This window comes from Lepeophtheirus salmonis, chromosome 6 (genome assembly GCF_016086655.4).
Source record: "Lepeophtheirus salmonis chromosome 6, UVic_Lsal_1.4, whole genome shotgun sequence".
Taxonomy (NCBI): domain Eukaryota; kingdom Metazoa; phylum Arthropoda; class Copepoda; order Siphonostomatoida; family Caligidae; genus Lepeophtheirus; species Lepeophtheirus salmonis.
The window spans coordinates 23,154,745-23,222,830 of record NC_052136.2 but is presented as its reverse complement, the minus strand read 5'-3'; the positions used below and the strand labels follow the sequence as shown (position 1 = coordinate 23,222,830).

The following is a 68,086-nucleotide window of genomic DNA, read 5'->3' as shown; positions in this document are numbered from 1 at the left end:
AGCTAAACTTTATAGACAAACAAAAATTAAAAGGACTATTATAAAATATAGCACAATCAAGAATATTAAAAAAAAACTTATAGATATAAGTATCAATAATTATCATTCATTCATATTTTCATAAAAACATTTGCGTAAAGATGAACATTCTGTCAAATTCTATCGAGGGTTTTTTCTTTATAGGTAGTACGCAATTTTATAGACTATATATATAGGATTTTATAACAATTTGATTTACCATTTCAAAGTCTTCTTTGCAAATTTGTTGATTGAATAAGATACTAACCATTTGAATAATTAGTTGAAATCATAAGTTTTAGATAAGCATTGCCATTCCCACAAAATGTGATACGTTGTTTCCTTTATACATTGACAGAAGAAACAAATTGCACGTTCGTCAATAAAATAATTAGTAACAACCTTCAGAGTACTGGGTAGTATTTTGTATTTAATCTATATTTCGCCCGACGAAATAAATTTATTTTGTAATTGTCAAAAGGCTTTCTTGGTACATTTTACAAACATGATGAGATTTCTACAAGCCCTTTTCCTGTTGTTTGTTCCAGCTTATACAGTAGAAGGTGTGACAAAGCATATTCCAATTCAATTCACAAGAAGAATCTACTTCTGTGGCGGCTCTGTCATATGGCATCACCTTTGAATGTTGTAAGGTTTAGGTTTGTAAGCGTTCCGTTTATTTTTTTTCATTCAGCCATTATTTTCGTTCTGTTCAGCGTTCTGTTCATAAGGTAGTAACGAGCTTGTACAGCATACATTCATACACTAACGCATTCGTTAAATGAAGCTGTACAGTTTTTGAGGTTTACAAAAGTCGGATACTCCAAATGAGATTACTAAATTTGAGTGAGAGTGTAAAAAAAAGCGAATGCTTTCATCTATGTCTGGGCCCCAAAGCTTTTTTGCTCTGAATTGTCTATGGGAATCATAATAACAATTGATCAAAAAAAAGTTCAAAACATGAATAACCGATAAAAAAATATACCATATTTTATTTTCACTGAAGTAGAAGAGCTATGCCCATTGTGATTATATCAATCTCCTCTTAATCCCGTATGTAAAGATGGATGAATTAACTCGTAATTCATTATTAAAATCTATTATTATATATAAATTATGATCAACTCTCAATAGTACTGAGTCATTGTAATAAAATTGTATATTTGTAGTCTGTCAACCCAAAAAGAAGCTAGAATAATTTTTCTCAAAATTGAACATGGAGCCAAAATTCACAACCACATTCATAGAGTTAGGAAATTAATAAATTATATTTTAAGACAATATTAGGGGCAAATTAATTCAAATATATATAACGGAGTTAACGCTCCGCGTAGCTCAATTCATTCCAGAAATTTGAACTCAAAGCCTATAATTGACGTAATATCTCTTTAAAATATTGCCTGTCATTTTATAAGTATAAATGATTGAACCTCTGTATATGTGATTTGAGTATTTTTCATAAAATAAATATTTTTTTAAAACTTAAGCCCAACATGTAGGCGACATTAAAAAAATAGATTGCACCCAAGATTAATAGAAATACTATTAACTTTGATTGCAGCCAGTAACGTTAAACATAATATCGAACTCAAATATCCAAATAATACATTAAATCCATATGAAAAATGTTGTGTGCGTTTTTGTATTTTATTTTCGGCTGTAAAGTACTCTTTAAACAATTACGAGCGTGAAAATGTGTTTCATTTAGTACAAGCGAAACTAAAAGGGACATAAATAATAATTATGCACTTTTTGGAGTGGTTAATTCACACACATGAATATTAAGATTAAGTGTGTCTGCAGTGGAGAAGGTTTTAGGTCCCTGGAACTACCGAAAATTTTGAACGCCTTTAATTTTATTTGATCTCTCCTTAAAAATCTAAAGCGCTCCTACAAAAACAAAAACTATGAAGTTTGCCTTATCAAGCTGTAAAAGCATGATTGCAGAGAAATGAGTATTAGTGGAGACTATCAGAGTCGAAGAAATCAGAGATTTTCTGATCGCATATGCAGTCCGATAATCTGCCTTTTCCGTTAGGATTCCAATAGCGTATCAGTCCTAATGAAACTATCCTAGTCACATATTAGACTCATTTTTTTGTGATTTTGTGTACACTCATTGTCAGATAAAAAAATAAAATTATTGCGCCGTTTAATTCACAATTATAAGAAATTTAAAAGCTAGTCCGGATCATCAGAATAACTGTTGTTCTATCCTTTTATTTAAATAAAGTGTAACTACTGCTCATTCTTCTTTATCTTCATTAATATCAAATTTATAAAGATACATATAATACATTGGTCAATAAGTCCCAGGCCTAAATAGGAAAACATCATTTTTTCCAAAGTTCATTTTTATTCATCAATATAATCTCCTTTTAGAACGAATCAAGAATTCCAACGTTTTTCTAGCTTTTCAATACCACGGGTGTAAAACAATTTATTGAGACTTTCAATACATGCTTCAGTTTCGACAATCACTTCCTCATCTCCTTCCATGGAACATTTTTTTTGAGTTATGCAAAGAGCCAGTAGTCACTGGGGGCCAGACCTAGAGAATGCGGTGGGGGCAGTAGCAATTCGAAACTCAATTCCACCAATTTTGTAGCTGTTTTTATTGACTTATGACACGGCGTGTCTTGGTGAAAGACCACCATTTTCTTCTCAAACTGATATCTTTTCTCGGTAATTTTGGTCTTCAAACGATCCAACGAACCAATATAATAGTTGCTGTTTATTTTTTTTCCATGTTACAAGTAGTCAACGAATAAAATTCCATCCGAATCCCAAAATACTGAGGTCATGACCTTCCCGGCTGATGTTTGAGACTTTGGACGGCTTTCTCCTTCTGCACACCACTCAGCCGACTTCCGTTTTGATTCTGGAGTGAAGTGGTGAATCCATATTTCATCCATCGTGATGTACTGACGCAAAAAATCCTTTGTATTTTGCGACTACCTATGATGATTTTCAGGGTTTTTTCAATATTTTCCAGAATAGCAACCATAGAGTTTAGCATCATCGGCGTCCGTACGACCACGTTTGAAATTGGAAAACTATCGTTCGATGGTTGTTTTCGATGGGGCAGAGTCCGGATATTCTTTTTCAAGCCAACTTGAACGTTGTTTTTTCCCTTTCAAAAAGTAATGATAAATCAACACACGAAATTGCTTTGAATCCACGTTTTTAAGGATCACAAAATTTGCGTCACTTAAACCCCTATTACTCCATAAACAATAAACCAAATATCATTAAATTTTGACTGTAACCTTTTGAATGCTTGTACTTCAGAAAATTATTTCTTTATTTTGTTAGTGGCGCCATCCGGTAGTTAGGCCCAGGGCTTATTTGCCAATTTTTTATACAGAAACATAAAATTTTATAATATAAAATTGCTTGGAGGAATTGCATTATATTAATATAAATATGCATTTTAGCTTCAAATTAGTACTCCTAGCCAAAACCCTAAAAATAGTTAAACACTCAGACAATCCAAAGGTTACATACACAATCACATATTAAATAACATAAAAATCAATAAATTGGTCTCCCTCGATAAAAGTGTTCATACCTTCGGACAATTTTTTGAAAGTAGCTCTATATGTTGTTGAATTGGACAATTAATATATACTTAGGTGTTCTCTAAGAATTGGTTCTCCACACACCAATTTATCACCAATAAGGGCTTTGGCACTCAAGAAAGCAAAATGTATTGTCGATTTTGTGAACTCTTTCGTCTTTGCCTTGTAGGCCTTGAACTTATTCATTTACTTTTGATACAATCTATAGCGAATATTTATACTATTGCGTCTGGACATGCTGATATAATAAAACAATTCAGAACTGCACCTCTTGTTTTTAATAATGCAGATGCCATTGCTGTAGTTTGATTGTCAAATGGTGACACACAATCTGCAGTACTTGAAATAACTTTACTGGTCATAATTGAACGTGGAAACTGTTGCATATGTTATATTGTTGATTAGTATTTTTATGTTATTTCAGTATATTCTGAGATCTCACTAGTATGAGAACCTTCACATTTACTTGTATTTTCATTACTTAATATATCCCCAAGTTCTGCTCCTGCAGCAGTCATTGATAATTGCATTCCATGTTCTCTTTGATGGCGAAAACTTTTCCCAATAAACTTCTTTCCCAAAACCTAATCATGGCCTGACCTGTGCGCCAGGAGGATCTTCTGTTGGTCCAAGTAAACACAAAGGTTCACCTTTGGCCTGCCTTGTAAGTAATCGATTACTTCTAATTTTTTGAAACATTATCAAATAATTTGTCAAAATCTCTTGAAAAATCATTTCATTTCCCTATATCGTGTTCACTGTCTCTTCCCTTGTTTTTTTACCATTTTTGTGTATATTATATGGGTTTTTTTTTGGAAACAGATTACTGCATTTGCTATAGTTAATATTTTTACACTTGACACATTCCAGAATGGTATAACCACATCTAATGTTGAATGACTTAGATATCTACTATCACAGTTAGGATTCACATTCCTCAAATGCAGGAAATACTGAAACACTTGAAGATTAGTATGATGAAGATGAGAGCTCTAAATTCTGGAGCTGAGGTGGCCAATTAAGTATGCATCACTTTATGCTCTCATGGGACAACTTTACACTTACTTTTTACTTCCCTGGCCTTATCCTGTTACTTGTACGGTTTACCACTTTCCCGCCTTGATGTTTTCGTCTAGTCGACATTTTCTCAGTAATTCAAAAATGCAAACTAATCAAAAAATACAAATTTCGACATTTTGTATTGCTTTTTGTTTACTTTTTATAAGCCAACATTATATTTATTACTCATGATAATACTGCGTAGCAAATGCAAGCCCCATTTTACATGTATTATCCTTATCTCTAGCTAATTCGCTTTGCCCATTGTAATTTATGAATATATATTTATGTATTACATTCAAATTATTGTAAATTTTATTATCTTTCGTTTGGTACCACTTTCAACACTATATCATCAATTTTTGCGAACTTACAGTGAAAAGAAGATTTGATATACTTTATTTTTATGACAATAAATATTCATGGCTAATGAATATTATGATATACATTTTAAAGGGAATTGATCCATTCATAGATATTCCTTGTTATGAATCGTGTATCGATTGATAAATTCCCACCCACAGAAGGAGTCGGAATCTATTCTCGTATAAGGCTGAGTTTGGTTTGATTTTATTCTTTGGAGAAATTTTCATAAGTCATTCTCCCGTGGATATTGGAATTCAAGTATATCCTATTGAGTAACTCAGATCTTAATTCTTGCTAATCAGGTTAATTATGGTGACATAATGTATCTTCTAAAAGTCTGGATCATTTCTTTCTTCCATGTTGCATTAATTTTCTAGATGATGTTTATATCTTCGTACCAGAACTTCATCAAAATGGGGAAGGGTCTCCTTGCTGAACATATATTTGGATACAAGATATGACTTTTATTTTTGATCGTAAATCTAGATACAACTTAATTTACAACTACACAAATCGAGGCTGGTGTTTCTCATGGGCCTAAAATAGGAAAAATCAACAGAAATGACGATTTGGTCGATACAATGACAAATCTGGTAAGAAATGCTTAAGTTTTTTTCAAATATGTAATGAATAACTTCTTGGGGAACCGCAAAACAACTGACTACAAATAGTTAGTACATACATATATATTGATGAAGGACTACAAAGCAATGAGATATTAACTGAGTATCAAAGTTCATATTCTTTATAGACATCTCGGAAGTTTTTCTGATGATCTTAGTGATGTAAGTGATGAACAGGGGGAAAATTTTCCTCAAGATTTATTTGAAATTAAAAAAAATGTTGAAGAGGAAGACTATGATGATAAACTATCCATGGAGCATAAAAAAAAGAAGATTGTATTGATGTTTAACATACAAAAAAAATTTATTATTTTCTTAAAGATTATTACAAAATATAGTTGCTAAAAATGATTAACAAATAATAAAGTTAAATCTATTTATTCATGATAAAACCGATTTTCCAGGCACTACAATTCTAATTGAAGAAGATAAGAAATTAAATGTGGCATATGCAAATATAAAAAGTAAAATATGTTTACGTAGGATTCTTAGAACAGGAATATGATTCATAGTTATTATCTTAAAATTTAAACATATTAAATACAACTCATGAAAATATTTCATTAAATAGAGGGATATATTATATCCTAATTAGACGTGCTCTTCAATCATAAAAGACTTTCATGTACTTTATAGGACAAAAGAAGAGATCTGATATACTTTATCTTCAACAAGAAATGCTCGCATTCCGATGTCAACAAGGATTATGACAGGATGAAAATTTATCCAAAATATTTATAGAAGAGTAGAGCCATCTCCTGAATATATTCAAGGATTGAAACTATGCCATGATACATTGCATTTCAGATATAGATATACGACTCTGAATTTAAAAAATAAACTAAAGATATTTTAATTAGGTACTACAACAATAGGAAGTTATGAGTTCCTATGACCATATAACTAAAATATATTATAGATAACAAAAGTCCATTTTTTTAGTATTTTTAAAATCATAAGTTCAGCATTTAATTATTTAGTACTTCTCAGGTTGATTACGATTTTTTTTTTTTTTTTTTTAATGTATTAAATCTGGTTTTTCACATTTTAAATATATTTTAATTTTGAATAGGTTTGATCTAACTTTTAAATTATAAAAAAATAAATGATTAACGTATAAATAGTCTTATTTTCTTCAAGTAGTTTGGAATGTGATGTATTAATTTTTCTCTTCTTAATTCGAAAGTAATTTGGTAAAATAAGGAATAATTTATGATATATATAATCTTTGATAGAATATAAATAATTACTTATATACATATATCTATAATGATATTTCTTTAATGCTAATTCAAAAATAATTTGTTAAAATAATGAATATGACAAGGAATAATTCAGTATAAACGATTCGACGATGTGTAGGTACATTCTTAATAAATTCATTGGTTCTCAGCGATACAGTCAATGAATTTGGAGACTTTGCCGTAGACACTTGAATATTGCGAAGAAGCACAGCTACCCAATAAACAGTACCAACAAGGATTTTGTCTTGAACCAATGGACCACCAAAGTCGCCTTGGTCAAATTACCTTTCGATAGCAGCAGCATAGATCATGGTCTCATCGGTAGATCCACCGTAAGCATAACTACAATCTAATATAAAATAGTTTATGAAAATATATTTTGAAGATAAAAATACCTTGTTCCTGATAAGTGTGAAAAGTAGACGGTATCATATCTAAGGACTGCATGAGATAAGAGGAATTTTTGGTCCTTGTCAGTTAGAGCAACGGGCTTAATACCGCTATAAATACTTGATAATTGACTAAGAAATGAAATGTGAAATAATTTTAAATTGCTGTCCAAAGAAAACTTCAATTTCAGAAGAAAAATGTTATGGTTATATATGTATATATATCGTATCTAAACTTCTTTAGAAGATTATTTTAGATAGAGCTCTCTTTTGCTCATCTCCACTCTTAGAGGAGATATCGTCTTCGCCAAACGATTTGAACCTCATTAGTTCAAGAGGTATAAAAGCAGTAAGTAGCAGTGATAATGGTTTCCCTGTCCATAACATAACTACCTCAGAAGTGTTTTCCTCTCTAGTATTGGAATTAAATTTGGTAAGAGAACGGTATTTCACTCAACTTCATTTTTTCTGATAATTTTGCAGAATATAGGATTCCATTGGTAACAGCCATGAGCAAAAAGGTACCAATAATTCCCAAAAATATTTAATTAGAGATAATGTTTTGAACCAATAACCTCAAATTACTTTCTGATTGCTCAAAATTTAAATCAAGATTGATTGATTTTTGATTGACAATCTTGTAAAACTATGTTATATGCTATAAAGATTGAATAACTTTTCGTGGATTTTGTTTTTCTAGGTCAATGTCTGTCCATATTATAGCTACATGTGTTGAAATTCAGCCTGAGCAATACGTTTTTTTTTTATTGTTATAATATTGGAGATATAAATTAGGCTTCAAAAAAATGTGTATAGTTAACAAAAACAATATATTAAATATGTGTTATCACATCTATCATACATGTACACTATGCTTTTCCGTTTTACGGCGAATATTTCTCTCTCCCTAAACCCAAATACTTTTTCTGTTGGAGATAATCAAAAAACGGGCTTTAGAAAAGTTTGAAGCCTCTAAAGCTATTTTTGGGGTGGTAGAATCTATTTGAGAATTTGGATTTGTACATTAATTTTTCCAATTTTTATTATGCATTTATATATTTTTTTTAATATTCCTTTATTTGGTCAGATGGAGTTGCAGAGATTTAGTATATGCAAACAATATACTTTAATTATTACAATTTCTCCATTTGACCTAGGAATTGCCTTTAAAATCTTAATGTATATTTTCTTATCTAAGAGCAAATATGAATCGAACCTATACATATTTAGTTCAAAAAAATAATTTATCCTTCAATAATTGAATAGGACAGTAAACACGTTTTGTGAAGATTCTTGTGTCTTCTGGGTATATAGTTTAATCATAATGGAGGTACTTGAAGATATTTTACCATGTGGTACACACTTTAATTTGAGACCTAGCTCATATCCTAGAATGTGTATGAAACTTTTGAAGTCGTTTAAAGTTTTTTCAAATCGATATTACCAAATCTTGACACACTTAATTTGAGAACAAAAATCATTTAAATCTCTCTTCCCCCTATTGAATCCTTGATATTATTATCTAAAAGAGTCATTTGTATTGAATGCCTCTCTGCTATAGTATGGGAGTTTAGCCCTTGTATGTTTGTATGTATTTACATACCTATTTCTTAATATCCTTGAACTTTTTATCACCTCACGATAAACACTGAATGATTACATTTCATGATAAACTTAATATACATATTTCTAATTTGTGATAAATATATAATAAATATACCTATAAATAGAAAATACATTTGCTTAACGTTAACAATTTGTTACAAACAGTTGGTTCAACACCTTTTTTTGACATTTTTGAAAGATGGAGCTGAAGATTATGATACTACATATTACATGTATGCTGTTGGCTTTGAGTTTAAAAACTGAGGGACAACGAAGGAAAAAAAAGGACATTATGTTTCAGGGCGATGGAAAAATTGTTGGTGGGAATGCAGTAAAACCAAACTCTATCCCATATCAAATTTCCTTTCAATTAAAATCTGGATTTCATTTCTGTGGAGGCTCAATCATTGATAAGGTACATATGTCGATTTTAGAGTTTTCTATGAGTTCATTGGAGTCTTTAAAGGATACAGTGCTTACAGCTGCACATTGTTGTCAAAATTTTGAGCCAGAAGAAGTTCAAATCGTTGCTGGGGAGCATAACTTATCAAAAGTGAGTGGGATTGAGCAGATTGCAAATGTGTCTTTCATCAAATACCATGAAGACTATGCCACTAAAGGAACAAATAATGATATTTGTTTGCTCAAATTGGAAAGTTCCTTGGAGTTTAACGAGTAAGAAATAACATTTTTCTGTTTTTTAATTATATACTTTTATTCAACTATTATTTTAACACCAAAAAAAAAAAAAAAAAAAAAAAAAAAAATGGAAATTGAAGATTTATTTATATTTCTGGAATACAAATTGATCTCAACGTCACACAGTGTTGTTTGTGGCTTAGATCAATTTTATTTTGAGACGATATAAATTATCTTCCCTTTTTTAATTTTCAGACCAACTACAAGGTGTTTTTTTTCATTCTTCTACTCGTATTATCATAATAAAAATAATTGTGTAATGAATGTCTTATTGAGTAAAAATAGATTATGCAATTAATAATTATTCGTATCACATAAAGTATAAATCAACCCAATAAAATATTTAAAGTCTTTAATACATTCATTACGCGATTCTTTTTTATTCTCTTACATTTAATATTAAATTCACCCATTCAACCCTGTCAGGCTATTTTGATTACATTAGGTAATTTGTCTAATGTTTCCTTTGACATGTAGCATTAAAGGGCGGCTCTTGAGTAAACTATCTGTAAACACATTCTCAGATAAAAAATGTCAAGACTAATTGGAAAATTTTGACAATACCTAAAAAAATGTTTTTCTTTTGATGAATTTAATTTAAAATACAAGAAAACTTATGAAATATGTACAATACTCTTTATTATACCAATATTAGTTATAATTAAATATGTGGCAAATTTTTCATGAGAAAAAACATAAGTAGTTTAGATCAAAGTTTACAAGTTTTTTGATTTATAAAATATACACTTTTTTATTAATTGAAATTTTTTTCCTTGTATATATAATCCTTTGTTCATAATGTCAAGAAAAATAAGTTTAAACTAGTTGCAAAAATATTATGATACTATAAAGTGATATGACTCAATGTCCTATGGTCCCAAAACAGTGTTTTCTAGTCTCTGTGTTTAGTAATACAAGTTGTCCTATTAATTACTTCGTATTTCTTACATAAGTAAAGTGGATGCAGTGAATCTGCCAAGGAAAAACAAGAAATTCAAGGGAAATGTAAGAGTTTCAGGATGGGGAAGTGTTACTCCTGGAGGAGAATCATCCGATTTCTTACGATCAGTTGATGTTAAGATCATGTCATTTGCTAGTGAGTTATAAAGACAATTATATATGTATTAAATAAACTAACATTGTACATTCTTAAATAATTTTTAGAGTGTAATCTGCTATATTTAAATGCCTTAGACAAAAGTATGCTCTGTGCCGGAGCTAGAAGAAAAGACTCATGTCAAGGAGACTCTGGAGGCCCTTTGACAAAGAAAAATACATTGGTTGGAGTGGTGTCATGGGGAATCGGGTGTGCAAGTCCTTGGTTCCCGGGTGTATATACCAAAGTATCTAAATTTATTGACTGGATTCAGGCCAATAAATAAACCCTTTGAAGATATCCCCTGCATTCAATACATCGTATTTTCATTCAAATATTAATTATAATTTGCCTAATTATTTTGTATTTTATATTTTTTCATGATCTTTATCTGTAAGGTGAAACTGCTTATTTAATAAACCTACAAATGAATTACACAAGTCAACAGCCAAAAATAGTACTTTTCTTAGATCTTTATCAAATTTTAATTGTATTTGACGGATTAATTATGAATCTGAAATTAGTTTTTTTTTTGTATCAAATCTCGTTGTCAAACATTTTAAATATTTTTATCCTCTTTCTAAGTTTGAGTCAAATTTTGAGTGAGGAAAAAAATATATAATCTACATTCAATAGATCTCATTTCTTCAAAATTTAAAGAGAACTTCAAATATGGACTTATAGTTCATTACTGATCATTTATTTCTCAAAAATGCAATTTAAAATGAAAGAAAAACAACAACTTTTGAGACTTTTCATTTGCTTTCAAGGCAAATCTATAAAAAAATGAAAAACACTCAAAACAATCAAATTGAAAAATTTACGCGAGGAGAAGGTTGGACTGAGATATATGATACCAAGAATTTAAGACTCTTTGTGACATCAGCTGCTTTTTATAGGATTTTGGAGGACGAAATAGTATAATTGTTCGAGGGAAGACAGTTTTCAAAATTTAACTCAGTATTAGAACAAGGATAATCTTTAAATTATATTTCCGGACATGAATTTATCTTATTACGTATTATGTCCCTTAAGTGTTGAATTGAAATAAAGAATGATGTATAAAAAGACAGAGGCAGAAGAGAAGATGGGAGAGACAGAGATACAGAGAGATATATAGAAACAAAGACGGGATTGATACTTTTTTTCTATAATTATGGGTCAAAAACAGACTCTTAATGACCATGGAGACCAAAAAACAACAACAGCAAACAATCTGAGAAATGTGCTTAGTTATTTTATACGTCTGTTTTCTAAACTTCAGACTGATCTGTTCGACTGTTTTGGATTCCATGAAGGAAACGTAAAGAAACTGACCTACTATATACATCAGATTTTTATCTAAACTGACAACAAAAGTAGTTGGGAATATTTCTGTGAGTACATCAAGGGTTTGTATTGTCAGTCAAGAGTTGAGGGTGCAAAATAAATAAAAGTATCATTACTCTAATTTTTGAAATGAACTTATAATTACAGTAAACATTTATAAAATAAATAATTGATTTGACAAAATAAAGTATCACATATTAGGAATAAATAGTTGTTAGTCATGGTTTTTGAATCAACATGAATTCAAAAAAATAACTGTAGTGACAACCATTCTTTCCGTTACTATAAAATGTTAAAAGTCACATTAATCAATTACGAATCCTTGAATCAAATTAACTATTCAAAATAGTTGAACGAAAAACAAGTCCCTGGTTTTTAGATACAATCTAAATTTTATTATAAGTAGTTAGATTTTCAAAAAATTTCCATTAAACTTAATTTTAAACCTTGCAGACGTCATTGCTATTATTAATTTATATACACATTAAAGCCATTAAGAATATGTGCTAGTTCTTCTGTTAACTTTATTTTTAGTTTGATAGTTTTTTTACCGTAATTTTTTTAACCTTAAAATTTTATGTTTTATGCGATGTGCTAAGCTCTTTGTTTCGTCAAAAAAGTATGAATACTATACATACATATATTATTTCCAATTCAAACACATTGTTGTTGTGTTCATAAACATAATTTTTTTTAAATAAACTGTTTATGTAATTATAAGATCCTCATTGCCAGTCACTCCAATTCAATGGCTGGGTGTTTCACTCAAAGAATTTAATAACAATATTCGGCACAATTATGATAAATAAAGAAATGACAATACCATTAATTAGAAAATTGGGTGGATATATTTTCAAAAACTTTCAAATAATTGACAAATTGAAATCAAAATTTATCTATTGGTGTTCAGCAATCCAGTCAATGAACTTGGAGACCTTGCCGTAGACACCTGGGTATCCAGGAGCAGCACAACCATATCCCCAGGAAACAATACCAACGAGGGTTCCGTCTTGAGCCAATGGACCACCAGAGTCGCCTTGGCAGGAGTCTTTTCCAGGGGCAGCAGCACAGATCATGGTCTCATCAATAGATCCATAGTAGGCATCGCTACAGTCTAATATAAAATATCTTATGTAAATTCATAAACATCGTATATGAATATGATTATGAGTCTCACCTTCATCAGAAACAACTTGGACTGTAACAGCTTTAAGAACTGGAGAAGCTGGACCACTGGAGGAGATAGTTCCCCATCCGGAAACAACAACATCACCGATGAATTCTTGGTCCTTTTCTGGGAGAGCAATAGGCTTGACTTTCCTATTAAGAAAATAAAAATTAACGATTATCACAGGATTGGTATGATAATAGAGTTCTTACTCGTTGAAGTGCAAGGAGGACTTCAATTTCAAAAGACAAACGTCATAGTTGGTTCCATGGGATGCGAACATCTCGTGGTATGTGATATCAGATACAGCAATCTTTTGTTCATCTCCACTAGTAGAGAAGAGATCGTGTTCACCAGCAACAACTTGGACTTCCCATGGGAAGAAGCTGTCGCAGCAATGAGCAGCAGTGATGATAGTGTCCTTGTCCATGACAGAAGCACCACAGAAGTGGAATCCTCCTGTAGTTTGGAATGAAATTTGGAAGGGAATAGAGTTGGGTTCAACTTCTTCTCCTCCGACGATTCTTCCACCGAATCTGTGTCTCATGGACTTGACTTTCATGAAACTCTCAGAGTATTTGATCTGAGGGGGAACAGCATTGGCTGCAACAACTAGGAACAAAAGGGTACAGACGAATTTCATCATGTCTGTAAAATAAAATTGGATTTGATGGATAAAGTTTGATCTATTATCAGATCAATGTACTTACTGATTGTGTGACTTCTTGAAAAAACTATTTGCCTTATATATGATCAATAATTAATCGTACTAGAATATCTTATTTGCACAGCTTGATAAAGTTTTTGATTATCAGAAATGCGTTGTAAATTTTTATTTGTCAAATGAAAGAAAACATTTAAGGTAGACCAGGAACACAGTTGCAACACTTTAAATTACTAAGAGCTATTTTGACTTGGAAACGCCAAAATTGAACCTAACTTTTTCTATCAATTGCATTTGAGTGCAACCATCAAATTTTTGGAATAGTTCCCATAATATTTACCTATATCATATACTCGTATTACTGATAAGTATTATATACTAGATAAATTAATGAACATCAGGATCCTTCCCTACGTAACAAACATGTTTGCTTGGGCAACGTAAATATATAAAATAATATGGATAAATAAATAATTCCAAAAAAGTTGTAGTACTCTTTGGATCTGAGCATTACAATATCTCAAACTTCTTCTGAAGGATTGAGTTTTAATTACTGATATTATTTGCTCAAAGATTGTAAGGATTTATTTATGCAATTATGGTATGCCTAAAAGAATTGATTAAGTAAATATAATATAAGTCTGATATAAGTTATTTTTGGAGAAAAATTTATTTTAAGATTTCTTATAACATAATAAAAAAAAATAAGATAATTTTTTCATTGTCTCTATAAAATAAATTAATTTGATTTAGACGTCACGCAATCATGAAGTAATTTTAAATCATTAGTTGAAATATTATTTCGACTTTAAAATTTTATAGTCATGATGAGATTTCTTTATATCCTTTTATTCTTGGCTGTTGCTGCCAATGTTGGTCCTATAATGAAGCATAGTGGAAGAATTGTCGGAGGAGAAGAAGTTGAACCCAACTCCAATCCCTTCCATATTTCATTCCAAACCACTGGAGGATTCTACTTCTGGGGTGCTTCTGTCATGGACAAGGACACTATTGTCACTGCTGCTCATTGCTTTGACAGCGGCAGACCCAAAGACGTTCAAATCATTGCGTCTTGAATACGATCTCTTTTATATCTAATCTACTTTAGCTATGTTGAAATTCGTTTGTGCCCTTTTTTTCTTGGCTGTTGCCGCCAGTTCTGTCCCTAGAATCAAGTATTCATACAGTTTAATGAAAGTTAAGTCCATAAGACACAGATTTGGTGGATAAATTGGAGGGCAAGAAGTTGAGCCTAACTCCATTCCCTTCCTAGTTTCATTCCATACAACTAGAGGATTCCATCTTATCCAGTCCTTAGATCACTTACCGTCCACGTTGTACCTGACGAGGGTGAGACTATAAATCATATTTTTACGTTTAAAAATAATTTTCATATGTAAAAATATATTATAATCGACTGTAGGGATGCTGACTTTGGATCTACCATTGAGACCATGATCTGTGCTGTGGAAAATACTCCTGACAAGATGACTCTGGTGGCCCATTGGCTCAAGACGGAACCCTCGTTGGTATTGTTTTCTTGGGATATGGTTTAGCTGCTCCTGGATACCCAGGTGTCTATGGAAAAGTTTCCAAGTTCATTGACTGGATCGCTGAACACAAATAGATAAATAATTCATTGATTTTGAAATTATTGAAATATATTATTTTCAACAAATTGATTTTTGGCAGTTCTTACTCAAGATGAAATTGACAGTAGGTAGGACAAAGTGGATGATTTTGTACTCCTCCTCATCTTATTCCTCATTGGGTAACGACTCAATTCGACTACCCGTCAAAAACTTATCTTATGGTTACGTGTTTCTTCACTAGAAGAGTGCCCCTGCAAGCATTTGCAATAAGTATCAAACCGTTCTCAGGACAATATTGTCTTTTGGAAAAAGGATGGTTAACCTTTGTATAATTATGTTATAACCGATAAGACTTTTCAATCTACTCACGTAGCCAAAATAAGATCAGTCTTTTATACAAACCTTAAAAATCCTCCAAAAAGGAAACAATAGAATACAATACATTTTCAAGTTTTACCGAACGATACTTGATTAAAAGCAGGGATTCGTTACTTTTAAAATGACTTAATTTTTGAAAAAGTATAATATTTTGATAGCAATATATATACATATCTTATTTTTTTACAAATTAGCTCCTTGGCAAAAGTGGATGAGCAAACTGAAACAGTATATTCTCTGCAAAGTGGAGTTGTTACAGGCAAAATGTATAATTAGGCATTATATAGAATACCTAGGTAATGTATATAATGCCTGATGGTGTCAGGCAAACTATATATAACAAATGAAATTTTTTTATACTTTTTCTATGTAATACCTAGGCATTATATATTATGACCAATAACTGTTTAGGCAAAGTATTAAACGTTGACAACATGGGATTAGATCGCTTTACTATGAATTAGGTATTATTATGGAATAATAAGCTTTAAAAATGGATATTATTTTCCGAAAAAAATATTATACTATTCGCAAAAAGTTATTTTCACACTCTGATGTTACACATTTTCGATTAAAAAAACCTTGTTACATTCGGAGAAACTGACTAATAAATATAAGTTATTTTTAGCAGCAGAAAGACCAGAATGACATCTTCCGTCATGTCCCTAACAACGTTTAAGAGGTAACACGATTCTACGTCATGTATTGGAACACGTACTGTTGAATCCAAAGGCGCAAGAAGATTTATTTGTCAGACTCTCTTTTAATTTTTGTACCTACATCTGGAGGCTCCTTTTTTATTTCATTTTATTATCTATACCCTTTTCAATATTGAAGCAAGTAAACATGGCATAAAATGTTAATCCCACCAACTTTGAAGTTCTTCAAAAGTTGCTTCCAGGATATTGTTGTGACAAGGTGTGAATGATTCGGTCGCACTTTTAACGTGTGCTAGCATCTTTGATTTTTTTAAAGTATATGTAGCAAATGCCTGAAGAGATTATTTTTTTTAGATTGTATTCAAGAAACAGCTAAGAAATGGATTAAAAAATATCCAAAAGCTGTAAACATAATATTAACAAAAACATACATGGACAACATCCTCATTGGGGCTGATTCGGAGCAAGAGGTAATTGACCTAATACAAGAAATCCTCTTAATTATTGATAGCGTAGGATTCAAAGGTCATAAAATTACAGCCAATAGTATAAATATATTAAATGCTATTGACAAAGAAAAAGTAGACTCATCAGAGGTCGTATCCATATTAGGTCTTAAACTCGATCGAAGAACAAATGAATATAAATTTGATCTAGATAACAAATTCAAACAATTTGATCGCAATACAACAAAGATTACTCGTAGAGACATAGTATCTCTAGCGAGTCAAGTATTCGATACTCAAGGTTATGTTTCACCTTTCATTATGAAATTTAAACAAACAATACCGATGCTATGGCACAATAAGACCACTTGGGATGAGAACCTATTAACAAAGACAATAAAAAATGATGACAGGAAACTCATCCCAGATCCAGTCGCTCAAGAAGCTGTACAGCTCTTTAAAGATTGGATCGAACAAATACCAAAACTCAAAGAGCTCACGTTCCCGAGATGGAGAGGAGGTACAATAGAGTTTATTGCCATATTCGGAGATGCGAGTAAAAAAGGGATGAGAGTTGCAGCTTATATAGTATCGAAGTCTGTTACAAATACTTTAACATCCCAACTAACATTCTCTAAGACATCGATAATGCCCAAAAATCTGCGAAAAGGGTCAAAAATTGAAGATGCACTCACTATTGCAAGGGCAGAATTAATAGCACTGTTAATGGCTGTTAGTGTCGGTTTTTATTTCCTAAATACTTATAAAGGAACTATCACAAGTAAAAATGTCTTTTATTTTACCGATTCATTATTAAACCTACAACGAATACAGAGAGGTAAGGACCATTGTAAAGTGTGGGAAGAACGAAACGCGTTATAGAAATTCTTGACGGTTCGCTTTTGTCCTGGAATTTTAAATCCAGCAGACTTACCAAGTAGAGGTCTCTCTCTAGATGAGCTTAAGGACAAGGAAAGTCTTTGGTTAAAAGGACCAGACTTATCCTTCAATCTATTGACAAGTGGCCTCAACAACCCTTGTCAGGTCCCTATGAAAAAGATAATAACATTATTCAAGAACATGAAATAGACATAGATATATATTTCAGTCAAATAACTGCAGAAAATATCTGTGAAGTCGAAATGACGAGAGCAGAAATATATTTAACCAAAGTTAAGGCTGAAATACAAACAAAAGAAAAATTACAGTTCTTAGACAGATTAATATCAGATTCCAATAATTGGAATAAAATTATCAATACATTAATAATAATCCAGCGGTTAGCTTTCAAGATGAAAGAACCGAGATGGTTAATAGTTCAAAAGCCAAATTCAAAAAATTTCGTAACAGTGTCAGAAGTTGAATGGGCGGAACTTACCTTAATCAAAAGAGCTCAAGAAAAACATTTAAATAAAGAAATATATATTTTCAAAAAGGGAAGATTTGACAGTAAAAATAAATTGCCTCAAAATTCATCTCTAAGACATTTACCAGTATTCTGGGATGAACAGGAAGAGGTGATAAGGCTGGAAAGTCGTCTCCATTGGGCTTCTTCCTTATCTCATGAATTGAAAAACCCAATTATAATTCCAAAAAGTCTGATTGCAGAAAGGAAAATATTATACCTACATCAATCCAGACTTCATTTAAGTCAAAAACAAACATTTAATTTGTTACGAAAGAAATATTGGGTAATAGGTAATTTAGCCTATGTTAAATCAGTCGTCAGGTCTTGCAAAACACCGCGATGTAGATATCTCAAATACGAATCCCCTAAAATGGCTCCGCTCCCAACTATTAGAATAGATAATCCAATGCCATGGACTAATGTAGGAGTCGACTACTTAGGTCCTTAGGTTACTTAGGTTAATGGGAGTTCTCTAAGCCTGAAGGCCCCTGTACAAATGGGGTAACAGAAAGGATGATTGGCATATTCAAAAGACAATTTAAAATTGCTGCTCAAAAAAGCAAATTAACTATGCGGCAAATTTAAACGCTAATCATAGAGCTTACAAGCATAATCAATGATAGACCATTGGGATCAATAAATCAAGATCACACGGCATCGTCAAAAAGGACAAATAATAACTCCAAAAGAATTAGTCTTGTCAACGTTACCATATGGAGACATGCGGTTATCGAGGAAAACATTACTCAAAACGTTTTGGACAAGGTGGAGGCAACAATATCTGAACGAGCTTAGTATTAACAAAAAGTGGTCTACACCTTATACTAATATCCTAAATAAAGGAGATGTAGTAATTTTGAAACCAGACACGTTTGAAAAGAACGTATGGAAACTGGCAAGAATTACACAAATAAATAAGAATAAAGACAATGTCGTCACTTCAGTAACATTGAGCTTGCCAAACGGCCAGAAATATTAAGGTATATTAGACAAATTGCATTATTAGAGGCAAGTGTTGCTGAAAGAGAGATGATGAAATCTGAATCAGCAGATCAATGTGGACATGCTGGAAGTCAGGATCAGATGTTGAAAGTCCCTGTCTTGGGTGTACAATCAGGACAAGTGTGCCGATCTCCTGAGAATGACCGTCCCTGCCACAGACATAAGTTCGAGGAAGAGCTACCATGTCTGTGGAACTAGTTCCTATTACTTCGGATGAGTGTCCAAATAGAGATGCTTTTGAGCCTCATCCATATGAATTAAGGAAGAGAAGACGACGTATAGGAAGTTACAAAAATATGAAAAAAGAAGATCTATAAAGCATCTCAAACATGGTAATAAAATAAAAAATACCAATAAAGTAAAGTCAGAAATAATAACATGGTAAACCTGTCGTGGGGGGTGGATGGCCTTACAACTTATCTTTTCATACCAAATCCGAACTACAAGTACTGAAAAAAAAAAAAAAAAATGTGAAGGGAAAGTAACTTAGACATCCTGGCAAGAAAATAATCAGTTAGCCGTTACAAATATATATAAAAAACATCGCCAGGACATAGTTTGACAATATCAATAAATCATATTGTTTCTCGAAGTCACACTTCACTCAACTAGTGAGGCTTCCTGGGAGGACTTGCAGCCTTACAACCTGGGAGTCTGTCAATTCCGGTCAAAATTGGGTAGGATATGCAAGATCACCAGAGACAGAAAATGTCGTATTCCTTCAGAAATGCCATTTTCTGGGGGGTATGTCGGAATCTGGATCCCTCACATATCCAATCATGCATAGGATCAAGAAAATGAATGACTCATCCACATAGTTTTCCCGCCAACAAAAGAGCGGGGGTTTCTATTGTTCTTCTTACAGGTGGATTTTTCCCTCCTCACTTCGCGTGGAGGTTTTTTCCCTTTATTTCCCCTACCTCACGTAGGTCGGGTTTTTACATACATGCTTTTGAAGGGAAATTGCGTTTCCCCTTATTATTGTGTTGAGCAATTGAAATATACATCTTCAACTATACACACGTCCGTTGTTATTATTCCGCGTTATATATTATATTAGTAAGTTATTACAATCCACTTATTATCAATCCTTGAGGTATTTGAGCGAGGCCTAAAATCCTCACAAGCCTTTATTACATTTTGCTTAAATAAAAATCAAAATATTCATTAAAAATTATATATCTATGTATTTTCCAATTAAATCTGTACTTTTTGGCTTATAGGTATGAAGGAACACGCTAAGTAGACATGCTAACATAAACTAAATGTGCTTTAATGTCCTTACAATAATATATAAAAGGGACCTAAACCTGTCTCGTCTTATAAGTCCTGCAGGTACACAGTTGTTATTAATAAACCAAAAAATAATTGCATTCCAACAATAACAGATAACCCACTGAAAGAAATGTTTAGTGTTTAAAGTTTTTAAACACTGAAATTTACATTAATTTATTTGGGTGCAGTGATCCAGTCAATAAACTTAGAGACTTTACCATACACACCTGGGTATCCAAGTCTGTGCCAGGACCTGGACCTATTATTTTAAATATTATGTATCCAATTTTACTTACTGTCTGTGTGATGATCTTTTGAGATCGATTAATTTTATAGACGAAAAGTTTCATTATCTTCTCTATGTTTTTGTATTAACTATTACCGGGTGGGTGATCCATTGAAATTTGATCACTCCAAACAATTGGGCGTCTCCAAGATTACCGTCTACGTTGTCAGCAAGTTTGAAACATTTCAAATGAAGAAGAACTCTGTGGTAAAGGGCAAACTGGATTGGGAATAAAAATAGGACAGGACACAACTATCATATATTTAAAAGACTAAATCATATATATTATTTATAAAAATACTCTATTTGATATAGTGTATTTTGAAGAATGATCAAGGCGTAACCCAAACTCAACTCTGTTCATTTTTTTAAACTTATAAATACAAATTCAAATGATTATACTATATTAATTTTTTCTATCTAATATAAACCCAAATTCTTTTAAAAGTGTAACTCCAGTAAATATCAGAAAACTTTATTTACTCTCCCAACCTTACTAAAAATAGAGAATAAAGACCCAGCATTAGTTATGTAGTAACTAACTAGTAAAGTAATTAGCCACTGTAGTCTGATTAAGCTGAAACAAAACCCAGACTGGACTGTAGTATTAAATTAAGACTTATATTACATATATCAAAAAATATAACGATTTGGTAAAATTTTTAAATCTATGTCTTCCTGAAATAATTATTTAAATTTTGGCTTATGCCCAGTCGTTATTAATAAAGCAAAACATATCATAATTCAGAAACTGTAACTGACTCACTTATACAACCAAAAAATTTAAAGATTTTCCACTTAAATAAATTATTATTTTTTTAAGTTTTTATCAAAGAAATTAAGATTAAAAGTCACATTAATCAATTACAAATCATTGAATCAAATTAACTATTCAAAATAGTTGAACGAAAAACAAGTCCCTGGTTTTTAGATACTATCTAAATTTTATTATAAGTAGTTGGATTTTCAAAAAATTTCCATTAAACTTAAATATAAACCTTGCAGACGTCATTGCTATTATTAATTTACATACACATTAAAGCCATTAAGAATATGTGCTAGTTCTTCTGTTAACTTTATTCTTAGTTTGATAGTTTTTTTACCGTTATTTTTTTAAACTTAAAATTTTATGTTTTATGCGATGTGCTAAGCTCTTGGTTTCGTCAAAAAATTTATATTTTGTTTTGCATAAAATCATTAAGAATACACACTTATGGCCTTTGAATAAACATAAATTCAAAAAATAACAACACTGACATTCATTTTTCCATTATTATTATAAAAATGTTAAAAAGTCACACTATTAATTACAAACCATGTGACAAAAAAAAAAAGTTCTGAGAAAGATCTAATCCTAAAAGTATGAATACTATACATACATATATTATTTCCAATTCAAACACATTGTTGTTGTGTTCATAAACATAATTTTTTTAAATAAACTGTTTATGTAATTATAAGATCCTCATTGCCAGTCACTCCAATTCAATGGCTGGGTGTTTCACTCAAAGAATTTAATAACAATATTCGGCACAATTATGATAAATAAAGAAATGACAATACCATTAATTAGAAAATTGGGTGGATATATTTTCAAAAACTTTCAAATAATTGACAAATTGAAATCAAAATTTATCTATTGGTGTTCAGCAATCCAGTCAATGAACTTGGAGACCTTGCCGTAGACACCTGGGTATCCAGGAGCAGCACAACCATATCCCCAGGAAACAATACCAACGAGGGTTCCGTCTTGAGCCAATGGACCACCAGAGTCGCCTTGGCAGGAGTCTTTTCCAGGGGCAGCAGCACAGATCATGGTCTCATCAATAGATCCATAGTAGGCATCGCTACAGTCTAATATAAAATATCTTATGTAAATTCATAAACATCGTATATGAATATGATTATGAGTCTCACCTTCATCAGAAACAACTTGGACTGTAACAGCTTTAAGAACTGGAGAAGCTGGACCACTGGAGGAGATAGTTCCCCATCCGGAAACAACAACATCACCGATGAATTCTTGGTCCTTTTCTGGGAGAGCAATAGGCTTGACTTTCCTATTAAGAAAATAAAAATTAACGATTGTCACAGGAATGGCATGATAGAGTTCTTACTCGTTGAAGTGCAAGGAGGACTTCAATTTTAAAAGACAAACGTCATAGTTGGTTCCATGGGATGCAAACTTCTCGTGGTATGTGATATCAGATACAGCAATCTTTTGTTCATCTCCACTAGTAGAAAAGAGATCGTGTTCACCAGCAACAACTTGGACTTCCGATGGGTAGAAGCTGTCACAGCAATGAGCAGCAGTGATGATAGTGTCCTTGTCCATGACAGAAGCACCACAGAAGTGGAATCCTCCTGTAGTTTGGAATGAAATTTGGAAGGGAATAGAGTTGGGTTCAACTTCTTCTCCTCCGACGATTCTTCCACCGAATCTGTGTCTCATGGACTTGACTTTCATGAAACTCTCAGAGTATTTGATCTGAGGGGGAACAGCATTGGCTGCAACAACTAGGAACAAAAGGGTACAGACGAATTTCATCATGTCTGTAAAATAAGATTGGATTTGATGGATAAGGTTTAATCTATTATCAGATCGATGTACTTACTGATTGTGTGACTTCTTGAAAAAACTATTTGCCTTATATATGATCAATAATTAATTGTACTCGAGTATCTTATTTGCACAGCTTGATAAAGTTTTTGATTATCAGAAATGCGTCATAAATTTTTATTTGTCAAATGAAAGAAAACATTTAAGGGAGACCAGGAACACAGTTGCAACATTTTAAATTACGAAGAGCTATTTTGACTTGGAAACGCCAAAATGGAACCTAACTTACCTACTTAGGTCAGCTATTGTTAAAATCTATTTATAAAATATACCAATATGTATTTTTTCTACCAATTGCATTTGAGTGCAACCATCAAATTTTTGGAATAGTTCCCATAATATTTACCTATATCATATACTCGTATTACTGATAAGTATTATATACTAGATAAATTAATGAACATCAGGATCCTTCCCTACGTAACAAACATGTTTGCTTGGGCAACGTAAATATATAAAATAATATGGATAAATAAATAATTCCAAAAAGTTGTGGAACTCTCTGGATCTGAGCATTACAATATCTCAAACTTCTTCTGAAGGATTGAGTTTTAATTACTGATATTATTTGCTCAAAGATTGTAAGGATTTATCAATGCAATTATGGTATGCCTAAAAGAATTGATTAAGTAAATATAATATAAGTTATTTCCTCTGTCACAGGTAGGATCCTCATCTATGAATTCTATTGGGGATTGTAGCTCTTGCATTGGTTTATCTATTATTCCTTTTTTTCTCTCCCGTTATTTTATTAACTAGCTCTTCCTCAGTCTCTATATCTTAAAAAATGTCATCTGGAATAACGTCAAAAGGCTAATTCTTGCCTTGCAGCCAAATAGAGCTTCTCATGGAGATCTCTTAATCCAAGGGTTCCATTTTTAATAAGCTGAACGAATCCCTAACTACAACTGTTTTTTTTTTTATCTTGTATCCAAGTATACAAACTATTTTCAATGTCCTGATTAGCTTGTTCTACACTCCCCCAACTTTGTGACTGGCGTGGCTACAGGTGGACAATTTTTAAGACTGGTTAGTACTCCTTTAGACTAATTACCACTCTGTAATCTCTCTTGGTCCAATTCAACTGTTTTAGTTCATCCAGCTCGATGAGTACGTAATCGAAATATATTGTTGATTATAGGAAATAAGTTTACACCTACAAAACACAAGTATCCATGTACTATACATGACTTTGTATTGATATTTACAGTTTTTTTAACTTATATGTATTATATACATTGCCAACGTGTGAACCCAGTATCATATATAATTCCTAGGTAATGTATAATATATTGTATATTATATACCTTGCCTGAGACCATCAGGCATTATATACATTACAGATATATTATATATGATGCTAGATTTTCATACTTTGCCGGTAACAGAGTGACAGTCTGTAGCTTGTCTAAAAAAAAAAGTTTATTAACAATATTTTACATTTTATGAACATCTTTTTATTAATAAAACTGTTTAAACGTACTCTTACCTACCCTAACAAAAATTCTCAGGGATTAATAATGTTCTATACATTTAATATATGAATGTATTACAAGAAAATAAGCATTGCTTAAAATCGAATTAGCAAAAAGATCTATTCATATTTTTAATAATAGAAAAATAGTTTATACTCTCTAAAATTTATAGATAAATATTTTCAAAAATACTATAAAATCTTTTCCACCGTAAAAAGTTAAATAAATTCAAATCAAGGGCTAATTTTGATAATATAAATATAATAAATCAATTAAAAGAACTTATAACATACATTACACAATTGTTTTATTTCGAACTTTCCTTAATTTCATAATTATTCTACTCTAAAAATGGAGATCACCATAATCTAATTTTGCGACAAGAACCCTTTTGGATATATATTTTAACATCTTTGTTTTTGAATTTTCTTTCTCCCCAAATTTCTTTTCTTCGAAATATTTTGATAAAAATTTTCTGTCCAACGTTTTGTCCTTCTACATGTTGTCTTTTTACGTTATACCCTTGTTCCTTCAATTCCTAATTGACACATCATTAATTAGAAAACATATCTTATTTATATTTATTCTTGATTAACATATCATAAACCCTGAAATGTGCATGTTTTTAACAAACGCTCTTATGGTTTTATGGGCTAATTTTGATAGCAGTATGTTTGATTCTAGATACAAATAGTTTTACGTTTCAAAAAAGGTCAAAATGTACCTTTTTACCACCCACATTTCCCCTTAAAATTTTTCCATACTTAGATTAAGTTATACTACTTTTGGGACGAAGAATTTGAAATTTATCACTGAACAAAACATTATTTTATGTGTTTTATTTCTATTTTAAAAAGGTTATAGCGTTTATCAACTATATAATCAATCAAGTAATAAGTGTATAAGATACAAATATAATAAATCAAATAGACTTAATTATATATATTTGATTGTAAAAACACTTTAAGTCATTTAGTGTACTTTGAAAAATGGTTAAGGCGCACTCCAAACTCGACGGACTCATTTCATTTTTTAAAACTCATTAATACAAATTAAAATGATTATTATCAAATAATTTTTGCATCCAGTATCAATAAGTTCTAAATTCATCTGAAAAGTGTGACTGCTATAATAACTGAAACTTGGCAATAAAATGTTTTCTTTTACTTTCTCAACCTTTTTACAAAAATAGATAGAAAAAAGACAAAGCAATATGTGGTAAATAGCCAGAAAAGTAATTTGCCATTGTAGTCTGATTAAGCTGAGCAAAATTCAAAGTGGACTGTGGTATTTGGTATTAAATTAAGCCTTTATTACATTTTGCTTAAATAAAAATCAAAATATTCATTAAAAATTATATATCTATGTTTTTTCCAATTAAATCTGTACTTTTTGGCTTATAGGTATGAAGGAACACGCTAAGTAGACATGCTAACAGAAACTAAATGTGTTTTAATGTTCTTACATTAATATATAAAAGGGACCTAAACCTGTCTCGTCTTATAAGTCCTGCAGGTACACAGTTGTTATTAATAAACCAAAAAATAATTGCATTCCAACAATAACAGATAACCCACTGAAAGAAATGTTTAGTGTTTAAAGTTTTTAAACACTGAAATTTACATTAATTTATTTGGGTGCAGTGATCCAGTCAATAAACTTAGAGACTTTACCATACACACCTGGGTATCCAAGTCTGTGCCAGGACCTGGACCTATTATTTTAAATATTATGTATCCAATTTTACTTACTGTCTGTGTGATGATCTTTTGAGATCGATTAATTTTATAGACGAAAAGTTTCATTATCTTCTCTATGTTTTTGTATTAACTATTACCGGGTGGGTGATCCATTGAAATTTGATCACTCCAAACAATTGGGCGTCTCCAAGATTACCGTCTACGTTGTCAGCAAGTTTGAAACATTTCAAATGAAGAAGAACTCTGTGGTAAAGGGCAAACTGGATTGGGAATAAAAATAGGACAGGACACAACTATCATATATTTAAAAGACTAAATCATATATATTATTTATAAAAATACTCTATTTGATATAGTGTATTTTGAAGAATGATCAAGGCGTAACCCAAACTCAACTCTGTTCATTTTTTTAAACTTATAAATACAAATTCAAATGATTATACTATATTAATTTTTTCTATCTAATATAAACCCAAATTCTTTTAAAAAGTGTAACTCCAGTAAATATCAGAAAACTTTATTTACTCTCCCAACCTTACTAAAAATAGAGAATAAAGACCCAGCATTAGTTATGTAGTAACTAACTAGTAAAGTAATTAGCCACTGTAGTCTGATTAAGCTGAAACAAAACCCAGACTGGACTGTAGTATTAAATTAAGACTTATATTACATATATCAAAAAATATAACGATTTGGTAAAATTTTTAAATCTATGTCTTCCTGAAATAATTATTTAAATTTTGGCTTATGCCCAGTCGTTATTAATAAAGCAAAACATATCATAATTCAGAAACTGTAACTGACTCACTTATACAACCAAAAAATTTAAAGATTTTCCACTTAAATAAATTATTATTTTTTTAAGTTTTTATCAAAGAAATTAAGATTAAAAGTCACATTAATCAATTACAAATCATTGAATCAAATTAACTATTCAAAATAGTTGAACGAAAAACAAGTCCCTGGTTTTTAGATACTATCTAAATTTTATTATAAGTAGTTGGATTTTCAAAAAATTTCCATTAAACTTAAATATAAACCTTGCAGACGTCATTGCTATTATTAATTTACATACACATTAAAGCCATTAAGAATATGTGCTAGTTCTTCTGTTAACTTTATTCTTAGTTTGATAGTTTTTTTACCGTTATTTTTTTAAACTTAAAATTTTATGTTTTATGCGATGTGCTAAGCTCTTGGTTTCGTCAAAAAATTTATATTTTGTTTTGCATAAAATCATTAAGAATACACACTTATGGCCTTTGAATAAACATAAATTCAAAAAATAACAACACTGACATTCATTTTTCCATTATTATTATAAAAATGTTAAAAAGTCACACTATTAATTACAAACCATGTGACAAAAAAAAAAAAAAGTTCTGAGAAAGATCTAATCCTAAAAGTATGAATACTATACATACATATATTATTTCCAATTCAAACACATTGTTGTTGTGTTCATAAACATAATTTTTTTTAAATAAACTGTTTATGTAATTATAAGATCCTCATTGCCAGTCACTCCAATTCAATGGCTGGGTGTTTCACTCAAAGAATTTAATAACAATATTTGGCACAATTATGATAAATAAAGAAATGACAATACAATTAATTAGAAAATTGGGTGGATATATTTTCAAAAACTTTCAAATAATTGACAAATGAAATCAAAATTTATCTATTGGTGTTCAGCAATCCAGTCAATGAACTTGGAGACCTTGCCGTAGACACCTGGGTATCCAGGAGCAGCACAACCATATCCCCAGGAAACAATACCAACGAGGGTTCCGTCTTGAGCCAATGGACCACCAGAGTCGCCTTGGCAGGAGTCTTTTCCAGGGGCAGCAGCACAGATCATGGTCTCATCAATAGATCCATAGTAGGCATCGCTACAGTCTAATATAAAATATCTTATGTAAATTCATAAACATCGTATATGAATATGATTATGAGTCTCACCTTCATCAGAAACAACTTGGACTGTAACAGCTTTAAGAACTGGAGAAGCTGGACCACTGGAGGAGATAGTTCCCCATCCGGAAACAACAACATCACCGATGAATTCTTGGTCCTTTTCTGGGAGAGCAATAGGCTTGACTTTCCTATTAAGAAAATAAAAATTAACGATTGTCACAGGAATGGCATGATAGAGTTCTTACTCGTTGAAGTGCAAGGAGGACTTCAATTTTAAAAGACAAACGTCATAGTTGGTTCCATGGGATGCAAACTTCTCGTGGTATGTGATATCAGATACAGCAATCTTTTGTTCATCTCCACTAGTAGAAAAGAGATCGTGTTCACCAGCAACAACTTGGACTTCCGATGGGTAGAAGCTGTCACAGCAATGAGCAGCAGTGATGATAGTGTCCTTGTCCATGACAGAAGCACCACAGAAGTGGAATCCTCCTGTAGTTTGGAATGAAATTTGGAAGGGAATAGAGTTGGGTTCAACTTCTTCTCCTCCGACGATTCTTCCACCGAATCTGTGTCTCATGGACTTGACTTTCATGAAACTGTCAGAATACTTAATTCTAGGGACAGCACTGGCGGCAACAGCCAAGAAAAACAGGGCACAAACAAATCGCAACATAGCTAAAGTAGATTAGATATACAATTTGTATTAACTTAAATATTAGGTATTCAATTTTACTTACTGACTGTATGATGATCTGTTGAGATTGATGAATTATATATACGGAAAGTTTCTTTATCTAATCTATGTTTCTTGTATAAACTATTACCGGGTGGTCCATTAAAATTTGAAAACTTACGAAATTAATATATTAAGGAAGGTGGAGGAATTGAAATTAATTAATATTTTGACATATTTAAGAATATATAATCAGTAACAAAACAAAACATACCTGAGCTTACCCTACAAGTCGAGAAAATGACACTTGAACAGGATTGACATAAGAAGGCTATATTGAAAAGGCCTAACTGGACTTGGATGAGCTAAAGTAAAAAGCTCAAGCCAATCCCCTCAAGTCCAAGTGGGGACATGCAAGAGATCTATGGGTTTCACCCCAGACTGTTCCGAGGATTTTCAAAAAACTGGGTGGATTAAACTTTGTAATAGTGGAGAGGCAACTTTTGACACCAGAAATGAAATAAATTCATCTCTTTCATTGAAAGACTCCTTTGAATGAGTCATTTGGGTTCTTTTGAACACTTTTTTTGGCTTTTTTTGCTCTCCTTCATTCCTGATGTCAACCACCTTTTGTGTTCATTACAAAGGAGGACTGCAGTGTCTGTCATCCAAACACCAAGGCCCTGAAAGCTACTGTTAACAAGCACACTGGGACTACCTCCATAGCGTTTACCAGGTATTTTGCTACCCCCTAGAAGCTATCATAGCTATTAACAGTGGCTAAATGATATACGACAGTTAAGACACACATCTGTTTATGATAATAATTTTGTTAAAATTCTATTGTTAATTAATTAATTATATCTTTTTGAAGTTTAAATTTCAATGTGTTCAGACTTTAATAGAGGATAATTTTTTTATAAATTAAATACTCATGAGTTCATTATATTTATTTTTAAACAATTATATCTCTTTAATCTGTTATCACGACGTTAACTAATTACTTTTAAAAATACAGTGCATTTTGTTGTCGTGATATAAGTTTTTCTTTTGGTTTCAATAAATTATTATATTCGACAGTTACCCATTGATGTTTGTGCCTTTTTTATATTCCATTACGAAAAAAGGTTGCATGATACAATAGACTAAAGATGTGAAATATTTTTAATTAATCTTTTTTTTTTTAATTCAACAACTTATTATATTCTACAGATATTTGCATGAAAGGATATTTTATGATTAAAATATGTACATTTCAAGCTCGAACTTTATCTTTTAATATCATAAACTTTTTCATTCCTGATTAAATAAATTATAATCCTTTCTTCGTTTTCAACTTATCGTTTCATAAATAAAGATTAATGGAGATTAATTATACCTAATTTTAAGTAAAAAATGCCTAATAAAAATATGTTTTTACAGCTTAAGTTTATAGAAAACTTGAATGTATTCAATTTACAAGAAGTTTTTTTCATTTAATTAAGTAAAAGAACTAGTTTAATTATCGAAAAAATAAAAAAATAATTTAATCTATTTAAGATAAGCCACTCGTGTATTTTATCACTTTTAGAATCCTGCCTGTCATAACACCACTGTTTTGATTCAATAAATTATCTTATTTTATATCAATTAGTTAAAAGTAGATACATTTATATAAAAAGTGATTATACTTCCTTCCTTCACATGAAATATGGTTTCCATTTGGGTGGTTTCTTGTTGCCACACTGGTAAAACATCTAGTCGAATCTCAAACATAACAAAATAAGAACTTATTTGTATAAATTTTACAAGTGTTTGTAGGGTGTAGTAGTAGTAATTTGACCAAATTATGCTGTGGAAAAAAAACCTCTCACCGGCTTATTAAGAGCTTACATATAAAAATCAAACTACGAATTACTTTTTATTACGGAATGCCACAATTATATTAACTTTTCAATTGACTCAGGCACACAAGTTTCTATTATACCAATTAAGTTGGACACTTATATCTCAAAAAACTAATATTCCCTCTCTCATTGGGGTTGGAGGACAGAAAAACATTCCAATAGGAATTTCTTCGATGAAAATATTTTTTGACCTATTTGCATTGATTTAAAAAACAAATAATTTTTCTTATTATCGGAACGTTTAAAATTTGACAATCTTCAAACCTATCATCTCCCATTTGGAGAGGGGTTTATTAAGAATTTCCCTTCACTGATTTCTGACATCACTGCACATGCCCCTCCGTAACACTCAGTGGTGCAATCTAGCCCTCCTCACTTTGATTAGGCTAGATGACTCCGCGGGCCTAAGTTAAGATGGAGATAGCTGAATTGCTCAAGTCTGGAGTAATTTTGTTTCCGATGAACTCTCCGTTGGCGTCCAATATGTCAATTGGAAGTTTCATCATTCACGAACAGAATTGATAATTAAAACTGAACTTATATTTTTACCTCTACAAACTCTAGCATACTATCCTTTTTTCTTACAGTTCTTTGACCTCCATTGCAGGACACGGTCTTCCAAATTGATGAGGAGCCTTCAAACCCCACTTTCCACAGAGGCTTACTTCATCCCTCGTCCATGATCTCCCACAACTTTGATTCCACCTTCTACCATAACCGCCACTATTATCGTTAGCTCTCGAAATTTGATTTATAACCTTGAAACTAGATCGTTCAAACTTCCTCAATTGCTCTTGTCCGTTTTAATGGTCCTACACACGGTATAGGTGTTTTTCAGATTTAGCTGCGTGTTTTTTTCTAAAAGGTTTTGACAAACATCTTCCTCTTTGACTCCAATCCTCTGATTTCATCGCGTAGATTTCGGTCTCTTCTGCTAACATTTTTAACTCGCAATATAGTTCATTAATTGTTTCAGAATTTGCTTGTTTACGTCGCATCAATCTGTATCTTGCTGCTACAATCTGTTTCTTGGCTTTTAGATATTTGCTAACGTCTTCAATAACCTCCTCTAAGCCTTTAGAAGTGTTCGATGGAATTTTGACAATTTGCCGTATCTTGATGAGGAATCAAGGTGATCAAGATTTCCAAAAAATAGTTATTTACTTTTCTCTCGTTTTTTCTTCACCTAGGAGTCTTCGGTACCTATGGCGTCAAGGTGTTACTTCTTTTTTGCTTAAACTATAAACTACGCCGATTATTATAACAGATATATTCTTGGAATAAATACGAGAGACTTATATATAAGTACGTGTGTATCACACATATCTTTCTATTCTAAATCCAGTAAGACGTATCTTAAATAATAACAATAAATAAATACATATATATTACAATAAAAATAAAATTATATATTTCTTTAATAATGAATGTTATTTTTTCTTATTAACCATTATGAGGTTAATATTTTAAGGAAATCGTGGCAATTTGGGATATTTTATTAAAATGAAGGAATAAAAATGTGTAAGACGAATTCTACAAGTAATTTTTCTATTGTTATTTTTGTTGTGATGGCAACAAAACGAAAGTTGCAGTATATATGCATGTTATTTTTCATGTGAAAGATGATATTTAGTAGTTGTTAATATATACCAAACATAAATTTACTTTTAAAAAAATTGAAGAATTTGAACAATTTGGTAAATTTGAGATTTTTTGTAAGTCAACTCAACTCAGATCTAACAAGACATTCTATACTCTAAACCTCTACCTCTCCTTTCATAGGTAGGAAAACATTAGGGGAAACCCTCTCTTTTTTTTGGAGGAAAAACTATAAATATCTCTTGCTGTCAAGGTTATGATTACATAATCAAATATGTGAGAGAGCCAGATTTTGACAACACCCAATAATAGAAAGGGGAAATTAGATGTAAATTGACTGTTGAGTAATCCCCTCTGAGTAAATTCCATCTTGGAACGAAGGAGAAATGTTTTTGCGCCAAATTGCAAAATCCTGAACTTCCATTTATGCAGAAGGTTAGACACATAACCAGTGGTAGATGTGATGATAAGATACGTCAATCTAAAAGAGAATCTTGAGGATCTCACTAACTTGCAATTTGCTCCAACTACTAATGTGAACGTTGACGGGTCTTTTAGTATGTTTAAGACTACCTATACTGATTCAAGGTAAACATTAAGGGATTTAAATCTTTCTTAAAGTTTGATGTGTGAGTATAATATAAAAAAAATTATCAATAAATTCTAATAGAAATAAAACATCACTAATTACTTTAAGTTATCCTTATTAGACTATAATTTTCTTTAAAATTTACCAAATTTTGACATTTCCAGTGCTTATTTTTCAAAATTTTAGTGTTCCTTTTTTTTGCTCATTTTGGCCGAAAAAATTGCTCAAAATCTCAAGTCTATTTATAACGTAGAAAATGTTCAGTACTATACAATATTAAGAAAATTATATAATCATTTACAACGACTTCTTAACCATCCTGCATTAGCAGTTGCATTTTGTCTTCATCCATAACAAAATAAATATTTGTATTCGATAGTTAAAAATATAAATAGAATTATTCAAACACAAAGCCAGAAGTTAGTTTGTAAATTCTTAGTATTTTTTAGCGTTGTTGTCGGCAACTTGAATGGTGTTTATTATTTTTTCTAGCAGTTATATTAATTCATTATGGATGGGAGAATATCTCGATATATTGAGTAACTACTAGTGTATTTGCTCATGAATGACTCTATGATTAATACAAACGGTTTACAATTTCATAAAATTGTCGTTCGAAATAAGTCGTAAATAGAAATGATATTTAATAAAATATTTCATATCATGTTTGAGGGATTCCTTGAATTTAAAATGATGATATTAATTAATTTTGGATATATTTGAAGAAAAAACTAGCATTGTATCTTTTTAGAGCCAGCTGTGCATCCAACTTGTATTGCTAGAATAAATTGCGTTACATTAACATTAATTAGCATTTGTGCTTAGAATTATACCTTATAGCCAAGACTTTAACCTAAAATATAATCAGACATTTCAATATGACTTGCACAAAATCATATAAAACAATGATATACTAAATACTTCAAAACATAGTAATCAATCCATTGGTCTCCCTCGATGAAAGTTTTATACATCCGAGCAATTATTTTTAAACTATTAACGTATCTAGCTGAATCTGATAGTTAGTATTTGCGAATGACTAATACCATGATCCCAATAATTACTACCCTTCCTATGTATTTTTAAAGAAAAAGTAGCTTATCTAGCTCCAAGGGACAAAACTATTTCTCTCAAGTTTTCTCAATGAAATTTCAATTTATTGGCAATAACAGCTCACAAAAGCGGAACGTATTGTCCGATTGTTAGAGCTTGTTCACCTATGCTTTGTCAGCAAGCCGAGGAAAATGGTTGCCCTTAAGGTATTAGCATTTTCCGCCTCCACATTAAAACGTTTTTGATATGACAAAGTATTATTGTTGTTCTGTAAACAGGTAAAACATATAGTAACCAGTACGGATATATTAACGCATATAAAACGGTGCTACACTAAATTGGTATTGATACTTGTACTTGCAGCTGGTCTTGTGCCAGTCTTTATTAATTCTGTCCAGTCCAGCGTTAGGACTGGTCATATTGGTCCTTACAACCATTGGTTAAAAGGACTGTGAGTATTAGAACTGGTTACAAAAGAAGGAATGAAGTTGAGTACTGTCATCAAGGACCCCACCTTATAAGTTTTAGGATTGATGTGCAGGACTAAACTGGATCAGACCGAGACTGAACTTGACGGTATTGCAGTTCTAAAAAAAACACTAATTAAAGGACTATTACGCCATAACATTATTGGCCTCTTGATTACAAACCTCCAGCAGAAAATAAAAGTTAACGTTCCCAAATTTCTTAGGTAGAACATCATCTCCCTCTAAAAATCACTCAGACACTCTTTGAAGTACATGTATATTGTATGTACTTAACAGCATTTTATTTTTTGTTTTAATCGAAAAAGTATGGAAAATAGATTAATACCGATAGCAATACTGGAAATGGTGAAAAAATATTGATATCGGGACAACACTATCTCATATTTTTTACTCAAATTGATAAATATGATTAAGATTTTTTGTAAAATAAGTCCCTTCGTCATGACCACGAGGTATTATTTAAAACAAAAGTACCTTCAAAAAATAATAAACTAAGAAATAAAAATGTCCAATTTTCTTAGAACCAAATATAAAAAAGGACATTGCATTTGTTTTCTGAGGTTCATTTCAAGGCTTAAAGCCCTATATTTAATATACTAATACTAATATACAGAACACAAGCATTTTTGCAAGAAAAAAGAAGCATATAACCATTAGTGTTGAGACTCGGTTCGTGACCGACTATTTTTTTCAGATCAGTCTTAAGTAATTTTTTGTGGATCAATCTGCACTGAAATTCAAATGATTAAGGTAAATTTGTATAAGAGATCTAAATTCAAATCGTATTATATAGAAAAAAAAAATATCCAAATTATTTTTTATAAAAATGACGTGGGACAGTTCAAGACTATTTTTTATTTTTTTTGAAAAGCTAATTTTATTAAGAGGCTGGTCCAAACCGACAAAAAACAACTAATAGCAATAAACATACTTACTTATATTGTCCTTATGTTTGTGGATAAAAAAAAAAAAAAACTCATTTTAACCTCAAAAGTGAAATTTATTCCTTGCTTCTTCCATTTTTGAATTGTATGTATGTTTACAATGTACATTTTGTAAAATGTTAGTTATTACAATGTACATAGGTGGAATGAAGACAGTTCATTTTATTATATGCATACTGTGAAGGAATGTGCCTATACATATATGTATATTAGGGTGAGTTAATGGGTTCGAACCGGTTTGTGAACAGCTAAATGGAGAAAAGCAAGTTAAGCAAGAATATGTTGACACCTGTGAGTAAACATACTAAACAGAAAAATATAAACAAATGAGTAAAATAACTTTTTGGGAGTAAGCATAAGTTTCTAATTTTGCCAAAACTAATTGTCACAAGTCAATACTTTTACATATTTCAGAAGTGAGAATATGCTAACTTCAATGAACCAAGAATGTTTTCAGTACAAAACCATGTTGTGTGGCTTTAAAAATCCTATAAGCAATGCAATGTTATATTTCGTCAGATAAATGATAACTATTTTGCAATGACTATTTGTTTCAGTGGTGTACAATCCAAATTATTAGCTTATAACAAATGCCAATGTTTTAATTCACTAGGTACACGTGCCAGTATACAAGCACTTTGTACTTAAGTAAAACTTTATTCTGCTTTAATATTGCTTAATTATAGGTCAAATTCATACAGCTTTCTTTTTAAACTCCATTATGATTTTTTTTTTAAATCATGTAATTGTAAATTTAGTACATACCCCAAATCTGATATACAAATTCTAAAATATCAACTGGTAAGGGAGTTCTCTTACTTCTAAATTTATAAATCATTTACACTATTTTTATTATGATTTTTAATATATTTTGCCAGCAAAAAATGTACTATCTTGTAAATGCATTTTATAAAGTTGGTATTTAAAGCAATCATAAAGATTGATTAGATGATTTTAATGATGATAGAAAAAGTTGAATTTCCTAGCTTCTGTATTTGCAAAAATATAGCACCCAAAATATGAAAGTTAAATTTCTCATTTCAAACTTTTGTCCAAATAGTTTGTTTTAACGCTGAGGCACCGAACCTTTTTCAAAGTCCGTTAAATAACCTGTTCTTCATAAATGAACTAGACGATGAGCCGTGAATTGACTAATCAGAAGCGAGGTAGAGCAGGGAACAACAGCACACGAGATTAGGACGTAAAAAGTGCACAAAAAAAAAAAAATCCGCCTCAATAATGTTTAAAAAAACATCATTAGAAAATGTATTTTCTTGAAAAAAGGTCAGGGAAATCTTTAAAAAGTATTCTATTTCTTCACTAATATCAATTTGGATGCAGGAAATGTTAAAGAGTAAGAAAGTTTAAGACTCAATGATTAACCAGTTCGATTGGCTCAGAAAACAACTATGAACAAATTTTAGATTGAATTCAGCATATTTAGGGGTCTTGAGAAGATATATACCTTGTACCTGTGCACCATATTTATGAAATTGTTATATCCAATTCCTTTCACTTCTTACGGGGCCCCACTAATAATCTTAATTTGTGAATACACATAAACAACTACCTGTGATGGTATTGTTTTAGCATTTTTGATTTTTATGTCTTCTTTAAGCATTAAGCTCTTTTGTAGTTATCAAATAACGTAAATGAAAAAAAAAACACCTTTTCATCTGTAAAGTTTAAATTTATTGGCACCCATAATTTTTGTTGGTAATGCGTAGATTTTTGCGACGAGACATATTTTATTATTACTAACTTGGGATAAATATAAGTTGGATCAACATGTTTTCGGATCTGGTTTTGATCTTTAGACCTAAATGTTAGAATAAACTTTTGGATCCAGACCCAAAACCAATAAACTGTAAACAATTTTCAACAATCATTTAATATTAAATCTAAAGTAGATAATAATCGTATAATTATTAACTTATCATTGGCTTATTTTTTTGTTTCCTTTTGGAGGAAAGTTTGAGTGATACAATAAAGGTAACGACGTGCACGAAGCAATATATTATTAATTATATTAATAAGTTTATTTAAACCGTACCCCAAAATTAATAGAAATTTAAGTAGTTCTAAGTTAAGTAGTAATACAAATGAGTCGACCATAATGTAATCGGGCAGACCAAAATTTTCAATTTCATGTATCGTACCGACTACTGTGCAAGACAAGTAGATTTTGAGAAAACACACAACCAACGAAAGTCTATGACGTCACTATTGCTAGAATTTTCAAGTTAATGTATCGTACTAATTGCTGCGCAAGAAAGATAGATTTTGACAAAACACGCAACCACTCATACACTATGACGTCAATATTATAAAGCATGGTGGAAGTCAAACATCAGTCATACATGTGCTATGGTTAGGGCTGGGCATTGAGCGAGTGCGTGTAAAAGTGGAAGCAATACATATGGTACTATTGATTAAAAGTTACGGCTTTGGAGGATAGAATATATTACGTGATGCTGGTATAAAAATGAGTATCTTCTATATTTCATATTACACTAGAAGAGTGAATATAATGTCTTTACACGAAGAAAATGATGTTAGACAAACTATTTGCACGACATTTGAAACTTCAATTTTCAATATTCCGTTTTATAATTAGCTTGTCCCTGACACTTTTTAGTGATAAAAAGGATCTTTTTTTTTGTATGAATGGCTCTCAATATGCTGAAAATCCTCTCTAAGTTATAATTTATGCTAGTTATGTTTCTGTAAATTGTCTTCTCAGAATTTGCTAGGTCTCATAAATCGTTGTAAACCAATAAACCAAAGGGCCCAGATTTTTTTTATGGTATAGCCTTGTATTTCTATTATCCTTGCCGTATCCAGGTCCACTGCCCATCCTATCTCTAAATTATGAATGTGTTAGGAACTCTAACATCATTTATGTTCCATCTTTCTGGTACACCCTAATGTACATTAAATCATATGTTGATTTTATAAATACAGTATGGTATTACAATGTAAATGGGGATGTGTGGTCCTAAGTATTATGCACATTATACACACGTATCAACACATGGAAATTTATATATTAATGATGAGTTAAATGTTCTTCTCTCTATCAAATATATATTCGTATAATTAATTAAGGAGCTAGATAACCTAGGTAATTCAATATATTTACGAGGCATTTGCAGCAATATACTATGTTATAATCCTACTATAATATGGAATTGCAAGAAAAAATTAAACTAGTAACACTAATTACGAATAGTTTTTATTTTAGCAAAGTCTATGGTACTTTGTTAAACGTCACACATAAGTATACATCATAAACAAATTGTTTATCTTTGGAATTTTACTTACAAATTAAACAAATATGGATATGACTTTATTAAAACAGGGAATGATTTTAATAGTAAATCGGATAAAGAAGACTAGAATGATAATTATAATATTATGTCAAACAAAAATAATAATATCGTTAATCATGCGTCCCCTAAACCAATGGCGTTTGAACAGAAAATCAATCAGTACGCCATCTGACATCCCGATAATATAGTTAATCTTTCTTCTTTTCTTCAATTTTTTTCTTCTTCTCCTCGTTTTGTCGCATCTCGGCTACAGGAAAATGCACAAGTTCATCTATGTGATGAGCATAGGTAGGTAACACTTTTGAGTGGAAAGTTGTTTAATGGGGCATGAACGTTGTTTACTTATATTAGATTGTAAAAGAATTACAAATAGTGAAGTAGTCTTGCGAAAAAAATTTAGAACTCCTGAATTATAATATTATTAATTGTAAAATATATCTGTTTGCTCTAAAATAAAGTGTTTTGTGAAAATTATTCTCGGCATGCCTCATTTTTTTTAATAACTAGCTTAAACAACAAGCTAAGAACTCTCACACTATTCAGCAGATTAAATATTTTTTTTACTTTGCTGCCTATGTTGTCATTAATATCATTTTTATGAAACTGCCTCCCACACTTTCGAATTGGTTTCAACCAAAGCTATACATCAAGTAGAGAAACAACGAGGATGTTGTCAATCTTATTCCAAATATAGTTGACTAGGGATAACTTTTTTGTCTGCTAGGATCGTTGAGGGAGATTTGAATATTACACTATAACTAAATAAGCGACCTACATAAAATCACCCTTCTCATTGAATGAACAATGTTACATCTGTACGTGAAAAGAGAGAAAAACATGGGAATAATGAAAAAGTAACTTCATATTTGTTGTATAAAAAATAGTGACATCAAGCTGGAGGAAATATTTTTTTTTGTTTTTTGTCTCTAAAATCTCTCAATTAAATGTAATTTAAGGGGATGGTAAAGAAAAAAACAGGTATTAAAATGGCGAAGTTCAGTGTATGGACAATGCCAGTAAACCTCACTTATCTTAGAGGGTTTTCAAAATTATGAAAGTGATAATCTGCGATTACTAAACATATAAATAGCAGTTGGCAGAAATGACTCCTATGTCGATCCTCAATTCTACTCTGAGTCCGAGGGAGGACATAAACCTAGATCCATCAATGAAAATAACACTATCCACGGGTATGTTCAAAAAAAGATACCAAAATTAACATGGTCGCACTGACAATTAGAATGTTTTAGAGGTCTGCCTGGACGTTTCATTAAGCATAGAAGCAGTGAAGAGATGTAGGAAATAAACACAAACCCCACTCTGGGTCTGGCAATTATAGAAATACTGACATTATTACGATATTAATCCTTAATTCCACTCCAAGTCTAACAACGACTGACACTTAGTCTTTAAGTCATTCATAAGCAAACACATTTGGGGTTACACTTTATCTTATATATATATATAAAGAAACTTATTTATATGCTTCAACCTACCTCCTCCTCCGTTTTTTTTGCTACCTAGCAAGAGTTTTTTTTTTTTTCATCTTGGATGAACACTTATGAGAGAATTCAATTTGTTCAGTAATAATAAAATGAGATTGCATTAACCAGCTAATTCGTCTTGGATTGCTCCAATTCAAATGAACACTTATGGGAATTGAATCTGTTCTATAAAGCCAAATAGTGACATTTTATAACTAATTTGACATATTACTTTGGTAATATTTTGAAGAACCTATGGCCCATAACCATTCTATTGAAACATTGGCTATTACACAAGATTCTAATTTATTTGGAGTTAAAGTAATTTTAAAGTTGTGTTGTAGTTATGCATGTATTAAGCGATCTTTAATTGATATTGAGTTGAACAGGGTTTAATTTACAAAGATTTTTTATGATAAAATTGATTCATGATTTTATTCAAAAAAATCAAAAATTTATTAATCATAAATTTTGTCCAACTGCATACTGAAAGATTGTACGTAGAAATATGTTCATTGCTTACTGCTACTGATTATTTGGTGGCTTTGCAATTTGTTGGGTTGTCTTCAAAGACTGTGGGAGTATGGCCGTATACTAAACCGGTTTAAGTTTAATTCTGACAAACATAAAAATTGTGTTCTTGGGGTTTTTTAATCATTGATCCGGAATAAATTAGGTACTTTTTCATTCGATTTAAATGGACGGACATAAGCGATGAATAACATTATTTATTTGGATTTCTAAATTATTTGACCACCACCATTTTGTGTTCAAATGGGTACCCGCCCCATGCGTCCGCGGAACAGACAGGCTCATACTTGTGGTTTATACATGTATGTTCTCTCCTAAAAGAGTGAAAGAATAATGAGTACAGTTTTAGAAAATAAAATAGAAATATATTTTCAGGTTGCAAATTCAAAAAGCTAGTATCGTATTACTTTCAATTCCTCACTATTACCCTTGGTCATTCATAAGCACATGTACTCTCAGTCACATTATAAATAAATGTTATCTCCTAAAAAAATGAAATAATAATGATAATAATTTTAGAAAATACAATCCACTCTTTAGTTTGCCAACCTAAAAAAACTAATACTCAAGACACGATCAGAGTTTTCTACTCTACTAATAAGCGGCAAGTATGCACAATTCCCCAGTGGACAAAAAAATACATCAAAATTATGAATGCGTCCGTATAATTGGATTCTAATAAAGGATATTGATTATTGATGCCTACAAGAGATAGCCTTAAACAGAGAGTCACATGACTTGTAGAGTCTCAAATGTCCATATATTTAAACATAATTGTTTTGAGCAATCAAATATTGTTGAATAAATTTCCAGAGTCTCCTATTTCGTCCGATCGTCAACTAAATATTACATTTCCTTGATAAGGGGTGGAAAAATATAAATTTTATATAAGATATTTAAGGTGTGCCAATTCTGTATAATTCATACGATACTTTTCCTCTATATTATTTACGATATCTATACGTTATAAATAAATGAATTTATAAATTCTTAAATAAAAATGTCAAATGAAAATATATTTGTAAGAACTCAATGTATTTAAACCAGTTTTCTTATATCCATTTTTCTACAATTTTAAACACTATAATAATATGTTCCAATGTACAAAAGTATGCACTTAACTTAAAATTATGTAAAATGCAAAACTTATTCACCCTTGCATCTAAAAAAAAATATTACGAATATTATTAATCAGTTAGCATTTTTATAATAAGGAGGGAAGACTGTTAAAGAAATTACATCGCTTTTTGTTCTTAAACCAACTATTTAAAGATAGTTTTACTTATATCTCTAAAAATTTAGAAGAACATACCAACATACACTTCATGTTATCTGTAGCCAGAGATACTTGTAAGATTTAAATAAATGGAATTTCAGTTTAAAATAATATAAACAGTATATATAATAATATTTTTTGAAGATTATTTGAGAATAACTAGAAACTAGATTATTAATTTTCTATTTATTGGAGCAGATTAACCCTTAATTGTTTTTATTGATTATAAATTACAAATATCTTATTTATAAAGGAGATGAGAGCTCAGAAATCGAAATACAGGACATTATGGATAAAGAAGCAAAGTCGGCATTTATAAAAGCAGGAAAATTAATCGAAATATTAATGAAAAAAAAAACACATCAAGATGTACGGAGGAAAAATATAGCTGCAACAAGTTATCCGTTTATGATGAAGGAGGACAACTGAGAGACGATGAAGATACGATGCAGAAGATTGTGCAAGATTATTAGAACAAAATATTTGATGGATCTGAAAACGCTACTAAAAATTCAAAATTTAATTTCAAAATTAAATTATCTACTAAACAGAAAAAAACCCCAAAAATATAACTAATAGATTTTACCCTTAAAGAAGTATATGAATACACGAACAAAAATTTAAAACAAGGAAAATCCCCTGGCCCATCTGGAATAAGTGCAGAATTTTATAAAAAGTTTCCAAATACAATCCCTATTTTAACAAACTTCTTCAACGAAATCTTACAACAGCAATCTCTTCCCGAAGAAATGAAGGAAGGAATTATTTACAGAACTTGAGACCTATTCCACTCTTAAATGTGGACTATGAAATTTTATCAGGATTAATCGTCGAGAGAATTACCCTAATTCTAAAAGAAGTTTTACCTAGTTCACAGTTTAGTTTTTAGAAAAAAATAGATCAATCAACAATGTAGCGATATCCGTTCGAGAATGGATAAGATGGCAGAATAAAACAAATAGAAAGATGAATACAGTTTTTATTGATTTTACAAAAGCATTCGATACATTATCGCACTATCATAAAATACATCAGCTCCATACTTTAAATATACTTCTAGGATATTTAAATCTGACTACAACAATCATAAACAATCAAAAGTAGAAATTGCTCTAGGTGGAGGAGTAAAAATAAATGTCGGAAGAGGATATCCACAATGAGACCCCCCAGACCAGTACTATTTAACTTAGGAATAAGACCACTACATCTAAGAACTGAGGACATACATTATGGTGAGAACATAAATGGGAAAAAATATGTAAGTGGTTTTTTTATGCAGAAGGCGCCACGTTCCTATTTGACGAAAACAACAAGGAAAAAAATATTAATAACTTTGTAAGCATATTAGAGGAGTTTAGATGCCTAAGTGGACTGAAAACAAATTGGAACAAATGGCAGAAAAAACAGTTTGAAATAACTTGGAAATGCAGAAAAAAAGAGGAGGTTGATCTTTTGTTAATTATAGTGAACAAAACAATGGCATACGAAGGGGATTCCACTTATATTGAAAATGTTCTTCGAAATTGGATAATATCCGCCAAAAAATCACAATCTGAACCTAATGGACAGAATAAAAGTGTTAAATCAAATCTTAATTCATTCACTGAACTATTGGTTCAAAAGAACACACTACAACCATACGATGAGTGAAAAACTTTTAAAAAATACGTGAAAATAAAAACGTTTTTTAACTTTTTAGGTCCCATAAAAAGTTAAAAAACGACAGAATATACGTGGAAAAATATTAAGGTGGACTTTGAGCAATAAATTTAGATGCTCACTGGATATTGATGGCATGTTTGCTGACAAGAAAAAAAACCTCTAAAAATGATGGGGTCTTGTGGAGGGAATTAATAAAAAAAAAAAACATTATGACCATGCTCCTTGGGTAGACACAACATAGAACATAATTAAAAATAAACAGGTGCCGCTATCTCTGTTCAAGAATATAGATATAATTTACTTCTCTATCAGTAAGATGAATATTGAAACGTTAAGTAGAAAATCAAACAATCACACTGCTGAAGTTGCAAATAAACTCAAGATATAAAAATGAAATAAGAAATAAAGCCACAAATTATTCAAACCAATTAATTAGGGGTAAAATTTTGAAGGGAAGATGAAGTGAGACGATTTTTTTGCAACTTTTAAAAAGGACTAGAATTGAGACAGGCAAGCTGATAAATTTCTGCTATGGAATCTATACCAAGGATCTCGCTTCGAGCCAGGAAGGAAATATGTTCAAGTGTTCTGGATGTGGGAAAACAATAAAAAAAACAAAAACAATTAGCCACTTTCTAGGAGAATTTAAACGCATTAAATACAATTCACTTCATTAAGGAAGAGCGTGGAGGCATTTATTGGGAAAAAACTATCAGAATCTCAAATTAAGTATGGGCTAATAGTAGATAATGAGAGGTATGCATTAGATAATAAATGTATTGTAAAATTCAATATGATGGTAGTTGCAGCGATGGTGAAGAGAATGAATATAACCAAAGAATTGCCTCCGATGATTCGATTTCGACTTGATGTAATGACACAACAATATGACTTAGTTTTATTGAACACGAAAAAAATATTTTAGTTTTTTACATAATACTTTAGTTTTTAGAACGATATTCACCCGTATAAAACCAATAAATTAAATGATTGTCACTGATGAAGCAGCATCGCTTCCGTTGGTGCTTTTCATTTTTTTTTTTTTTTTAATATTAATATTCAGAGATATTGTTTGTTTCCTTTTTTCTACTTACAACGTTAATATGTTGATTATATTTCTATTTATCGATAGTTTTTACCTTTGAGGAAGAGAAAAGAAAAAAGATATGGCACTCGTATTGTTCTTTTTAGTTACCTTGTAATAGTAAATATTTATTTGATGAGGCAAAATATTAGCTTGTAGATACAATTTAATATTTTAAGTAAAGATATGACAAAAAAGAAAACTATATTTATTCTGAAGATAAAATGACAAAAGTTATTGATTTTGCCACAACGGTATACAATGGTGATGTCAATTTTGTGACTCTATATTTATTTATATTTGAAAAAAAGGGTCTCCCGCAATTGTCCATAGTTTTCTCTACATATATTTATTAATGTAGTTGGCTTACAGAACAATTGTTTAATTTATATTTTTCTTGCTTCATATTTTGTATACAAAATGTACATATAAGTGTCTAAAGAAGTTATGCGTATAATATGTGTAAAGTTCAATGTCGAATGCTTCTGTGAAAATTTGAAGGGTAAACTTAATGAAATTTTCAAAAGGATTTGATTTGTTTACTTAAGCCTTGTTTTTAAAGAACAACAAAAAATAAAAAAGAACCAATATATGATGGATGTTACACATACGAGTACATACTCGTATTTTGAAGATTATGTATCTATGTAGAAAATATAGCTGTCAGATGAAACAGTTATAATAATAAGGAATGATCAATTATAATGGTTCACTCATTTTATACATATTGAATCGTTGCTACATCAATACGTATATTAATAGATAAGTAAACTCTTCCTATCTATTTGGTATTTGATTCTTTTTTTATTGGCGTAACAAAAATCTATTAAATCTGAGCACGAAAGATGATTTGATGTGCATTTTTTTAATGTGTCTTGATATCTTGTGACACATTATCCTATTATTTAAAAAATACTTTATTATGTTTAATCATTTCATGAATGCAAGCTGGACTCATCTATAGAGCTGGGAGGGACCCGGACTCGAGTATGACTTTTTTCTTACTTTTTTTTTAGTCGGACTCGCAGTTGACTTGGGACTATCCACACGGCAACGTTTTAAAAACGATGCTAAATTTATTTTTTATTCAGATTCAAAAAGTTTTCCATCTATACGAGAAAGAAATCTGCTTGAGCCAGTTAAGAATGTTCTAATACATGGAACACATAGATGAATTTGTATCACTTTTTTTCCCCTCTTGAAGGAATGTAGTAAAAAACGAGGTTGAGGACTGCATGCTCCTTACACAATTTTTTAAAGCGGAGTGGCCAATAACAGCAATTTATAAAAGATTTTTTTTTTTCGCTGCTATTTGTTGGGTGACTATTCTTCTTCATTTACACGGATATGTTCTCATTTAATTTAACTCATTTAACTTTTTTTATAAATTAATAAAATGTCCATCTTTAATGGGTTAAGTAGATTTCCAGGATGTAAGAAGAGGAGATGTTCGTGTGGAAAAGAGAACTGCTGGGCTCCTTAATTAAATAAATAACAAGAATTTTCTGATATTGTCTACCCTATCTATATGATTATTGTCAATTTTCAATTTTCAAAAAGTAGCCACTGGACTAGAAGTCAAACGACCTCAGACTTACAGAACTTGTGTTCAAAATAAATGGTCGAAAAACAGTTATGACTACAAAATCCATAATTGAGTTAATCTTTAATTATATAATAAAAAAATATGTATTTTTATAAAATAATTTGAAATATTTATTTAAGGAATTAATGTATAATTTTATTTTAACACGTCAATGTTTCATATTCCTTATCAAATAATTCTTTTGTAGGATATGTTTCTTACAAGCTGTAACTTTTCAGCAAGTTATAATTTGTATAAGCAGGTTGAACAAAACACAGTTTTTGGGCGTTTCATACCGTCTTATTTAATTACAATATAATTCTTTACCAACTTTTCATTCATGAATTCATTTTGATCTATTAAAGTTAGTTATATATTTACGACCATCAGAACTGTAGTCAATTTAGAGACTTTTTAGAGTGCCACAAATTACAACTTATCATTGAGTAATTTTTCTAAGCAATGTCAAAAACTACACCAATCATCTATCCACCATTCCAAAAAATATTGAATATTTCCATTTTTTAAGATAACAAGTCCTATAAAAAAACTATTAATTTAAAATAATAATTCATCTCATTTATAGGTTGCAACTAGTAAAATTATATTATAATATTCATGTTTTCTTCATTTGGCATCTTGTAGACTCAAAGGTCCAGATTTTACTCAACTACGACTCCAATCAAAAGTATGATACTTGAGTTTCTACTCATATCAATAATTTCTCTCTCGGATTAATATATATAATAATTTCTAAATTGACTTAAATTCGTAAGAAACGACGCGTGAAAACCTCTGATTATCTTCAAACAAATTGATTCAAGTCTAATTTAAGAATAATCCTATTTTGAAATAATCTGTTGAAGATCCCTATGTAAAATAAGACAATGATACATTTAATTGACTTGACATCGTTCAGCCATTTTGAAATTACAAAAATAAAAGTATCGTACTGTAGTTTTTGGTTGTTAAAATATGTATCTATTTATTTTTGTACCGAGGGATCTCAAGCTGTTTTGTCGTACATTATAGCACTAATTAAGTCCATGCTTGTCTACATAATGTTGTCGACAAATACAGGGGTCTCCTCCCATGTTCCAATCAGGAACAAACATTTCGTTGGCATATAGGAAATAAAGCAATGTAGTTTATAAAATAATTCGTTTACACAACATTTTTACAGCTATATACTGGTGTTATTTAGCCATTTTTTTAATATGTTCTACATTCAATAGTTAGCATATACAAGGCATATTATTTTATAAAGGGTGGTATCAATTTTTAAAAATAGTAGTTGAGTGGACGAGGTTTCATTATAGAGGCAAGATTCTAAAGTTTTCATAGAAATACTTTCAGTTTCTATCATGTGCTAAGGTAGTGTAAACGTACATTTGCCGATGAAAATATATATCGTAAAAAAATGATTTGATATTATTTTTTATAAAAATAAACTAATTTCAATTTATTTTCTGAGTATTTATTTGGTGCAAATTTATGAAAATAAGTTGATTACTACAATTTCTAAAATACCAAAATTATTTTTTGATTTTATTTTTATAATTTTACGTGAATCACTCTATAAAAAAATCAGCTAGTGAGCTAAAATTAGTACAATTAGATTTGGTGTTAAACAAGACTTTTAAATTGGCGCAATTTGTTTAAATCAAGTAATTGTAACCAGATTAATTTATGAAAAAAAACAAAACATTTACATAACTTTTGCAAGCAACCCAACTTCTAATTATGTAAATATTCACATTTACAAAATAAGATACGTTGTAAATTTAAAAAAAAAAACAAAAAAACATTCCCTCTAAATCATCTTGCCGATAAGTTATTTAAAGAAAAATTGAAATACCACAGTTTGGTATATTAAGTGTATGACATGATTTTTAAAACTATGTAGAAAAAAAAACTTTTAGTGTGTGCTATCGTTATAAAAAAATATGACTTTTTTATATTTATAAACTTGTAAAAAGAAATTATGTTGCTTCCCTCTCTATATATAATTGTGCCCAAATCATTATCTAATCAACCTCTAGGAGGAATTCAAATACATGGGAGGAGGATGACGAGTGTCCTTTTCGAACGCTCATATTTCCCAATATGGAGTATGAACTTAGACTTAAATTTACTCTACTCGTAGGCCATAGGTATAAGGATATACATGTAGTTGTTATATACATACACACATATTTTCACTCCCCATAACTCATTTTTTTCAAGGTGTACACACATATGTAGGTACACATGTAGTCATTAGGGACACTAACGACACTAAGGGCCTATTAACAAGTGAAAACAAAACGTACTCAGACACATCCCCCTTCTTCAAAAATTGTTTATAACCTTCAAATGTCATACATCAATGTGTTTACACAATTAGATATGTACCTACATTTATAGGCATAAATACATATGTATTTTTGAGCCCATAAAACAACAAAAGAACACATTTATTTGAATAAAGTGAGTTTTGACATAAACACACATTCATAAAAAGTATGAGTGTACATTATCACAAAACAGACTTGAATAAAATAATCCACACTCTGTATTAACAAGAAATATGCATCTCCATTTCTGCCGTTTTAATTTTGTATGCAGACTATGAAATCTCCGGTGTTTTATCCGTAGTAAAAAATTAGCTGTATGTTTAAAACGGATAGTCATTTTTTGAACAAACTCTCTACCCTTCAGTCTTTTTGGCAAATTTATATTTTATTTTTGAGTAATATACAATTTTTTGTTTATTTGATCCCTTAAAATAAATTTTAGCAATTTTTTTTAGTGAACGTATGTATATTCTATAGATATGTGTGTATTGATTTCAGTCATTCATTTTCATTATATTGAAATGCATATAGAAATTGTTGCTGGCTCATTAAAAAACATACATATATTTCAAAGACATTTTTTATGGATGCAGTTGAAGGTATTTACCCCCTCCCCCCTGCAATGCTTATTTAAAGTGGCCACAGATAGAAATTAAAAAAAAAAAAGTACCTGGTCAAAAGAAGATCAAAAATTTATATTTAAAAAAATAAGTACAAATCCAAAATGCTTCTAAGGAACAGTTTATTATTAAACAAAATCTGTTATAAATCTTTAACGTAGGGTCGATATAATTTAAAAATTGCCTATTCTCAAAAAGCTATGCCACTCTACCAATAGAAATAATTCAATCAGTTATATGATTTTTATTCAAATATATGGGATAAAATGGCTATTAGAGTTGCTTATTAGAGTTTTGTTTACGTACGTCAGGATAATGGCGCCACCTTGCATTTATTAGTAGTTGGTTTACTTATTTATTTCTTACGATCACCTAGTACATTTTCAACATCTTCAAGATATTGATTGATTTTTTTAAAAAGCCCAACAGGCATATCTTTATTCTTAGCTGATACAAAAATAATTATCTACTTAAGAAAATACAATCACTAAAAATATTTGACTAGGGTGAAAATGTTTACATCATGTCTACATAAACAAATTATTCCCTATATTTAGCTTAAGAGCCAGTCCTAGGAAGATTGGGATCCGTAGCAAATGTGGAAAATACAGACTCATTTTTTAGAAAAATAATTATAGATTGATTTTGTGTTGATGGGCGAATACTCATTATTACATTCAATAAGACAAAGAAATTGTGTAGACATAATTAAATCCAACTACATATTAATTAATGAATGTTCAACCCATTTATTATGAAGTGCCTTAAAATCGAATCCACATAATATGTATCCAGGTTAGTACCTACCTATGTATATCATTAATAGATGGGTAATTCTATATTAGTACTAGTATAAGTCAAATGAAGGCAGGAAATATAATGTATCTCCCTAAGGTTAGGATGATTTTTTTTTACATTTCTTTAGCATATTTCATTGGTTAATAAATTGCTTTTTTGAGAACATTAAGTTAGAATTGATGTGTTCTTGAGGAGTTGAGTGGGTTGAGGAAAAAAAATAATAATCTTATTATCCCATTTTCATAGTAATGTTATTCATTATTTTTTATGATCGTCTGGAAGGATTGAGAAGTAATTTGGAAATCTTTTCCCTATAAGCGCCGTTGTAAAACAACCACCTGTATGAAGGAACTTTGATTAGTGTTATGTGTGTTCTTATTTATTCGGTACTGTCCAGAGTTAGGACCGGTACTCTCGGTCCTTAGCATTGTTGTCCTTTGAATTTTTTCTAGAGATGTCGATTGTTTATTAAGCCAAATAAAGCATATGAGATATGTAGATATGTGTTAAACAGAGTATTTCTAATATCTTGGAAAAACTATACATGTGCTACTTATAATACAATATAATGCAAACATATTATACATTTACTTATTTAGGAAAACAAGCTCAAAGATGTCATGAGATATCGATTTGACCTTCTTTAAGGAGCGACAAGAGGGACTGGGCTAGATGGGACCAGGTTGAATTGGTACTTGGTCCTAAGTAATGCTGTTTTAAATGCCTTCATATTTTTGACTTACACTTTTCCTTAATAAAGTTTTTTGCTGACAAAAGTTTATTCCTGACCTTTCTTGACACCTATTTAAAAAATACAATGAATAACCTATTTTAAGCAGTGAGATAAGGGAAACTAACAAAGTTGAATAATACTTATGCTCCATAAAGACAATAAAATCCTAGCTAGACAGGTGCGTGATAAATATTTTCCAATTCAAACCATAATCTCTGAGTAATTTTATTGACACTGCAGTAATTCAGGACCCCCTGTACATACATACAGTCATGCTTAACAACAAATTTTGAGCAGATACACAGGCCTGATGTTGTTTGGGGTCAGTAATAAAAAATCGCATCGATCAACGAAGTATTTATTCCCCAATCGTGAAAAAGGCAGAGTGTTGTTGTTATGATTCGTCACAGATGAGACAATGTTGAGATCGAAAACTTCTTAAAACTAAACAGATCCATTGTTTGGAGAGTCAGGAAGCAACTCTAAAGTGCGGAGGTGACAGAAAGACTTTGCTCCATCCCTCACTGAAAAGAAAACGTTGACATTGTTTTCAGAATTTTTTTTTTTACGTTGCTGGACCCCGTGTTTGGGCTCCAAGCTAACAGGACTTCAACCCCATTCAGTTCTTTGTGTGAGTAATAGTTGAGCGACACACCAACAGATCATCGTGTAACACAAAATCCGAGATAATATCCAGGATCCGGAAGGAACTCCGGAATCAGAAAAAGAGACTTTCATCAAGACCTGCTCCAGTTTCTAAGATGGAGTCGAAGGCGTTATTGATACTTATGGATTATTACGTTGAATAATAATATTTTTCTTATTCAGTTCTTATTTGAAATTGGTTTTGATTAAAATGGGATGATTAGTTTAGGAAAATATCTCTTGGTAGTTAAATAAAAATAGCCCCCTGTATATTTTCGTCACATTTGGAAATCAAAGAAACGGATCATTACAATTTAAATTTTTAAATAGAAAGAAGATTATTTTAATATATGATGAAACATTTAGATATAAAATGGTGGTGTTAACATGAACTCGTTGTGGTTAAATGTAAACCAAAAATGCTTTGTTACATACAAGCTTAATCTGTAAACAAATCCCTATTATTGAAAAATAATGAACTGTTCAACATTTAAGAAAATAAAAAAAACTGGCTGACTACCAATATATTTCTAATATTTATTGAAGGAAAGGTTGAGAGAGAACTCCAATAAAGAATTCGTTATCTCTAATGAGATTGGATAAATAACATAAATTTTCCATTTGACAAGTGTAATGTTAATATATGTATGTATGTGAGGCTATTGTAAAACATAAAATACATCATTTAAATTGAATTAACTTCCTTTTTCCTTCTAACAAGGCAAAAAGAACCAAAGGGATGAGTCAGGATGTCCTTCAGGCTAATAATATATACTACACGTATTATTCTTTTTATTCTCTTTCTCCTTTTCCTAAATTATTGTATGACCTATGTATGTAATATTTTGATATTAACACTAATTGTTGGAATATTATACAGTCTATCTGGTTTGTATCCTTAGGGAACACGAGCCTCATTATTTGTTTATCAACGTACCTAGCTATTATGCATGATGTTGATAAACTAAAAGTTGCCAGGTTTGTATGCATTATAGTATATTCCCACTAGTAGTAAGTATCAATTTATTTTAAACTCAAAATAAATGGGAAAGATAAGTCTTCATTATTTATATCCTAGACCCACTTATTGCTCCCTTTGAGGGGTATAAGGGCTTTTAAGAACTTAGCCAAGATGGGCAATCTGAAATTTTACAAAATAAATTTTAGTTTAGTTGGCTATTATAATTTAAAACTATTGATACCAACACGAGAATAAACAATAATGACATTCTGTATCATTCAAGAGCGTTTAAGAAGGTCTTAGGCGACCCTAGTCGTATAGAATGGGAACCAATGCTTTAGAGGATATGAAATAGGAATCTGATTTAGATATTTTTAAAACTCACAATGTGGTCCTAAATTGGAGTCCCATTAAATTTAAAGTAATTAATTAAAGAGTATTATTCGTAGAGATTTCGTTAAATATTTTGTTTTCGTTGCAATTAGAAATATTGCGACAGCACAATAAGTGATTATAATTGCAGATGTCGTGTAGGCAAGATAATATGGAAGACGTTGTGCGTTTAAGCTGCAAGTCTCTGAGGAGACATCTCACCCAAATTGTTCAAAACAAGGTTAATCACATTCAATGAGATATTGGTATGGCAATAGAAAACATGTAAAAAAGTATGGAATTATGCAAATATTATATACCATCAGTTTTTACACAAATCTAAACCTACTAAAATGATAAGAGTAATTTTATTGTTTTGATAAGTTTGATAAATCTGGACACAAGGTTTACGTGAGCCATAACAATTTACCTTCAGTAATTATATAGTGATGAAATGCACATCTAATCAATATTAAAATTGAAATAGACCATTTAATTATTTTTAATTTTGTCTACAAACAATTGGAAAAATAAACAGAGGCATTATTTTTTACGAAATAAAACATATGAAAAAGAGGGCCTTTTCACCTTTCCATAAATTACGAAATCTCAAATTAAATATAAACCTAATTAAATTTTGCAAGGAAATTAACTTATTTTCAAGTATTTTCTCCCCTTTAAAAATATATCAAAATATCTCGTAATTATTCCATTTGGATTATTTTTATATTTTGTATGATATTTACAAATCATAATCTGAATAAAGGTCATATTTTGAAACTATAATAAATAAAAAATAAAAACAAAAAAAGTCAAAAATCATCAAGAAAATTGCAAATTCGTAATCATTATACCTATATACTCCTTAGTAGAATAATATATATTGATTTTGTTGTTGGCTAGTATTCAAGGCGTTTGAAACTATTGATTAATATGACATTTAGTGACGTAAGTCAGTGGCCAATGCGTTTGAAAGAAGTTATTCACTTGAACATAATTTGTGTAGGCTTGATTCACTTTCGCTTATATAAAAAGGAAATATATATTTTGAAAATCATCAGCAATGATAAAAATCCAGTGTAGAATGGCATGTTTAAAAAAAAAGAAACCGAAAATTAACATAGTAATAATACAATCTAAATTTCATTGAGCGTAAAACATACTTGCATATATGATAAAATAACATTGAGAGACTACATACATATTTGGTGATAGATATCGCTAAAAACTAAGGTTCATAGAAATGCAAGGTTATACTTTAACGGTTTTCCAGCAATGTTTGACTTCCACCACGCTTTTTAATAATGACGTCAAAGAGTATAACTGTTACCAAGAGTGGCTGTATATTGCCTTCCTTGACTGTTCCTGTTGGAGTACTACTGTTATACTTTATGACGTAATATCTTTTTGTCCTTCCCAGCAGTCGATACGGTACATGAAATTGATTAAAGCTCGATTACATTATTGGTTAACCTAGTATTTCTATTAATATTTACTAAAAACTATAAAGGAACTTGTTGCTTGCTAATATTTTAAAATTTTTAAATAAGCTAAAATTATTCATATTTTGCTCTTACCAACATATATTTTTTAAATGCAATTAGGCTCTCCTCTATTTAGCCAATATTTACATCAGTATGTATATGGACCTTATGGTTTCTTGAGTAAAGTTTTGATATTTTGAAGTGAAATAACTATATAAATGAAAATGAAAGGTAATAATAATTAAGAAAAGATTCCAGCATTCGAAACATAATATATTTGTTGAGTCATCTTGAATACAGTTCACACAAACAAGTTCCTACAAATTTTGTAAATTTATACGTGTTGGACAAATGTTTATATTAACAGACCTGGAGAGCAATGACCCACTGGTTGTATCATATATTTGTATAAACTTTTAGTGTTATTTATCGTTCAATTTCTTTCAACAAATTATTCGCATAAATCCTATGGAGTTGCTGCAAATTGTAAATAAACTAGCCAAAATGGATTGTCACAATAAAAGAATGAGAACTAGATCAATTTTATTTAAAATTTCGTTTTGGAGCCAATATAACACTTTTAAAACAAATAAAGACTCAAAACTATATCATAATTTTTAATTTTTTTCCAACATTCTTTATTTTGTTTATATATTATATCGAACTTACATGTATAAATAAGCCGAAGCAATTACGTAAAAAGTATATGAATAAACATTATAGTTTATACTTAATGGGTAGAATTTTAGCTAATATTCTAAAAAACAACGGTAAACATGCAAATTAACAGTTTTGATAAATATTTGTTTAAGTTTCTTAACACCCTTTTTAAAATACTTTGATGATTCCGTGAAGTTGATGGACGGTATCGGATTTCTTCCCCTGCAAAATTCCATGACTCACATTCTGATTTAGGAATTTTCATTGTGAGAGAGGCAAAGTGGGCTGAATCTGCCAAGAGGGTACCTCTTAACTCATCCTCCCGAATAAGCCGATAGTTAGTTAGTCAGCTGGCGATGAGGGATTTACAATCAAGAAACCAGAGCCCTCGTTAACTCAGAAGTTCCGACTTTATTCTTTGAAATTCCAAAAAGAACAGTACTTTGAACCTATTTTTCTTCCCCATTCGTCAGCCCTTTTAGATTTATTGATAAAAATTATTTTAAGATATAGATGGCAGGGCAGTCCACAAACGCATGAAGTGTGGTATTATATATTTTTCCAGAGTCCTCGCAGGGCCTAGTATATTTAATACAATCTCTGGAGATTCGTAACTGCACGGTAAACTTTTTATCATCATTTATTCCCATCAGAGAAGATATTATTTTTATTTTCCGACCCTTAGGGAGGGGCCTAAACGCTTACTATGCTGCTCCCTGAGTCCATTCACAACTGCATCAAAATTTAGAGGGACCATCTTAACGTACCACAGGCATGGCGTTGAATATTATTTTGATGAATTAACAAGTGGAAACCTTATTTTACCATCGTTGAGCAATTCTTCCAAATTTAAATTATGAACTGTTAAAATATCTCGTTTGATTGCATGTTCTTCTAAAATTCAGGGGTCCTTTAAATTTCTAAAAAATAACATTTTATTTATATTTTATATAGTCAGATTAGTCCTCATCATAAGCCAAATGTATGGTTCTCGGTTTGTTATACTTCTTCTCCATTCTACTGCTAGATTTCTTGAAATATCCAAACAAATTTTGGAGTAAATTTTTGGGACAATACGAGATAGTTGGGCTACTCCACCACCAAAAAGGGATTTAGGTCTTTTCATGGCTTCGATATAATTCTTATAAAATAAACAATGAAGCCATTTGTCTTCTTCTAAAATAGCTTTTTCAGCTAGTTGCGGACTTGTTGTAGCCTTATATAAAATTAAATGTAACCAAATTGTTATAAAAGTCAACTCTTTTTTAAAGGTTGAATCTTTTCCCAAAAAAAAATATTTTATAGACGGAGGTCCAAATTTCGTTCCAGTTATCTTCATGAATACCACTGCTATTCCATTTTATTCCCCACAATTTCCGCCATTCTCCTTTTACAACTTCTGACTTTAAGATCCTCTTCAGGCTTCCAGGATCCCAATGGTAAAATAGAGGTCTTATTTTTATTCACAGCCTATCCTGTGATTTCTTGAAACTTGCTAAAGTAATTAATTAAGGCTTTTCTTCTGGCAATTAGCGGAGACTCAGAATTCGCCTCTACGGTTAAGGTTACATCATCTGCATACAAATCAATAATATGCTGAGGTCCCTCAAAGCTAATCCCAAAGCCTCTGTACCTCTTTGGAACACCTAAATCGAGTTCTTCCATTGGAGCTGTGAAAAGAAGTGGAGCCAAGGGGCACCCCTGACGACGATAAATCTTTTCAAAGGTGATGGGCTGGCTTTCTAGCCCATCAAATGAGATCGTTGAAGTGCTGTTATATAGCAAGGCACGTACGGGGTTAAAAAACTGTTTCGGAAGAAACTTTTTTACACATATCAAAATTTGCATATGTGAAATAGAGTCGAAAGTTTTGTGGAAGTCCATTGCTATTATTTCTCTAACTTTTTCCTACTTTCCACTGTGTTAATTGCAGCTTGAGTATTGCGTGAAATATTGTAAATTTTTCTATTCTTTAAAAATCCTTTTGGTTCAATCCCAATTTTTTTGGCTTTATCATCCTTATAATACTTTCCTATAATATCCTAATATCTTTGGAGAAGAAATAATTCCCTTGAACATTGAAATTACCTCTTTTTTCCGGAAAGTGGCCTCTTTTTGTCCCAACAATGTTTTGGAAATGGGAATGAAAGTAGTGCAACACATCTACCGGTTTAGTTACAACTTTACCTTCATGAATAATTTTTTTAACACCGGGGGTAGACAATCTGTCTTTCTTAAAAAAATTCTTAAGTCTTCTGCACGCAGATCCTTCTAACTCAACTTTTTCTTTCATTTCGGCCACAGCAATTTCTGCAGTTCTAAAAAAATTAGAGAATCTGCAAAATACGTGCGTGCAAAAATTGATCAATTATTAAGAACATTATCCACTTGACTGACGTACAATATTGTTCTCTTCCTATTTTCCAAAAGAAACCGTGAAGTCGTTGAATGAATCATTTTTATGAGCCTTTGAGTCGCTTGGTTGGATAAAAAAACAGTGATTAAAATTCTTTTTTTAATTTCGTTTTGTATTTATCTTCTTCAACCAACCATTTTAGTATCCTTAATTGAGAAGTTTTATAAGGTCTGTGTAATTCCAAACAAATCAATTTATCATTAGAGGAATGTTCAGGTTTATAAAATACTTTTTTTACCAATGAATCAAGGTAAGAGAAAATCAAAGACAAGTCAACTATGGAAGACTGATTCCCTCTCATTCAAGAAATACTTTCTTACGAACTAAATTTTTTTGTCAAGTCAACAAGATTGAACTAAAGAATTTTATTTTGTAGAGCAGTAAGGTTTTGATAGTGTGAATCAAATTTATGGGGATCAACATTTAAATCCCCAATTAATAGGAGCGGAGTTGAATCCTTTATTTGGTTATTAAAAATTGCTTGAAAAAAAGAAGTAGACCTTTTATTTGCCCCATGGGCATTTATTAGGGATTCTTAAGCGGCAGCGTTAGAGTATATACTATATTATGGTCCAATACTTCAACCTTTCCTTCCGAGACTCCAAGCTCGCCGTCAGACCCATAATAAAACAACTACTTCCTCATCGCGTGAAAAAAGTGTACCTATATAATAACAATATATATTAGTATCCTCATACTCATAAAACCAACATGAGAATAATTCTTAAAATTATACGGTTTTCATTTTTGTGCTATATTAAGCAGAAAAGTTCTTAATTAATTTTATTTTTTTTATTTCCTGTGTAACACTAGGCAAACTTGCTCTAGTGTATATACATAAATATTGGGGAGTATGAAGTAAAAAAATGAATTGGGATTTTCTCATTTTATTGATTTTAGTCCAAGATTTATTTATGTTGACACACCATATATTGAGTTAAATTACTCACTTATATAATTAAATATCATTACTTATAAATAGATATTTCCATGTAATGATTGAATTTTAAAAAAGGAAAAATAAAACCAATCTTTTGACATTCTATATAAATTGTTTAATTATAAATTATTTAGGTCAAGGTACGTTATCTGGCGAATAATATTTATTTATATGATTATATCATTATTTAGCATTTACGTGGATATAACTAGACATTCTTATTCATTGAGTAGATAGTTATTTGTGTTGGACTCGATCTGAGACCGAATTTATTAACAGTTTGGTTTTAGTTATTGTTCTATACTAATCTAGATCGATATTTCCATCCAGACATAAATTCAAATCATGGACCAAAATTTTATTTTCCGAAAAAATGTTGCACATAGAAGAACACAAAAGAAAGTTTTTTCTTTAAAAAGTGGCGTAAGATCGAATTAGTTAAAATTGTAACTGCCCCAGACAATTTATTGTATAGGACACAAATAATTAGTTATAATTTTATCCTTTTTGTTTGTTTAAAATAGAGACTATCCGAGACTAGACTAAATATAATCTCTAGCTTGTATCAATGGTTATAATTTTAGCAAAATCTTTTAGGATTTTAGTAACTTACTTTATTATGTCATTCACAACCCAAATATTACTTGTATGTTATATAACTATTATAAAATGTTCACTGTTTGACCATTCCAAAAACATTATGAGATCAAAAATTGAGAATCGGGAACACAAAATATGACTTTTGATAAATGTGTTTATTGAGATACGTATTTGCTGATATTTTTTGGAAAACTGGCTGTTCTTAAGTCAAGGGTTGAGTTATTGTGTCTAGATCAATCTGGATTGATATTTAAGTCAAAATCAAAATGTTACTCTTCCATGAAAAGTTATTTGGAAAAAAAAAATCGAGACCAACTTTTTTGTTGATTGAATTTTAACCAATCGTCATTTGGTCTATATTTATGTAAAAACCTTAGATTCTTCTAGTCAAGTATATAGGATTAGGGATAATCAAGTAATCCCCTAGGATGATCTAAATATTGATCATTATTTTACATCAAATAAATTAAGTTATATGTAGATTACTTTGATTCTTTTGTTCATAAAATTAAAAATTAATATATTATACTGCTTCCTATTGATTTTTTCTAGAAATGTTGAGGGAAGGGGGGAGGGGATATGAACTTTAACTTTAAAAAACGCTTTTTGAGACTTTTACAAAGTACAGAAATACTTTATTTGATCATTTTTCATAAGATATATATAATTATTTTAGGAGGAAACTGTTAAAAAATAAATATAAGATTGTCAATTCCTCTAAAATATTTTTTTATTAAAATTGCTTTATTTTGACTGACATTGACTCTTTTAAGGTATAAACTGTTATATTGGAACCTAAAATGATGAAATTTAGAAACTATAAGGGCGATACGTGAAACTTCATAACAATGATTAATATGGCTCAAACTTTATATTTCCTCCTTTCGGACTATGTCCCTCCAACATTTCAAAAAGTAAAAACATATTTAATAACCACTCTAATCTGCTTACATACATTGATATATTTTCAATAGAAACTCAGTAATGAAAAGGAAAGTTGTTGAATTCAAACATATATCTAAATAAATACCTTGAAGTGCTTTGATTCATAATGTCTTTATTTCTTCTTTTCATCCGTGTCTATTCAATTGTGCATATGAAAGTTTCACTCCGAGTTTTACACCTCCGGGAAATCTGGGATATAATTAGATATAATACATTAAACTAAACGTTAAATCCTATATTGATGAAAGAATCACTCGCTTTAATTTTTTTTACGATTTATACATTGTAAATGATGCATCGATAATAAATTATCCCTAACTAATTATTAAAATGCTTTCAGTTACATATAACTTTACTACATCACAATCTTATATGTTCTAAGTTCCTTTTTTACCCAAAACATAGAGTAAAATACATATGTACATACATTGATATACTTAAAGGTGCACCATAAAATACAAATTTCACACTTATGCAAAATAGAATGAAGGAATTTACCAAAAAAACTTACACCTTATTTACGAGTCAGCTAAGTAATTTGTAAACCGTTCCAAATCTACACAAAAAAAAATCCGAATTTTGAATATGTGGTGTGACGTTTCAGATATATCATATTTTTGTATCCTTTACAATTACATATACTCTAGTGATACTCAAGTAAAGGGTTTACCATTGAAATTTGAAAATTTATAATTTAAATATTAATTAAGTTAGAGTGATTGAAATTAATTTATAAATCGATATGTTACAAAACAAAAAACACCTGAGCTTTCTACCTCTCGTACAAGTCAAGAAAACGACAATTGAACGTGATCGACAAATTTCCATTTACGCTCTCCAAGCAGTTAGGCATCTCTATGACCACCATCTACACCGTCAGCAAGTCCGACCCGTTGGAAAGGAAGAAGACCTTTGTCAAAAAGGCCATACTGAAGCCGAAGGATTAAAAAAAAAACAGCCCAGGCTAAACTTTTCAAGTCCATGAGGGCCAATGCAAGAGATATCGGAGTTTCACAACCGACTTTCCTAAAGGATTTAAAAATAGTGGAGAGGCCACTTTTAACACCGGACCATACACGAATCCTACCTTTCCGCCACCGTCTGGAAGCCATCATTGACACTAAAGGTGGCTACATTAATGATTAAGATAGCTCATACATACTTCTATTCATAGTATTAGTTAAGTTAAATTTCTATTGCTAATTTATAAATTATGTATATATTGTGGAAATTTAAATCTTAAGTGTTCAGATTTTAATGAACCACTCGGTATACTGTTACACCGAGGTTGTATTGTGTATTTCACAACCCCCAACTATTCTAAAAATTTAGCCCGTTCATAACTTACATACTATCGATGTTTTTGTAAGCATCGAATTGGCTCATAGAATTTCCAAAAGCAGGCCTTCGAGCTCTAACGAAACAACATGAGCACTATTGGTTATAGTTATAAAAATTATGTGAGTACATTTTTCTTAACATATTGAAAGACATTTTATACTTCGCAGTATTTATTATTCACTAACGAGATCCTAATATTTTCCAGGATCCTCCTCAAAAATCCCGGATATAAGAAACATTAATATGTAAGACTGTAAATTATTCTGGCCCTGTTGCCAATAATTATAGGAGGATAGCGGAAATGAAATGAAAGATCAGATAAAATTTTGACCAAGAATATACTATATTGATATTTTCTAGCATCCCATAATTTGAGAAAAAAAATCCCCAGGCTCACGATTGAGCATAGTTTCCCGGAAAATTAGAAAATTAGTGAATATCCACCTTAAAGTTAAGAAGATTGATGATGAAGTTGTTGGCTATTATTGCATCGATCAAAAATGCATACAAATATAAAAAGATTATGAAACTTTTGATGATGGTAAATATTACATAATTAATATTAGATTTGGTACTTTTGCATTTTCTTAAGTGGATTTGATATGTTATACAGCTTAATTCTAGCAAAAAAGTGATTATGAACATAAAATGAATTATTTTTGTTAACATGTAATTGAAAAAAAAAATATTTAAAAAAAATTATGAATAAGGCAAGTATCTTGTCTTCAAATGATGCACTCGAGCTCAATTCGTTTATTAAATCTGGATTATAAGTCCCTGCCTCTGATATATACATAATCATTTTTGCTAATAACTCTTGAAATAACCTAGGTTACAATTATCTCTATAAAGTCCAAAAATCGCAGAAATGAATAGTTAAAAGACTATCAATGAAAAATAAAAAATAATCCGTTATGGGTTGTCGTTTAGAAAAGCTAGCAATTCAAATTGCACTAAAGTCTCATTAAACTTAATTGACTAAGGTTCTACTTAAAAAAGGCAAATTTGACAGATTTATATATTTTCAAAAGCAAAATTTGACAAATAACTTTTAAAAAATAATCTTGTTCGGGGTGTTTCTGTACAACGGTTTTTCCCTTTTTGAATTATCTTTGAACAAGCACAAAATTTTACCAACTGGCAAAACATAAAAAAATTAGTTTAAAATTTTTTAGGGGTAACAATTGATAAAGATTTTTATGCTGCAATTTTTCTACAATATGCTAACTGCCATTTTCTATGAATCTGATTTTTAGATTTTAAGAAAATATAACTTGAATTTTTTTTGCCCGTACACCCCTGCTTTACCAATACTTAATAAATCAATAAGCTCAAGTCTCAATTTTTTCTTTGGGAGAAAAAGAGAACCGAAAAAACGGTACTTTATATGCTTTTTAATACAAATCTATTATAGTTTTCCACAAAGACTAGAAAAAAGTATCCTAGACTGCTCCTGAATAAACTTGTTCACAACTCTTTCCTATTCTATCTTGATATTTTTATTAAAGTTCATCAAGGCAAGTGCTGTCAATCTTAAGTCCTTTATAGTTAATCTCAGCACAGTCTCCTCAGACCAGAAAAGCTTCTTTTTGCATCATTGTTTGTAACTAGTTGGATAAATGCAATTCTCAGTATAGTACAAATATTCAGAAAGATATACCTATAGGCATTTGCAATCCCCCAATTCCATTAGACTACATTAAATGGTGAGTACATTGATCCTGGAACGTCTCTCTTGATCCTTCCTTTTAGAGGATGGATGTTAGATAACATACTATTAGTAGTGTCATAAGCCTGTCCCCTAATATCTTCCTTATTCAGACCCAGTGTATTGAGCCTCTGATTTATCTTATTCTAAAAATGCTAAGTGGTTGTCCTCTCCAAATATGATAAATCTAGGAACTTTTAGTCAACATATATCATCATATTTCTAACAAAAAAATGAGTGTCAAAAGATGAACATAGTTCAAGTAGAGAATTTTATTCCTATCAATATTCAATGTGATAATCTTTTTTTCTATTGATAGGTATGTTTCCTCTTTCTTTAGAGACTCTTTAGGAAACACGATCTACGGCAGTAGATGTTATAGTTACTTCTTTTATTACAAGTGAGCAGATTTAAAATAATATAATAAATAAAATGAATGGCAGACCCTCCTGCAAAAAAAAAAAATCTCCTCTTATCTTAGTATTTCCTAATTGTACTCATAATTTGTTTAGTGTGCTTTTTTAATAATTTTTGACCGGAATCTTTTTTTTTTTGAAGTGATTATAGGAATTATAAGGAGACAATTTCTGCTTTAGTCTCCTCTATTACGATACCAGATACGAGTATATAAGAATCCTTCATCTTCTTGTCCGGCAAATGACTACAAGGAGGGTATACGGAGATGATACAGAAATCCTGAGAAAATCTTGTCAAATTAGTCGAGAGGACAATGGTTAAAAAAAACCGAAAAAACATGTATTCTATTAAAAAAATATATTGGTAAGTCACAATTAGAATTTAACTTTATTCATTTGTTAATCAATTTTTTTATATAAAAAAAAATTATTTGTCAAGCATGTCTTTTAGAAAAAAAGGTCAATAATTTAGACAAATTTTGCCCCCCCCCTTCTTAAAGAAAAATCAATCTTAGTAACGACCTACCTTTCTTCTTCTTAAGGCTAGATATGTTCTTAATTAACATTATTTTATTACAAAGAATGAAGCTGTGAATCAGTTTTTGAATAACGAACATTTCTTTGAAGTGAATTACACATTAAATCTAAGATATTTGGGGGGTGTAGACTGTAGAGTCATCATTGTGTGATGCACAAATATGTAAAAAGTTTTTCTTATTTTCCTTTGTTCAAGGTTACCTCATTATTGCAAAATAAAAAATCATAAACCTAAATTGTAATCATTACAAACAGCGTTAATTATTTTTGAGCTATGTCTGATATTTATATGAACTTATATTTGTATTTAAAAAAAGAATCTAAAATCAGAAAATAATCTTACAATAGATAGTTTTTGTTTAAAAAATGCTATGAAGTTTCTCATGCACATTGCCAAGAATTTATTTTTTGTCTTGATTCTCTCATTCATGGAATTTAATGTTGAGAACAATGATAGCCCTACATACATACATAATTGAGCAGGTATCAATTTTAGGTCAAGGTCTTATATGTATATGGTAAATACCTACAAATTCATACAAGAAACCATTATGTACATACAAATGTAGTTTAAAATCAAAGCTGAAACCTCGTAAATCGAACGCTTCCTTACTCGACATATTCAGTGTTTGGTGCAAACGAGCAATTAAAATATGTTTCTAAGTATCAACAAACTTTGAAATTCGACCCAATTCTAGTGACTTTCTTAAACAAATATAGTTCATGTTTTGGTTAAAATTTGTTTTTTGGCGTTGTTATTTATTGAGGTTTGATCCCATGGAAAAATTGTACTTGTGTCTAGTCTCCAGCAATATAAAACTTTATTTATCCATAATCAAGTTGTAACATTAGTATCAATGTACAAATCATGTACTTTTTTATTATTGCAATTTACACCCGTTAATTCATAATTTGAAACATCAGTCCTAGAAAATAATAGTAAGTTGTTTAGGGTGTAGAAGATAAGTTATATCGAAACTAATATTATCAAAAATGACATGTTCTATACATAATTAGACATCTCCCTTTTTCATATTCATCGTTGGGGTAGATGAATAAAAAGAACACATCACAAACATTATTTGAAACCTCGATAATTAATTCTAAAGAAATTTCATCTCCTAGAATCGAACGAAGTAACAAACAAAGTACATCCCAAAAAACTGGATACAAGAAGTATACACATTTCAAAATAAGAATATACATATATATAGAATGTGGAGTATCAATGTGATACCCAAAAGATATTACAAGAATATATCAGTATACGGGGCGGATAAATACTACAGGGAATTACCGGACGGTTAATGTTGTGTTCCTAATTTAAATTGCAAGGTCTTAAGATCATTTGCATTTTTCAAAGATCTTTAAATTATAACTGAAGCCTTATTTTTGGTGGATTTACTTAAAAAGTGTATTGAATTGTGTATATGAATGTTGAAAAAGAGCTCATCTGATGTATCTGCCTCCTGCATCAATCATGGCTTGGATCTGGACCTGGAAAGAGGAGCAGGTGTTGACGAAGTAGTTCCATGCCTTGTTTTTCATAATCTCCTAGATGGTCACCATCAGAGGGTCCTTCATGGCAGGACATGCTAGATTTGTCTTAGAATAAACGTAGCCCCCCAAAAAATAATCAGTTTAAGATCCAGACAGCTAGATTGCCATATTTTACATGTACTATGCTCATAGCTTATATTTGAGCAGCTGTCGCCATGCTGCCCAAAACTTCACAAACGTTTGTTGCCACAACAAAGTTTTTGCTGAAAAAAAAGGAATTCCATTAGACAGCTACATCATGAAAAAATTTCCGACTCACACTTAGTCCCAGAACTAATTAGCAGACATTGTTCCTGAGTTCACCTCTAATTTTCTTGTCATTAATAAAGGTACATAGGAAATGATGCCTTAAAAAATGGTACCTCGCACAAATACGTTGGAATATTATCGGAACTCTCAGACAAAAGTCAAATATATTAATGTATTGTGTGTGTGTGTGGATACGACATGGAACCTAAAAATATCCCTAATTTTTTTTTATCATTATGCTTTTTGAAGGTGTGCCATTGTTTTGTTTTTTTCTTTTTCTTAAAACACTCAAATTGTGTTAGGTAGACTTGTACAAAAATTATTATGAAAGAGACAAAGAGATATTAGTCTTTGAAACAGTGCATATATGGGTACTTTATTCAAATAATTTTAATGAATATACCTAAAAGATTGCCACAATATGAAGTGTCTTAGTTATGAAATTAATGTAAGGGTCAATATTTTTAACCATTCAGGAAGATAGTATTTTTTCTTTCAATTTCCTAATTAATTATTCGTTCCTCTTATAAATAACTCTTCCTTTTAGGTTTGGTTAGGCCTATAGTAAACGTACTTATTCATATTTGATTGTTTTGATGCTCAAAAATCAAAGGAATATTTGATAAAGTTTGTAACAAATTATGAAATTACCTTTTGAAACGTTTCTAGCTCTTAATTTCTAAGACATAAGTATTCAATTTGTAAGGATATTGTAATTTTCTAAAATATAAGTTTTTGTTACAAGGACTTATTTATGGCAAAGAACAGTCACCAAAAGAACTTTAACTTTGTCGTCGGAATAAGAAGAGGACATTTGTCCTATAAATAATGCTAAAAATAAATTATTTAAAAGAAATGACCTCATCCCTTTAACAACCCTTGAATTTGCTTGAACATGTTCTTTCTGGCATATGATGTCTATTCTAAGTTTTCTTTCTTTATGAATAATAAGTAACTATCATAAACGATAATTAATACATATTTTGAGACTATTTTTTTTTCTCTTTTTGTTGGAAAGGCTGATAAATACTATAAAGATTGTTCCATATGTGTTCAAATAACCTGTAACATTCACAAAACCTTCTACATTTTATAAAATAGGTTCCCAAACGTTTCACAATAGGCACCACCTGAGAAAATATTAGAATCTATATTAAAGTATAACAGATAAATCAAGACAAAGTTTGACTTCATGAAGATTAATAACAAGGGCATTGAGGTCGAGTAAAAGGTAATACATGAGAGGTTGAGAGTCTAAGTGGTCTAGCTAGTCTCTATACCTCAAGGCCATATAAATTCTTCATCAGTGGGAAACTAATTATTTCCTCTATTGAACCTAAAGAGAGTCCTTAACTATATGTTGCCTCTCGAAATTGTGGCTGCAATAAGTGTGCATAACCCTTGCAAAGGATTCAAAATGGGATATAATCAAAATAAATTTCATGTATAAAAAATTATATTTGATCACATTATCCCCCTCCCCCCAAGAGATTTATTCAATTTACAGCAGTGATTATGGCTAAAGGGTTGGTATTTGAGAATAGCTTGATTCAAATACACAAAAGTAATATACTCGTTTTAAATTTAAAAAATCAATGTCAACGGGTCAACAACACTTTCTTTTCTCTATACATACATTGACGACAAAATATTCAGAAACAACTTTTGAATTGCAATAATTCAGTGTCCATTGAGCTGAATAACAAACCTCTCAAAATATGAAAAGACGGTAATTTCAGATTCCTAAATGATTGTATTTTATTATTTATAATAACCTGTAGGAATCGTGAATGAAAGTATTATAAATACAATGATGATTCACAGGTCAGAAAATGGGTTCATTCACGCTCTATTTAAACACAATGCAGTTTTGTAATACGGGATTAGTAACCATTGTACATTTTGTACATTTATGAATATTTCTTTTAATAAATACCCATCCTTAGCCTATTTAATGAAGTCATTTTCATCAATAAA

At 30.6% G+C, this 68,086-nt stretch overlaps 4 protein-coding genes across 4 annotated transcripts; 1 reads left to right on the top strand and 3 right to left on the bottom strand.

The window, feature by feature from the left end:
• The first annotated feature begins 7,403 nt into the window (after positions 1-7,403).
• LOC121120495 (trypsin-1) lies at positions 7,404-11,125 on the top strand. The gene is made up of 5 exons (XM_040715382.2): positions 7,404-7,629; positions 9,051-9,300; positions 9,352-9,560; positions 10,538-10,680; positions 10,749-11,125. The coding sequence occupies exons 2-5, from the start codon at positions 9,085-9,087 to the stop codon at positions 10,964-10,966; spliced, it is 786 nt and encodes a 261-aa protein (XP_040571316.1). The 5' UTR covers positions 7,404-7,629; positions 9,051-9,084; the 3' UTR covers positions 10,967-11,125.
• A 1,709-nt stretch (positions 11,126-12,834) lies between these two features.
• Positions 12,835-13,891, bottom strand: LOC121120212 (trypsin-1). The gene is made up of 3 exons (XM_040715054.2): positions 13,390-13,891; positions 13,187-13,329; positions 12,835-13,123 (listed from the first exon to the last, which is right to left on the bottom strand). The coding sequence occupies exons 1-3, from the start codon at positions 13,821-13,823 to the stop codon at positions 12,906-12,908; spliced, it is 795 nt and encodes a 264-aa protein (XP_040570988.1). The 5' UTR covers positions 13,824-13,891; the 3' UTR covers positions 12,835-12,905.
• An 8,565-nt stretch (positions 13,892-22,456) lies between these two features.
• LOC121119450 (trypsin-1) lies at positions 22,457-23,512 on the bottom strand. The gene is made up of 3 exons (XM_071889107.1): positions 23,005-23,512; positions 22,805-22,947; positions 22,457-22,741 (listed from the first exon to the last, which is right to left on the bottom strand). The coding sequence occupies exons 1-3, from the start codon at positions 23,436-23,438 to the stop codon at positions 22,524-22,526; spliced, it is 795 nt and encodes a 264-aa protein (XP_071745208.1). The 5' UTR covers positions 23,439-23,512; the 3' UTR covers positions 22,457-22,523.
• A 4,785-nt stretch (positions 23,513-28,297) lies between these two features.
• On the bottom strand, positions 28,298-29,346 carry LOC121119451 (trypsin-1). The gene is made up of 3 exons (XM_071889157.1): positions 28,845-29,346; positions 28,645-28,787; positions 28,298-28,581 (listed from the first exon to the last, which is right to left on the bottom strand). The coding sequence occupies exons 1-3, from the start codon at positions 29,273-29,275 to the stop codon at positions 28,364-28,366; spliced, it is 792 nt and encodes a 263-aa protein (XP_071745258.1). The 5' UTR covers positions 29,276-29,346; the 3' UTR covers positions 28,298-28,363.
• Positions 29,347-68,086: the final 38,740 nt, after the last annotated feature.

Excerpts from the sequence above, each read along its gene's own strand:
- LOC121119451 (XM_071889157.1), bottom strand. The coding sequence starts at position 29,275 with ATGTTGCGATTTGTTTGTGCCCTGTTTTTCTTGGCTGTTGCCGCCAGT. Across the intron at positions 28,788-28,844 it reads TCCTCCTTGCACTTCAACGA|GAAAGTCAAGCCTATTGCTC; the intron begins GTAAGAACTCTA and ends TTTTCTTAATAG. Across the intron at positions 28,582-28,644 it reads CCAAGTTGTTTCTGATGAAG|ACTGTAGCGATGCCTACTAT; the intron begins GTGAGACTCATA and ends ATTTTATATTAG.
- LOC121120495 (XM_040715382.2), top strand. The coding sequence starts at position 9,085 with ATGGAGCTGAAGATTATGATACTACATATTACATGTATGCTGTTGGCT. Across the intron at positions 9,561-10,537 it reads AGTTCCTTGGAGTTTAACGA|TAAAGTGGATGCAGTGAATC; the intron begins GTAAGAAATAAC and ends TTCTTACATAAG. Across the intron at positions 10,681-10,748 it reads TAAGATCATGTCATTTGCTA|AGTGTAATCTGCTATATTTA; the intron begins GTGAGTTATAAA and ends AATAATTTTTAG.
- LOC121119450 (XM_071889107.1), bottom strand. The coding sequence starts at position 23,438 with ATGATGAAATTCGTCTGTACCCTTTTGTTCCTAGTTGTTGCAGCCAAT. Across the intron at positions 22,948-23,004 it reads TCCTCCTTGCACTTCAACGA|GAAAGTCAAGCCTATTGCTC; the intron begins GTAAGAACTCTA and ends TTTTCTTAATAG. Across the intron at positions 22,742-22,804 it reads CCAAGTTGTTTCTGATGAAG|ACTGTAGCGATGCCTACTAT; the intron begins GTGAGACTCATA and ends ATTTTATATTAG.
- LOC121120212 (XM_040715054.2), bottom strand. The coding sequence starts at position 13,823 with ATGATGAAATTCGTCTGTACCCTTTTGTTCCTAGTTGTTGCAGCCAAT. Across the intron at positions 13,330-13,389 it reads TCCTCCTTGCACTTCAACGA|GAAAGTCAAGCCTATTGCTC; the intron begins GTAAGAACTCTA and ends TTTTCTTAATAG. Across the intron at positions 13,124-13,186 it reads CCAAGTTGTTTCTGATGAAG|ACTGTAGCGATGCCTACTAT; the intron begins GTGAGACTCATA and ends ATTTTATATTAG.